Here is a 72089-nt window from a genome sequence, read left to right on the forward strand (position 1 = left end):
TGGGACAGATGCCATGTGGAAGTACCATCAGGGTTTATGACATTACATGAGGGACTGGAGGGAGCTTGGGAAGCCGAGGTCCTTTGTGAACAAAGTGGGGAAAAAAAAGTGAAGTATCTGGGTTAGTGTTGAGCTCCTCTGTACTTACAGATTGGTGGGATGTAGGAAAATTTTGACCACTAGTCCCTCAGTTTTCTGCCAATTCTGCCAGTTCTCGTCAGGGGGAAGCTAAAAGTGCCACCCATTATTGAATGATAACAGGCTTTTGCAGATGTTTGTTCTTGAGCACAAAAACCCCAAGGATGAAAAAGTGGTCTTCCGACTTTATATACCTCCCATGACTTATTTTCCCAGTAGGAGTGCTGGCCTGCACAGGCACAAGGTAGAAGTCCGGTAGCATGATTCTGCACAAGAGCAGAATGAAGATGCATGGCCTCTGACCACCCTTGCATGTAATGAATCCCAATAAGAAAAGAGTAACCCTATCATGGTGTGAGACACAACTTGCAGTCCTAGAGCCAAAGTGTGTGATCAAAGAAAGAATGCAGTAGTTTCAAACAAACTTGGCTGTTTACCTACAGTTCTCTTCCTCTGTGGAAATAACACACAATTTATAATGACGATTCTTGAACTTGAGCAGGCATCAGAATCACAAGAAAGCATGTTAAGAGAGCTTGCTGGGTCCTATCCTCAGAGTACCTGATTTCACACGTTTGAGATGGGGCCTGAGAATTTGCCTTTCTAGCAAATCCTTAAATGGTGCTCATGCCATTGATCTCGGGACCACACCGGGAGAACCGCTGGCTCAGGAGCATCCCTTATCAGGTTTTCCTGTCCCCTCAACAACCCTCACATCCTTTAGCTGTTCTCATGATCTCTGCTTAAAGCTCACCTAAAAGGCCATTTACTTTTACAATCCCTGAACCTTGTACCCCATCTCCCCTTTCCCTTTTCCTGCCATGTGCACACACCAAAAACGCACTTGATAAAGAGACACCTCCCTAAAAGGGTGTGGAGAGGATAAAAAACAAGCAGGCAAAGTCAGAATCCTGTTTCAAAGCTGGGGAGAGGGCTGGGGACAATTATGTGTTAACTTTTGCCTTCTCACCGTCCAAGTGGATCTTAATCTTCTATCAGGGGCTGGGCGAGCCAGCAGCTCTCGGCAGGGGGGAGCTTTGCTTTCTGCGTCTGCCCTGTGGCTGCCCAAGAGGGGCGCTGCAGAGGGTCCCCTGTGGCCTCATTCCCAGAAGAGAAATTTTGGCAAGATTAGAGAAAAGCTGTCCAGAATGCCTGTTTTTAGATGATCACTCCATGGGGCCTGGCTCCCTCAGAGCGCTGTCAGCCCCACTTTCCTACTCCGTTCTCGCGGGCCTCCAGAGGCCGACTCTTGTACCTCCTGCGCCCGATGGCTCCAGGGACCACGCGTCAGGCAGGTGTCAGGCCACGCTCATGGGATTATCCCAGAGCGACCCCCGGGGGAAACCCGAGTATGAGAATACTTCCATTGCAAGATGGTAGGACTTTTCTTCTTCTGTTTCCTAGATTACAGCCACTGATTTGAGAAAAGTGAAAATGCTGGTGTTTTCCTGAGTCCTGTTGGGAAAAGAACAAGAAAAGAAGGAAATTAAGGAAGGAAGTCAGGAAAGAAGGAAGGAGGGAGAGAAAGAATCTGGTTTAGAATTTACTTAAATGGCATGGGATGGACAAACCCTGTCAAAAAAAAGCCACCCTCGGGACCGATGAGCAGGTGCCTGGGACCGGCACCTGAGGACAAAGAATATCCCGCGTTTCTCCCTGCGAGGCCGGCGGACGGGTGCCTGAGACCGGCACCTGAGGACGGAGGAAATCGCGCGTTTTTCCCCTTTTTTTTTTCTCTTTTTGGCGAGCGCTTTTTGGAAGTCTTAAAGGGACAGGGGCCCCGGTGCTAGGGAGGCAGGGCGGCGGGACTGGTGAGCGGGTGCCTGGGACCGGCACCTGAGGACAAAGATTATGAGCGTTCTTTCCCTGCGGGACCGGTGGGTGGGTGCTTTTTGGAAGCCTTGAAGGGACAGGGACCCTGGTGCTAGGGAGACAGGGCAGCAGGACCAGTGAGCGGGTGCCTGGGACCAGCGTCTGAGGACAAAGATTATCGAGCGTTCTTTCCCTGCAGGACCGGTGGGTGGGTGCTTTTTGGAAGCCTTGAAGGGACAGGGACCCTGGTGCTAGGGAGACAGGGCAGCAGGACCAGTGAGCGGGTGCCTGGGACTGGCGCCTGAGGACAAAAAAAAAATCGCGTGTTTTTTCCTTTTTTTTTTTTTTTTTTTCTTTCTGTTCCCTCTCTCATTGTTGCTGTTGTTGTTTTGGTTTGGAGAGTGCTTTTTGGAAGTCTTAAAGGGGCAGGACAGGTCACTTAGACCAGAGGCAGGAAATCTGGGGATCTCTGGGCCCTCTAACCCCCTGGGCAGCAGGGAGCACAGAGACCCCTTATGGAGATAAATAGCCTCCCGGCCACTCCCCCTCCAACGGGGCTCCACCATTTTGGAGGAGCAGCCCCAGCCAGGCCACGCCCACAGCAACAGCTGAGATAAACCCCACAGCAACCGGGCAGGAAGCAGAAGCCCTGTCTGCACACAGCTGCCCAGCACAAGCCACTAGGGGTCGCTATTCTCCCAGGAGAGGAAGGCCACAAACCAACAAGAAGGGAAGCTCTTCCAGTGGTCACTTGTACCAGCTCTGCAAACTATCTCTATCACCATGTAAAGGCAAAACTACAGGCAGACAAAGATCACAGAGACACCACCTGAGAAGGAGACAGACCTAACCAGTCCTCCTGAAAAAGAATTCAAAATAAAAATCATGAACATGCTGACAGAGATGCAGAGAAAAATGCAAGAGCAATGGGATGAGATGCAGAGAAAAATGCAAGAGCAGTGGGATGAAGTCCGGAAGGAGATCACAGATGTCAGGAAGGAGATCACAGAAGTGAAACAATCCCTGGAAGGATTTATAAGCAGAATGGATAAGATGCAAGAGGCCATTGAAGGAATAGAAGCCAGAGAACAGGAACGTATAGAAGCTGACAGAGAGAGAGATAAAAGGATCTCCAGGAATGAAACAACACTAAGAGAAATATGTGACCAAGCCAAAAGGAATAATATTCGTATTATAGGGATACCAGAAGAAGAAGAAAGAGGAAAAGGGATAGAAAGTCTCTTTGAAGAAATAATTGCTAAAAACTTCCCCAAACTGGGGGAGGAAATAATCGAACAGACCATGGAATTACACAGAACTCCCAACAGAAAGGATCCAAGGAGGACAACACCAAGACACATAGTAATTAAAATGGCAAGGATCAAGGACAAGGAAAGAGTTTTAAAGGCAGCTAGAGAGAAAAAGGTCACCTATAAAGAAAAACCCATCAGGCTAACATCAGACTTCTCGACAGAAACCCTACATGCCAGAAGAGAATGGCATGATATACTTAATGCAATGAAACAGAAGGGCCTTGAACCAAGGATACTGTATCCAGCACGACTATCATTTAAATATGATGGCGGGATTAAACAATTCCCAGACAAGCAAAAGCTGAGGGAATTTGCTTCCCACAAACCACCTCTACAGGGCATCCTACAGGGACTGCTCTAGATGGGAGCACCCCTAAAAAGAGCACAGAACAAAACACACAACATGTGAAGAATGGAGGAGGAGGAATAAGAAGGGAGAGAAGAAAAGAATCTCCAGACAGTGTATATAACAGCTCAATAAGTGAGCAAAGTTAGGCAGTAAGATACTAAAGAAGCTAACCTTGAACCTTTGGTAACCACGAATCTAAAGCCTGCAACGGCAATAAGTACATATCTCTCAATAGTCACCCTAAATGTAAATGGACTTAATGCACCAATCAAAAGACACAGAGTAATAGAATGGATAAAAAAGCAAGACCCATCTATATGCTGCTTACAAGAAACTCACCTTAAACCCAAAGATAAGCATAGACTAAAAGTCAAGGCATGGAAAAACATATTTCAGGCAAACAACAGTGAGAAGAAAGCAGGGGTTGCAGTACTAATATCAGACAAAATAGACTTCAAAACAAAGAAAGTAACAAGAGATAAAGAAGGATACTACATAATGATAAAGGGCTCAGTCAAACAAGAGGATATAACCATTCTAAATATATATGCACCCAATACAGGAGCACCAGCATATGTGAAGCAAATACTAACTGAACTAAGGAGGGAAATAGACTGCAATGCATTCATTGTAGGAGACTTCAACACACCACTCACCCCAAAGGATAGATCCACCGGGCAGAAAATAAGTAAAGACACACAGGCACTGAACAACACACTAGAACAGATGGACCTAATAGACATCTATAGAACTCTACATCCAAAAGCAACAGGATATACATTCTTCTCAAGTGCACATGGAACATTCTCCAGAATAGACCACATACTAGCTCACAAAAAGAGCCTCAGTAAATTCCAAAATATTGAAATTCTACCAACCAATTTTTCAGACCACAAAGGTATAAAAGTAGAAATAAATTCTACAAAGAAAACAAAAAGGCTCACAAACACATGGAGGCTTAACAACATGCTACTAAATAATCAATGGATCAATGAACAAATCAAAATAGAGATCAAGGAATATATAGAAACAAATGACAACAACACTAAGCCCCAACTTCTGTGGGAGGCAGCGAAAGCAGTCTTAAGAGGAAAGTATATAGCAATCCAGGCACACTTGAAGAAGGAAGAACAATCCCAAATGAATAGTCTAACATCACAATTATCAAAACTGGAAAAAGAAGAACAAATGAGGCCTAAAGTCAGCAGAAGGAGGGACATAATAAAGATCAGAGAAGAAATAAACAAAATTGAGAAGAATAAAACAATAGCAAAAATCAACGAAACCAAGAGCTGGTTCTTTGAGAAAATAAACAAAATAGATAAGCCTCTAGCCCAACTTATTAAGAGAAAAAGAGAATCAACACAAATCAACATAATCAGAAATGAGAATGGAAAAATCACGACAGACTGCACAGAAATACAAAGAATTATTAAAGACTACTATGAAAACCTATATGCCAACAAGCTGGAAAACCTAGAAGAAATGGACAACTTCCTAGAAAAATACAACCTTCCAAGACTGACCAAGGAAGAAACACAAACGTTAAACAAACCAATTACGAGCAAAGAAATTGAAACAGTAATCAAAAAACTACCCAAGAACAAAACCCCGGGGCCGGACGGATTTACCTCGGAATTTTATCAGACACACAGAGAAGACATAATACCCATTCTCCTTAAAATGTTCCACAAAATAGAAGAAGAGGGAATACTCCCAAACTCATTCTATGAAGCCAACATCACCCTAATACCAAAACCAGGCAAAGACCCCACCAAAAAAGAAAATTACAGACCAATATCCCTGATGAATGTAGATGCAAAAATACTCAATAAAATATTAGCAAACAGAATTCAACAGTATATCAAAAGGATCATACACCATGACCAAGTGGGGTTCATCCCAAGGATGCAAGGATGGTACAACATTCGAAAATCCATCAACATCATCCACCACATCAACAAACAGAAAGACAAAAACCACATGATCATCTCCATAGATGCTGAAAAAGCATTTGACAAAATTCAACATTCATTCATGATAAAAACTCTCAGCAAAATAGGAATAGAGGGCAAGTACCTCAACATAATAAAGGCCATGTATGATAAACCCACAGCCAGCATTATACTGAACAGTGAGAAGCTGAAAGCATTTCCTCTGAGATCGGGAACCAGACAGGGATGCCCACTCTCCCCACTGTTATTTAACATAGTACTGGAGGTCCTAGCCACAGCAATCAGACAAAACAAAGAAATACAAGGAATCCAGATTGGTAAAGAAGAAGTTAAACTGTCACTATTTGCAGATGATATGATACTGTACATAAAAAACCCTAAAGACTCCACTCCAAAACTACTAGAACTGATATTGGAATACAGCAAAGTTGCAGGATACAAAATTAACACACAGAAATCTGTAGCTTTCCTATACACTAACAATGAATCAATAGAAAGAGATATCAGGAAAACAATTCCATTCACCATTGCATCAAAAAGAATAAAATACCTAGGAATAAACCTAACCAAAGAAGTGAAAGACTTATACTTTGAAAACTACAAGTCACTTCTAAGAGAAATTAAAGGGGACACTAATAAATGGAAACTCATCCCATGCTCATGGCTAGGAAGAATTAATACCGTCAAAATGGCCATTCTGCCCAAAGCAATATACAGATTTGATGCAATCCCTCTCAAATTACCAGCAACATTCTTCAATGAATTGGAACAAATAATTCAAAAATTCATATGGAAACACCAAAGTCCCCGAATAGCCAAAGCAATCCTGAAAAAGAAGAATAAAGTAGGGGGGATCTCACTCCCCAACTTCAAGCTCTACTACAAAGCCCTAGTAATCAAGACAATTTGGTACTGGCACAAGAACAGAGCCACAGACCAGTGGAACAGATTAGAGACTCCAGAAATTAACCCAAACATATATGGTCAATTAATATTTGATAAAGGAGCCATGGACATACAATGGCTAAATGACAGTCTCTTCAACAGATGGTGCTGGCAAAACTGGACAGCTACATGTAGGAGAATGAAACTGGACCATTGTCTAACCCCATATACAAAGGTAAACTCAAAATGGATCAAAGACCTGAATGTAAGTCATGAAACCATTAAACTCTTGGAAAAAAACATAGGGAAAAACCTCTTAGACATAAACATGAGTGACCTCTTCTTGAACATATCTCCCCGGGCAAGGAAAACAACAGCAAAAATGAGCAAGTGGGACTATATTAAGCTGAAAAGCTTCTGTACAGCGAAAGACACCATCAATAGAACAAAAAGGAACCCTACAATATGGGAGAATATATTTGAAAATGACAGATCCGATAAAGGCTTGACGTCCAGAATATATAAAGAGCTCACACGCCTCAACAAACAAAAAACAAATAACCCAATTAAAAAATGGGCAGAGGAACTGAACAGACAGTTCTCCAAAAAAGAAATACAGATGGCCAAGAGACACATGAAAAGATGCTCCACATCGCTAATTATCAGAGAAATGCAGATTAAAACTACAATGAGGTATCACCTCACACCAGTAAGGATAGCTGCCATCCAAAAGACAAACAACAACAAATGTTGGCGAGGCTGTGGAGAAAGGGGAACCCTCCTACACTGCTGGTGGGAATGTAAATTAGTTCAACCATTGTGGAAAGCAGTATGGAGGTTCATCAAAATGCTCAAAACAGACCTACCATTTGACCCAGGAATTCCACTCCTAGGAATTTACCCTAAGAATGCAGCAGCCCAGTTTGAAAAAGACAGATGCACCCCTATGTTTATCGCAGCACTATTTACAATAGCCAAGAATTGGAAGCAGCCTAAATGTCCATCGGTAGATGAATGGATAAAGAAGATGTGGTACATATACACAATAGAATACTACTCAGCCATAAGAAGTGGAAAAATCCAACCATTTGCAGCAACATGGATGGAGCTGGAGAGTATTATGCTCAGTGAAATAAGCCAAGTGGAGAAAGAGAAATACCAAATGATTTCACTCATCTGAGGAGTATAGGAACAAAGGAAAAACTGAAGGAACAAAACAGCAGCGGAATTACAGAACCCAAAAATGGACTAACAGGTACCAAAGGGAAAGGAACTGGGGAGGATGGGTGGGCAGGGAGGGATAAGTGGGGGGAAGAAGAAGAAGGGGGGTATTAAGATTAGCATGCATGGGGGGGAGGGAGAAAGGGGAGGGTGGGCTGCACAACACAGAGAGGACAAGTAGTGACTCTACAACATTTTGCTAAGTTGATGGACAGTAACCATAATGTGGTTGTTAGGGGGGACCTGATATAGGGGAGAGCATAGTAAACATAGTATTTTTCATGTAAGTGTAGATTAAAAATTAAAAAAAAAAAAGAAAGAAAGAAGGAAAGAAAAGGGGGATTACTCCTTGATAGGATAAAACTATTGGTAAATCAAAGATCAACGCATGCTTTAAATATCCTTAATGTTGATCACTTAAAGGGTATCAGATGATCAGCTATGGAGGTGCTCTTTTCTGATAATATTCCTTTCTCTTAATAAAAAGAAAAAAAAAAGGCAGTCCTTGTGTGCTGACCTCCAATGAGTTCTGCACAGTGGTATAGAGGGCATGTCAAAGTGTGGGCAAAGGGTCTGTTTCTTTCTATGCAGAAGATCAAGGCCTAGCTTGGATACCCAGAAAATGAACTAAGATACGATATGAGGAGGAGCTTCCGGCATCAGCACTCTCTGGAGGACTTGTGCCGGGGGATGATCATCAAAAAGCCTCCACAGGGATCTGGACGATGCTGCGGTTGTGGCTGCATCCAGCCCACCATCTCCTGGACTTGCCATAGGAATGAGGAGGGAGATGTCTAGGCTGGCATGTGCATACAGTGAGACAGCGAATTTGACCAGATCTGTACTGTTGGAACTCAACCAGGAGTTGGGAGGGGTGCAAGTTGTAGCACTCCAAAATCTCATGACTATAGACTATCTATGGTTAAAAGAACATATGGGATGTGAACAGATCCCAGAAATGGGCTGCTTTAATTTGTCTGATGGTTCAAGTACAGTAGGACAATATCCATCATATCATAGATAAATTTTCACAAATGCCTAGGGTGCCTAAATAGTTTTCTTGGCTTCACTGGAGATGGATGGTAATTATAGATTTGCTTTGTTTATGTCACCGTATTCCTATTATGTTAATATGTGTGTGCAAATTAGTTAGTAGTTTAAAACCTACACATACTTAAGGTACTCTACAAGAAGATATGTCAAAGAAATAATCAATCCTCCCATGTTTCCTTCATATGCTACATCTATAGCTTTTCTTCTTCCTTCCTAATTACAACCCTTAAATAGAATTCGTGCCTCATATCGAATTTACCGAGTATCATAATTCCTCCAGGTGGTAAAGATACCTCGAGACAAGTGCTGGGCATAGAAGCCACAGGGCATAAATCTGCAAAGAAGTAAAAAGCTAACCTTTGCAAACAATATGGCTTCTCTCTCACTTACCAACTTTACATTTCCCTGTATGGCCCCGGAAGATGACTGGTTAGCCAGAGATGGGTAAGATTCCTCAAGGGAGGAACAACCTAAGACAGGCACAGTCACAGGGGGGCCATCAGGTGAGAATTTGGGGATCAACAGAGGTGAGGCTCAGAACCTCACCCTCCCTGCTTTGAGAGAAATCTTCTGCATCTGTGGATGTCTTGCTGCCCTTGTCTAGCCTGGATTAATACTTAGTCCATAGGCACACACCTGATCATCTGATCATCTACATTTGCCCTCTTACGGCACTAAACTATGTTTTCTACCTTTATCTTGCATCTACCTACCACTTCAGCATTTTATTAAAAATAAAAATAATAATAATAATAGGAGAAATGTGGGATCAACATATAAATCAAGTACAAAAATCAAACGAATATTCATATTTGACCTGATTGTTTATAGGTCATAATGCATGATCAAAACCGAAAGTTTCTGTGATGACTGCCCTTGTACTGTTCACCATGTAAGAATTTATTCACTATGTAAGAATTCGTTCACCATGTAAGAACTTGTTCGTTATGCTTCAGAAGATTGGAGACTGACGAGAATTAGGCTTGAGATGGATTAATGATTGTACATTGAGCGTTGACCCCCCTATACTGAATTTTATTGTTGTTAACAACCATTTGATCAATAAATATGAGAGATGCCCTCTCAAAAAAAAAAAAAAAAGCCACCCTTCTTCCTTCTCTGAGTGACATTAATCTCCTACATAGAAGCAGCTCTTTCCCAAACTCAAAAGTACTTTTCAGGGAGATGAAGATACTTAGGCTAGCAGTTAAACATGTGGCCTCACAGAGCAGCGCATCCTAAACTTTGAGGGTACAATGCAGATTCTAATCAGGAGCTCTGGAGGGCCTGACACTGCATGTCTGACATGCTCCCAGGAATAGCATCCTGAGTGCCACGACCAGTGACCTCCCCCAACAATGATCATCAGCTCATGGCCGATCTTGCTTCACCCAGGTCCCCGAGCTCTCTCCCCTGTATCATTCTGAAGCAAATCCTAGACAGTACAATTTCACCTGTAAATTCCTTAGCATGATTCTCTAAAAGATAGGGGCTCTTTAATTTTTTTTTTAAAAAAGATTGCATTAATACCATTATCACACTTAAAACATTGACTATTGCATTAATACCATTATCACACTTAAAACATTGACTATTAGAAATATCATATTTGTGATTATGTTATGATGCAGTGTGATGATTATCTGATGATCCAATAGACGTTTGTGCACTTTTCCATGGTTGTCTTATTTTAAAAGTGTCTGTTGTTGCTTTTGTTTGAGTTGGAAGCCAAATAAAGTCCATACATTGTAATAGATTATTACGTCTCTTAGGTCCCTTGTCATCTGGAGATTCTCTCTCCATTGCTCTCTTTAAAATCTCTCCTTACAAGCATTTTGTAGGAGAAACTAGTTGGGTTGTTTGGTAGAGTATCTCACAGCTTGATCTTACTGGTGACATCTCTGTGATGACATAGAACAGATTTCCTGTCCCTTGTGTTTACTGTAAATTGATAGCTGGATGTTGAATTTTGATTAAATTCACCATCAGTGTTTTTTGGCAAGGCTGCCTCAATGGTGGTGCTCTGTTTTTTTTTTTTTTAAGACAGGTACACAGTGTCTCATTGTCAGTGCAAAGTGAGCAGTCATTGAGCATTGCTTAGATCCATTAATTCATATTGGAAAATGGTGAAAGACTAATTCTATGTTCTTTTTTTTCTTTTATTAGCTAGAATGCCTCTATGCAGAGAAACTTTTCCTCATCAACTATTTGGTTATGCTGAAGCACAATTCTTATAGAAAAATATGATTAATGCTCAATTCTTTTCCTTTACTTAGCAGTTTTCTAAATATGTTGTTTCCACAGCAGCCTGTAAGGATGATTAATAAACATTTAAAAATACTTAAGTATTTAATGAATTTAAATACCTTGGATGTCATTTGCAGGTTAGATGCTCAAATTATTCCACCTTTGGCCAATGGGAGCCGCTACAAGTAGGCCCTTGAGTCCTTTTAACACAGGACTAGTGGATTACTAGATCTTTGATAGCTTCCTTGCTTTCTGGTGTGACAAATTTTCTAGGCTCATTTTGTACATTTCCTGCCCCAGACATGAAATCAGTCATTTCTCCAAGGATCCCTGATTTCTGTTAGTGAGAAACAGTCTTAGAGATAACAGTCTAGGCATAAAGGATGCACGATAGTTCTGGATTGTTGTTCTAGGCCTTTCCTGTGACTAGAACTAGGGGATATGTATTATACAGATCAGTTTTATTCAAATTCAGTGTTACACAGTTTTTACTCCCCACCATCTATCTTACACCTCTATTTCCTTTCTCCCTTGTTGAAAATCCTGGTTTTCTATGATACTCACCAAGTCATTCATTTGATTTATCCCACACTACACTCTCAACAGTCTCAGAATAACAATACCCGCACTACTGCCACCAATACAAGTACTAAAATCAGTTTATTTTGTACAGTCCCTTCGTTTGTCCTTAGGCTGTTTCTTAGTAGAGATATGCAGCCAATTAGCTGTGCTTTCAAGTCACTTTGAACAGTTCCTCTTTACATGGTTTAAATTCCTTTGCTTCATTTTATGTTGAATTTTTAGGAAGTGCTTTTTAAAATACGATCTATTAAAAGGAAGACCCTGCCACCTCCACCCAATTCCCTCACCCGTCTATAAATAACCACTGTAAAATGTTACAATTGATCTTTCTTTTGCATAGATATTGATGTAGCTGTAAGTAAATAATATTTTGCGGGTCCAAGTTGTACACACACCTCTCTTTCTTATATAAGCTGTAGTATATTATACACATAATTCATCATGTTTAAAAATTGAATTATTTCTGTTTTTTACTTAATAGTATATCCTGAATCACAAACAAAGTGGCGTAGGTTCAAATCCCACCTATGCCACTTACATGATCCTGGGCATATATCATAAGCTCTCTGATGCTCAGGTTCCTCATCTGTAAAAATCAGAGCAATAATAGCCACCTTCTAAGGTTGTTGTGAAGTTACATGTGCGAGCACTAGCTGGCGCATAGTAGGCGCTCAATACATATTAGCTCTAATGGTTTTATAGATGTTATATTTAATCATCTTTATACACCTCCCTTTGATGAGACCTTTGTCATTTCCATCAATGTCCTACATAAAGCTTCAGAGGGGTGGTGGGCAATTTGAGAGTCACTGAATAAAGACTCAAGGAATTAGACTGTTAATGCTGGCAAGAGCCCTGAGACACCTGAGCCACTATCCCGCTCATTTTACAGGGAGAGAAATAAAGACTGAGAGAGACTAAGTGATTGGCCCAGTGCCACAAACCAGGATGGGGAAAGTCTGCTGGGAGACCCAGGCCAATATTTTTCAAGTCCATCACCTTAACCACTCAGCCACGACTACGAGCTCGCGGCCAATATTTTTCAAGGTGATTTTTCTCCAAAGCGAAGTCATCTTCTGTAATTGGTAGAAGTCTGTCTGCACATTCTTGCATTCTCTGTAAAAGGAGAACCTGGGTGAAGCACGGGTCAGGGAAACTATGCCTTGAAGAAGAGTTTCTTCTCTCCCTTAGTATGTAAACATAGTAACAGTGACAGGGCTTGATCTCTATCACTGAGCAAGGGCTCATGAATAAATCCAGTTGAGGATTGTGGAGATGATAAGGAAGTTCAAGGAACAGTCCCTTGCCCTCAGGGGGCTTTAAAACAACTTTAAGCACATTTAAGAACCAAACATGGCTGTAAAAAATGTGTGTCAGAGCTTAAAATAATAATGCATTTTAATAGCACTTATCTTATTTTCCTTACAACCACCTTTGGAAATGCTTATTGTTATTACTTCTGTTTTATATATAAGAAACCTAAGGTTTCAGTAGGTTTTGTGTTTCCCAAAGTTATACAGCTAAAGAGCAGAAAAGCTGGGTTTGAATTCCAGTATGTAGCTCTAGCTGTCATACCCTTAATCAGATGCTCACAGGGCTGTGGTGCATTTGCACGCTAAGCCATTTCTGAGCTTATTTGTTTGGGGACAAAAAGAAGGAAAGAAAATTATTCTAGAACAATTTGCCATCACTTGATATTTTATTCATTAATTACTTAGCCATTCATTCGTTCATTCTTTGCTTCCCAAGTGCTCTAAGAATCTGGATTCTAAACCATACTCCTAGGTTTGAACCCTGGCTCTACCACTTCCTAGCTGAGCAGGTGACTTACCTTCTCTGTGCCTCAGTTTCCTCATCGACAGGGATTAGTGCCCACCTCAGGCATTGCTGTGAAATTCAATGAGCTCATTTGTAAAAGCACTTAGAACTGGGCCTGGCCCACATGAAGAGCCTCATAATGGTCTGCTTTTAGTCTTGCAACATTGCTGCTGCTGCTGAGAGATGTGTTCAGTGATCTGCATTGTGTGGAAGGAATCAGGATCCTGGGTTTGTGTTAGTCCTGCCACCAATGAGCCACGTGATCATGGGGAGGTTCTCTGTCACCCTTAACCCTCACTGTTTTTACCTGTAATAGGAAGGGCTTTGACCCCATGATCTCTAAAATTCTTCCACCTTCAAGTTTCAGTGTTTTGAGGAGTCTGCTCTTTGGCCTTACTATAAATGCAGGAATCGATCTTAATAACATAGTCTTTATAGCTGGAAGCTCATAATTAGAAAATTATCCTACTTCACTCTTGACAGAAGGAAAGGGAGTCTGATGCCTTTTCTACATGTATTTCTCAAAGTGTGATCCTCAGACCAAACACTTGCCAACTGCATGGACTGCTGTTAGACGTACAGGGGCCTGGGCCTCAGTCCAGACCTACTGAGGCAGAGCCTCTAGAGGTGGGGCCTGCATAACGACTTGTTTAATAAGGATCCTGTGGTGACTCATGTTTGAGAACCACTGGTGAAGAGAGAAACACCACCAGCTTTGAGTCAGATAAATAAGAGCAGGGTTTTCAAACTTGAATGTGCACTTTAGTTAGTTGAAGATCTTATTAAAACATGGATTTGAGAGGTCTGAGGTGGGACCTGAGCATCTGCATTTCTAACAACCTTCCAGGTGATGCTGAAGCTGCTGGTCCGTAGACCACACTTTGAGTAGCTAGACTTCCTATCTCCACTTAATGAGCTGTGTGACCTTGGGAAAAGTACTTAATTTCTCTCAGCCCCAGGTTCTTTATCTAAAAAGAGGGAGAAAGTAGTAGGATTGTTAGTTGCATTAAACCAAAGAATGTATGTTAAATGGCTTGCCACAATGCCTAGCATGTCAGCAGTTACAAAAGATACCTTGAATATCTACTATTATAGCAAAAGTTCCATCGATGGCAATTCTCAGGGGGTGGGATGCTGGAATGTGCATTTTTAATAAGATCTGCAGGTGATTCTTACATGCAAGAGAGTTGGTAACCCTGCATTCTGTCTCTGCCAAGGACAGGAAAATCCCCCACCTAATTTGAGTTCTCCAGACCCCACAGGCATCTGGTCTGAAGATGTTTGATTCAGGAAGCCATGTGGTGATGCCTTCAATAAAACTGTTGCTCCCCAAACAGCACAGGTGCTGCACATTTTGTGAGGTGGCTTTCATTGCTTTCTAAGCAAGTGTACATTGGAAGTCTCCTACGTCCCCTCAGAGTATCAAAAATGAACCCAAATCATCAAATACATGAGCATGACAGTCCAACCCAAGCAGCAGGGCACAAATGTCAGGAGATGAATGGGAAAGGGGTGCCTGGGATGGAACCCTGAGTCATAGGCTCAGAGCTCCTGATGGTGACCCAGGTTCCTGTGGGAGAGGAAACTGCACAATGAACCATTTCTCTTTGCTTGTGGGGCCTCTGGCTGTAATCTGACCTGGATTTAGAATCTCAAGTTTCATTTACTGAGGATGGGAAATGCAATTCAACAAACCTTCATTGAGCATCCATCATGTCAAATGCTGTGCTAGGTCCCAGGTCACAAGAATGTCAAGGGATGGCAGCAGGTAATAAGTACCTAAACTAACAGATGAATAAGTAAGACCATTTGAGATTCTAAACAAGGACTAGGAGGGAAAAAAGCAGAGAAATTTAATAGAAAGTGACAGCGTGAGACTGTTGGAGATAGAAATTCTTTTACTTTTTGGACTACTACTATGCCAGCTAAGTGTTGCTAATAATTTTTCTTTTCAATTCTAATAGCATTTACTGATCATTCATTAAGTGTGTTGTGGCACAGTAGTTAGGATAGGAACCAGATGAAACAGATCTGAATGTCAGCTCCATCATTCATTATATCCTGGAGCCTAAGAAGCCATCAGGTGTAAGATATATCATTAAGGTAATAAAAATGGGTTATAGGAGATATACTAAACTAAAAATGGAAATCAGTTGTGTTATTTCAGAGATGTTAAAATATGAGGGGGATCAACGTGATGTTTTAGAATCAAGGACAACAGGTGTGACAGCAGTGTGATTTCTCCAAGCCTTAGTTGTCTTATCTGTAAAATGGGTGCAGTGACATCTACCTTGCTGGGTTATTGTGAGCAATTCTAGATTCATGAGCACAGGCAGACTGGGTATGTGCTTAAGGTACTAGCAAGGAAGGAAAAGAAATGTGGAAAGTACAGCTTTGATGAATGAATTCTGAATTTTGCAATGGTATCTCTAGAAAGAAACTTTTTTAATTTCAAAATGCATGTAGGCTTTTAAAATTTGATTTACCATGTGTAGTTGCTTTTCTGTGCAATATGGTTGAGGGAGTGCACTCTAATCTTTCTGAGCCCATGAGTTCTGGAGGCTTAGCCAAGCCCTGTTGGGAGGGGTGAATAAAGTAATGCCTGATGTGTGATCAGCACGGTGCCCAGCACATAGCAAGGCCTTTGCAAACGTAGTTTTCATACTGGATCTTGGGTTCTCTACTGGAGACAGATGAGCTCTACCTGGTGTGACCATTAATTTTCATCCAAACTAGGGCAATTTTGAGGGTGTAATGAATTACTATTATTAATTAAACAGTAATGATGGGCATAAATTGGATTGTTCCTGGCAAGCCAGGATGTGTGGTTTCTGTAAACATAAAGCCCAGATCCTATCATTCAAAAATTTACTGACCAACATTTAAATAAAAGTAAATGCCATTTGGAGAGCTGTCAACAAATCCTGCTGCCCCACATTTCATGGGATTCAAAGCCTCTTCCAAGCCATGTAGAATCATCTACATAACTAAGATTGCTTATTATCTGAAGTCAAAATTCCATGTAACAAGATTTTGGTTTGAACATGTGATTTCATTATAACAGAATTTTTCTTTACAAAATCTTTAGCAAGCCATGGGGATACCATTCTGTGTGATGCAGCAATGAAATTCCTTTCTCTCATCTAAGGAAAAGACTCTCATTCTAAATTACAATGTCATAAGGAGAAGAAAGCCAATTAATTTCAGACTCCACTAACCTGGGATTCATAGTACCTGGGCAGAGGCTGGGACTGATAGTCCCTTTTGTTTAGCGGTTGGTAAATGAATTTGTAAAAATGCCTCTTTTCAGTGTGCATGAAGAGAGGGCTGGATATGGGGCTCAGAGGGCGTTAAAACTACCTGGTAATAAGATGATATATCTTCAGTGATGACTGTGTCTCAGATACTGGGCTAAGCTTTTCACGTGTATTAATTTATCTAATTCTCACCTAAACCCTATGAAGTTGGTATAAGAGGAGGAAACGGAGGTCTAGAGAGGTTTGCTTAATTTTGCACAGTTAGTAAGAAAATGATGGAGCCAAAACAAAACTACTATTCTCCATTATCTCTCAAGAAAATGAAAATATTTTACTTGCACAAAATTGATATGAGAAGTCATCCACAGGATGCAGAAGAAATAAAACGACATGTAGCTCACATTCTACATTCACTGTGAAGGCCACAACACCTTGTACATATAACTTATATTCTAATGATAAATTTTTATTTTTGTCTTCCCTCTAGACTTTGAGCAACTTACAGTCATATGCAGATCTGTCATATTTGGTGTCCAGCACATTGCTTGGTATTCATGTCAGTGCTCACTTCTTTGTTTGTTGATTGACTTAACAAATGTTTATTTGTTAGGCCCTCTCTATGTCAGGCACTCTGCTAAGAGTGGGGATAAGCAATGAAGACCCACCTGGCTCCTGTCCTCCTTGACTCATTATCCCATACTCCTAATGCATCTTCTCCAATGAATGGTAGCAGGAAGGACCCATGGAGACACGAAGCTGGAGAAGATTTAAATATCATCTATTTTGCCCCATACACTCAGGCAGGACAGAGTCTTTAGGTTGAGGATAAGGGAGAAAGTTGGGCTGTTGACCAGGAAGGTAAAACTAATGTGATTTTTGTCAAATTCTAGGGTGTATACAAATTTCCTAAGGCATTTGTGAAGAATGCTAAATCCGGGCACTTCTCCAAGAGGATTTAGTGGGTCTGGGGCACCCCAGGTAGTTTATTCATTTACTCAACAAACATTTTCAGAGATGTTACTATGTGCCAATCACTCTTTGGACCTTGCAATTCAGCAGTAAATAAGCTAGACATGCCCTTATCCTTAAGGAGCTTACATCTTAGTAGAGAAGATAAAGATGAATAAATAAGATATTCCAAATGGGGAAGAGTGTGCTGAAGTAGGTGATGGGTTGAAGAATGGTCTACAGGGAGGGGTAAAGGACTCCTGTACACTTGGGGGTCAGGGGAGGGCTCCTGCAAAGAACAGGCATGAGTTGATTCTTGAACCATGTGAACAAATCAGACATGCAGACGGCTAGGGAAGCGGGTTCTAGGTGAGAATTCTGAGAGATTGCCAGTAGGCAGGCAGCAGATCACATAAAGCCTTGTAGGCTGTGTTAACGAGCTTGGATTTTATCCTAAGACCAATGTGAAGCCTTATAAAGTACTGAAGAAGAAGAAAGCTGTAATCCTCAGACTACACTTTGAGAAGCACTAACAGTGTGGCTTGGCCTCAGCCAATTAACAGGCTCCTAGGAGTCTTACCTGATTGCCTTTCCACCCTGTCCCCATATCATTAGCTCTCCTCAGAGTAGCCATCATGGGCAGTGGTGACATCTTCCTCTGTCACTGTTTTACCTGAGGGCTAAGGGGACATGTTTGGGTGAGGAGCCATGACAAACAGTTGACAAGATCACTTCAATAATGATGTGGCTGACTAAGGAAGGGGCACACGCTCCTTCACAGGCTCCGATGTCCTGAGGAGAGAAAGAACAGCTGTTTCCTCTGCTCTCATTAAGGACTTAAGCCTTCTTCATATTGAAAAGCTTCCATAAACAAAACCAGAGATTACTGGATGTTCCCACAAAAATTATTTGTGTAATTGAAAGGCGTCTGTATAAAGGGAAGCTCTTGATGTTGGCGAATGACATGACAAATGTTCTGTCCCAAGGCTTGGGAGGCCAGAGGGCCAGGGCAGATTCCCAAGCTGCATGGGATTGTCCCTCCTGGACTAATGCTGTTCTTGAAGATGAGTTCTGAGCCTGAGTGATCATGCTAATGCTTGTTTCCCAGCCTCCACCTCAGACTTCTGAGCCAGTCCTGACCATGTCCTGAATGGCAGTGTCTTCTCTCTGTGTAGCTCTGGGTCTCTCTTGAATAAGGGGCGCATGCCTGCTCTATCTCCCCTGGGTGGTGGCACATACTTTTCTTGGGTTTTTCTTGCTCTGAGGAGCATCTCTGTCTTATATCCTCCAAATGCAAAATGACTGAGAACTTCTAGAATTTTCTAGATAATTCCAATGACAGTACCTGTGTCTTCCAAAATTCTTCTATAAACATTGTGTTGTAAATATTTTATATCCAGGCCAGCCCTCCATTCTCTTCTCTGAGAACCACCCTTCCCTTTACCTGCCATATGTATGGGATATAATCCTTGCCTTCCTGGACTTGGCCAGGAAGTCTAATTGGATGAGATATGGACACTGACTTAATGTGGGCCGTATAGATCTCTGTCCTGAAAGATTGAAATGGAGGTTCTGAGATGCTAGCTGCTCCCAGCTGGTTACTAGAATCAGAGACATATGAATCCTGAATCTGTGCTGTCCAGTTTGATGGCCAATGAGCATTGGTCATTTCAAATGTGGCCACCAAATTGAACTGTTCTGTAAGTGTAAGCCTCGCAATAGACTTCTAAGACACAGTATAAAGAAAAAGTCCAGAATATCTCATTAAAATGTTTATATGTTGATTACATGTTAAATAATATTTTGAGTATGTTGACTAAAGGTATATTTTTAAAATGAATTTTACCTCTTTATCTTACCTTTTTTAAATGTGTCTAGTAAAATATTTTAAATTGTGTTTGTGACTCACATTGTATTTCTGTTGGAAGGTGCTATTCTTGATCTTGTCATATGTGCCTGGAGCAAGACAGGAAACTAATCTACAGAGAAAGTCAAATGAAGCAAAAACTCAGAGAGATGTAGATACAAACGGGCATGTGGCTCTTGAAGGAGAGGGAGACAATAAGGAGAAGGGGTGGGGGTGGAAAGGGGGGTTAGAAAGAGGCAGAGGCAGAATCAGACAGAGACAATGAAGGTAACAGGGAAAGTCGCCTGAGATCCTGATGTCAGTTCAGTTCATGGACACACACATTGGTTATTTCCAATCACTGGGTTCTCAGAGACACCTCCATGTTCTTATAATAATTTTTCCTTTTTTGGCTTAAGTATATTTGAGCTTCCTTGCAATGAAGTGGTACTTCTGAGACATAATGATCTATAGATTGCCAAAATACAAGGATAAGGACAAAGAACACAGATATCATGATATAGCATGGGACGGCAAGTATTTAGCACTTTACCACCACGTTGCTTATCCACGCAATGTCAGACGCTGCTCAACAATCATGACCCTAGGCATGACCTTGGAATCCTTTTCAGTGTTAGTTTCTGGTCAGCCACCACCAACAGACTTAGAAATGGCACATGAGGAAAATCCTATTTGTTATTCTTGAGAAAAATCATTGAAGTAGATGTCTGAGGAAATGCGGACTTTTTGTCCAGCTTAAAGATGAACTTGTGTTTTCTTTAGTCCTGTCATTTCCTTTTTCTGAGCCTCAGCTGCCTTGTTTGCAAAATGGCCATAGTCATAGTATACCTGCACACAGGGTTGTGAGAAATGGGTATAGTAATCAACACAAAAGCCCACGGAAGCACAAACCCAGATGCAAGTTGCTGTTCTGAGCAAGGGCCTCGAGTTCAGGGCCAGCTGGGGTCTCTCCTCCTCTGCCCTCAGCCTCCAGGCAGCTTTGCAGAGCTCTAAGAATGTGGGTTTTGGAAACAATTCTCAATAACCACCGTAAATGAAATGGAGTTGTTTTTAGAGGCCAGCAGGACCCATCAATTTCATGTCTTTTATTTTATTTTATTTTATTTTATTTTATTTTATTTTATTTTATTTTATTTTATTTTATTTTATTTTATTTTATTTTATTTTATTTTATTTTATTTTATTTTATTTTATTTTATTTGCAGAAAAAGTTGGCACTAAGAGGCAGCACTGACAAGGGAGATTTTGGAAGATGACTCATCTGGAATTTGCCTGAAGAGCCTGAAATTGGTGGAACTTCAACCTTTGGGAGAAAAAAAGGAGGGGAGTGTCTGTGTCTAATTTATGCCCTTAAGTGCTGTTGAGTCCCTGAAGCACCTACAAAGCAGCTCTCTGGGAGCAAGGACACAGTATGACTGGCTCTGGGTCTAATGCAAATGGTATTTCTTCTTGAGCTGTTAAGTGTTTGTTGAACAGACAGGACTGTGGATTTAGGCAAATAAAATCTTCCCATAATTACGGCAAGAACACAGGGCAGATTTTATTTAGAATGATCTTCCCTACTTGCCTAATAAGTATAATCTAACTTGTGAAATCATATGGTCTAAGTTGGGGTTCTGAAAATATAGCCATTATGCCCATTACCTCTTTAAGCCTGAAGAAGATTGTCATAGTGGCCACTTCTGCATTGTGTGCACAACCAGGGGGAGGGATCAGTAAAACACTGTTGATCTTGCATGTCATGGCTTCAAGAAGCCTGCATCCTGAAAGAAGCCAGGGCCAACACAGTGAATATTTCTGATAATAGCTAACAGTTATATTGCGACTTAATTTGCTTCACTCTGCCCTGAGCACTTGACATATATTCATTTAATTTAATCCTCGCAACAACCCAAAGAGATAAGGACTGTTATCATCTCCACTTTATAGATGAGGAAACTGAGGCAAAGAGAGAGTAGGTGATTTGCCCAAGATCCCACAGCTGGTAAGTGAAAGGAGTCACTCTTAATGACTCTGTGAGGACGGAGGCCACTAGGCAGGGAAAAGCAAATTCCAGAGCTATTAGGAAGGAAGGATCAGTTACACTCATCTCCAGAAATAGCAGTGCATCATGTCAGAACGGAAAAGGAAGTCAGTGACCACATAGTCCTCCCAGCTTATTTTAGAAATGAGGAAACTGAGGTCCAGAAAGGTTAAGTGATTTGCCCACGATCATGCACAGAGTTAGTGGCAGAGCCGGGGATGTAAGTCAGTTTCCTGACTCCAGTTCTTTTGTCAATCTGTGACTTGCTCACTGCTGGGAGGCCTGAGGGTAAGGTCTGTCCAGCTGCTGCCCATGAGCTTCAGTTCGGGGCTCCCAGGATACTTCCTGCTCCTCTGCTTTGGCTGATCTTTCTCCTGGGATGGAGGTCCCAGTCTGGAAGTTCAAATGTCATTTCTGACTTCTCTCTTTTTTTGTCATTGTCATCGATCCAGCCTTCATATTGCCATCAGATTCAGATTGTCTTCCTCCCAACACTACTAGGCAGCGCTCTCCTCTGTCCTCCATGTCCTCTAGGCTGTCATGGTGCAGAGAGCCACATCCCTGGGCCCTGGTGATGAGTCCAGGATTGTGCATGTGACCTCACATGAGTCAATGACACTCAATCCAGGAACTTAGCAAAGGATTTTTCTCCTTGCTAGGGAGTTGCTAAGCTAATAGGATATAAGTCTGGTGGGTGACCTGAGAGCCTGTCTGAGGACAAAGCAGCACAGCGGCAAGAAGGATGACACAGGGAGGGAGGGGATTCTCAGCGACACGGAACAATCCATGGAGCTCTCAGTTACACCAGCCAATGCTTCCACTTACTGCTGAAGCCAATTCCAGTCAGATTTCTGAGAACTTAAAACCAAACAATGCACCTAATACTCCTGTCTCAAAACAAGGGCTATATTGGCATTTTGTTCAAGTTTGTTCCTAGACTATCCATTAATTAGATAAATTCTGAGAATCTACCATTACCTTAGGTAACAAAGACTGCTAAAGATGAGTAGGACACAATCCTTGCCCTCAAGGGCCTTTTGGTCCAGCAGAGAAGCCAAGACTCATACACAAGTACCCACCATACAAAGGAGAGCATAAGTCACCTCAGGGAGAAGCAAACGACATGCTGTGGAGGTGTAGGCAGCGAAGAGCCCATGCTCTGTAAGAGAGCAGGGTGAGATACTTCTGACAGCATCCCAGATTTGAGGCAGAATTTGAAGATTGGGGAGAAATGAGAATTCTAGACAAAGTGACCAACATAAACTAAAATGTAGAAATGGAAACTTTCTGGGCACAAAAGGGGAGTAAATGGATCATCCAGGTGATTTGGAGCATGTATATCAAGGAAATTCAATTACTGTGGCAATTAAGACACCATGTGGCCATAGTAGTGTTACATTAACTTTGTCCCACTTAGAATCCATTAGGACCATGTCATGCATTAGCACGCCTTAGGGAAACAGTTGTGTGCTCAACACATTAAGCATTTTTTAAATGTATGAATGAATGGATGGACGGATAAATGCTTCTCCCTTTCCCCCACTACATAGAAGCTCCACGAAGGCAGAGAACATGTTGCTTTGGTCTTCATTTATCCCCACCTTCCAGGACAGTGTCTGCCGAGAGTGCTTGTTCAATAAATATGTGTTGAATTAACTAATGATTATTATGAAAAGCTCTCAGTGTCAGAACAAGTGCTTTGTACCTAACTCAAAAGATAATGGAGGTCTTCATAGATTGTCAGGAAACCTCAGTATTTAAAAAGCAGATACAATATGCTATCCATTCTGCTGATGTATGGCATGATCAGGGCTGTGTTTTAGGAAGAGCTATTGGATAGAAATAGAGAGGAAAGAAAAGACACTGGAGTAAAGAGTCAGCTTGCATCACTACTAACCAATATTGAAAGATACTTGAACCTGGTCAGTGTAAGGATTTGGTACCAGTCCCAGCAAGGAAGTTGGAAGAGGATTTGAAGGATGGTGTGACAAATTATATTTTCCAAAGATAGCTACAACATGATCTTCTTTCCTGCCACATAAAAAAAATAGTCTAATTCTCTACTCTAGAATCTGATGGGCTCCTCATTTGCTTGCAACCAAGAGAGTATGGTGGAAGTGACACATATGACTTTTTACAGCAAGTCATCAAAAGTGATGCAACTTCTGCTTTGCCATCTGGAATATTTCCACCCTTAATATTTCAGTCACCATATAAACAGTCTTCCTACCCAGAGACTGCCATGCCGTAAGGAAACACAAACTTGCTCCCATGGAAAGACCATAGAGAGAGACCCAACGCCCACACTCAGAGAGAGGGAGAGAGAACTGACCCAGCAGGTGCAGTCCCTCACTGTTCCAGCACCGTTAAGCGACCCCGGGCAAGAACCACCTAGTCGAGCCCTTCCTGAATTCCCATAGAAACCATGAGAAATAATAAATGCATTTGGTTCCAGTCATACTGAGTTTAGGTATACAAAACATCCTGCAAACATGATATCCATCTGTCTGCTGGGAAAATGGGTCTAGCACTTATAAGTGAAGGCCAGATTAGTCAAATAGATTGCAGGGGTCATTTGAAGAGCTATGAAGTTATGATGCTCTGGAAATAAACGGAGTTGTTAGGGGAGAAAATGAGGCCAGAATAGAGGAGGGCTAAGGGCCACCTTTGGCACAGTGAGGAACAAGAGTTGATGTAGAATGAAGAGATGCTGTTAGATAGTTACATAATTATTAGTTGTTTCACATGCTTATTGTCTGGCTCCCCGGACTAGACTGTTAGAGCCATGTGAGCAAGGGTCAGATCTGCTTTTGCTTCATTAGTATGTGCATTAGTCGGGCTTGGTGCAATAACAAACTACCCCATAATCTCAGCGTCTTTCAGCAATGGGCATTTCTTTTTCACTCCTGTAGCTCTCATGTTCCACTGTAAGTCAGCAGTAGCTCTGTTCAGGCAGCCATCTACTCCACGTGTCTTCTCATTCCAGGAGATTCCGCAGAGAAAACAGCCTCTGGCATATATTATCAAGAAGCAGAGGAGAAGCAAGAGGTTTACAGAAACTGGTGATGCCTTTAAAAGCTTCTGCCTAGATGTGGTATACCTCATGCTGTCCCCCATTCCATTGGCCAGAGCTTGACCTGTGGCCATGCCCACAGTAACCTCCAGGAAGCATAGCAAGTTACATGGTACTGGGTCAATGTGCAACACTCATACAGAGATGTGGGTGGGGGTGAAAGACTGCAAACAGTAATTTACCCTTGCACAAAAGTAACCCTCATGCTTAGCACAATCCCTGGCACTTAGGAGGTGCTCAGAACTATTTGTTGAACTTTATGAATTCCTTGAGGTCATATAAGTAGACTGCACAGTTTTTTCTATCATGTTCACACAAAATCTCTAAGACACCTATCTTATTCTGCATCCTCTGTGAGCCCCACCCCTCCTTGCTTGCTAGTTCCATTTATGAGAAATAGAAGCTGCTTGGTGTGAGATTAGGGTGCAAGTGCTCATTGCTCAACACCTAGCAAATCAAAGAAGTATGAGATAGGAAAGAAGATATGCGCCACTTCTTTCAGTTGGAACAAGGTCAGATCGTGCTCTCCAAGGGCACAGAGAGGGCATTGCAAACCTGGCTGTAGCTATGGAAACTTTCCGATTGGGTAAGAAAAGGGAGTGAGGATCAGCCCTGTAAGTGACAAAATGAATGAGAATACTGCTATTTTAATTTAGAAATACCCATGCAAGCCATGCTTGTGAACTTTTTTATTTCTAATTCAAACTAATGAAAAATTGAAAGGAAATGAGATATTCCATGAGATTTAGCCAAACACTGAACAAGTCTTGTAGAGTCTGACTGCATAATTAGTTATGGATGGCTTTTGGCAAAAGCCTCTACTGAGATTAAAACACTGCCTACCTGTTCCTAAAAGGTGGTGGTGGGCACTGGGGGCCTCTGGTGGGCTGTGGCATTGGCCTCTATTGTCCTGTTCATAATTACCTAGGAGATGAATTTTTTTTTAAGTCTAACTGCAGTATATGAGCTGTGCTGAGTTTGGGGTATTTTGGACAAGTCACCAAGGATCATATAGGGAAGGGAGGAAACTTTTATATTAGATTCTGAAATTATTTGTGTATGTGCATATACATATATATTATCTCATTATCTATATATGTATATGCACATACATTTATGGAGTTGGCATAGAGAGGCAACATTTGTGAATGGGAAGCATGGAACAGCAATCATGGAATGGTTATAACACCTTTCTTGTGTGGAGCCGAGTATCTCACATGTATTTGTCTTATCTTCAATATCTCAAATTATTTTGAATAACGACCCCCTCGAGTGTCTGCATCTAACCATACCTTGGTCCTTCTGTGTGTATAAGAGAGAGTTATCTGAGCTTACTATTCTCTTTCTTCTAGCCAGTGGGTAGTTTGGTAGAATTTCATGTTAAGTAGCAAAAGCCTGTGGGTTACATCCAGTTAGCTTTGCTTTGTCATTTAGATTTCATACATCTTTCTGGCATGCAAACTATCAAGAAAATTGGATGCAAGCTCATTGCTAGCAAGCCTGTGAGTGTTAGCATGCCATGCTCCAGCCACACTGAGCTTCCCGGGGTTCCTCTGAACATCTAAGCTCTTTCAGGCTCAGGGCCTTTGCAGGGCTGTTCTCTCTGCCTGATATGGTTTTTTTCTGCTCTCTTTCCAGCTAACATCTCAGATTTCAATTTAAGTAGCTCTTCTACCCAGAAGACTTCCCTAACTCTCCCTACACCTCCTCACTCTGTGCGCACTCTGCTCCTCTACACTGTGCTTTTACAGGGCACCCTGGCCAGTTCTCTCACCATGTGTCTGTGTCTCTGTTTGGCTGGCTACTATTGTCTCCTACCACACTATAGGCCAGGGACAGTTTCTGTTTGGTTCACCACTGCTTCCCCAGCACCTAGCAGGTGCCAGGCATATGGATGCTCATAGTTGCTGAATGAAAGTTCCACTAACAGTAGATAAGTATTACCTAGAAACGTTTCACTTCAGAGATGAAAAGACCTTAGAGGTCACAGGAAACTAACCCTTGAAGACACCAGATCTATGTTAATCAATAGCATTTTTGTTGTTTTGATTCTGTTCTATGAGTGTGCCACCACTTATTTTTCTGGCAACTGGCATTTGGTTTGTTTCCAGTTTCCGGATGTAATAAATAATGCAGCTTTCAACATTCTTATATATGTTTCTTTGCGCACATTTGCAACAATTTCCTCAGAGCATATGTCCAAGAATGGATCTGCTAAGTAATAGGATACGCATATCTCTATTTTTGTAAGATAACACCACTTAACTTTCCAGAGAGGCTGCTCCCATCACCACTCCCAGGAGCTGGATCTGAGCGTTCCTGTTGCTCCACTTCCTTGGCAACATTTGATTTGAACAGATTTCTTAACATTCACTAATTTTGTGGGTGCGAAATAGCAGTTTCAATTCTCATGAGTCCCATCTGTTCAGGCCAGAGGTTGCAAGCCAGCTGTGCATGGCTGAATGAGGCCTGCAGTCTGGATGCCATCTGTGGATGTGTTTTATTTGACTGAAGGGTGTTTTTTGAACCAAAAAATTGAATTAGTTGCCAACGATTGAAAATTGGAATTGTTCACTTAAGAATCTGGGTTTCTGTTTGTTTGTTTTTTCTTTTCTTGAGGGAAAAAATGAAAAGACATTGCTACATGGGTTCCATATTCACACATGACAACTGGTGGTAGCTGGGAAGGGCTGTCTCTGCTTCTCAGCTGAGGATATGCCTGGCAGTTGGCCATGTTCCCTCCTATAGCCAACCTCTCACTTTGGGCCATCTTAGTTTCCTGGCTCCATAGGTTTTTAGATTGTCTGCTCTGTTTTGAACCTTTATTAGACAGAGAAAACCCTCAAAAGTGGGCAGTGGTAGATGGGTACCCCTCCACCCAAGCCTGACCAGGGATCGCCCTGAACAGCCCAGCACTGGACACATGGCTCCAGATAAACACTACAACAGCTGCTGAGCTCAAGGCCACTTCCTCCCTGAAAGCTTTGCCTGTTCACTTCCCTGTGCTGAGGGCTGCCTCCCTTCCCTGCCCCTTCCTCAGATGTGATCTTCCCTGACTTTCCACTTGCTGAGTCCCTTTCTCGGCACTATTCTTGAGCCACCTGTTTCTTCCCCCATGTATTATGGTTACTTGTGGACTTGCCCCTTTCCTCTCTTTTGCTGAAAGCTCCTTGAGGTTTGGGACCATATGTTTACATGTCTGTTTTTTCAATGTTTGTTTATGTTCCTTCATGGTACTTTAAGTGGTAGCTTGCACATGGAGGTTTCATTCACTCATTTCAACAAACATTTACTAAATTGCTCATATGCCAGGTATTGTGCTCAGCACTAGGACTAGGAGATGCCATCATTGCCTTCAAGGATCTGGCAGTCCCCTGGGGGAAAGGACCAGATTTGGTCATTCATTCATTCATTCATTCATTCATTCTTTCAAACAACAAACTTATGTTGAGTGCTCACTAAGGGCCAGGCACAAGGTTAGGTGCTGGGAAGCAAAACGTGACAAGATCCTTGCGTCATGAAGCTTACAGACTAGTGAGGGGACAGATGTTCACTTGCCTATGACTCAAGAAGCTGACCTAGTCTGGAAGTTGGGCATGGGAAGGCAAGATGAGACTTGAGCTGATTTGAATGATGACTAGAACTTAACCAGAGGAAGGAGGGACGCAGAAAGGAAGAGTGGAAACACGTCCCCTCAGAAGAGTCAGCCTGTGTGAAAGCCTTCTGGTAGGAGGGAGAAGGCTCAGCTCACAGACCAGGAAGCAGAGTGAGTGTGGCTTGAGCCCAGAGTGTCTGGCACAGGACAGTGGGAGCTGAGGCTAGAGATGTAGGTAAGGGCCAAACCCCAGCTAGAAATTAGTGCAGCCAAGTGTTTAGGTGTTAAAATAGAGGGTCATACAATCGACAGATTTGGTTGTTGATTGAATTAATGCATGGGTAAGTGAATATATGGATGACTGTTCTAGAAACTTGCCATCTAATAGGGAAGACCAACAGGATGCCTGCTAGATGGTGTGTTGCTGTCAGTTAATTAGGAAGGAGCAGAATGGCTGCTGAACGCTTGAAAGACCTGCAAATTCTGCACTAGCTACAGGAAGAAAAATCCCATGAGCCTGGAGATTTATTAAAGATGGATGGCTTTTGGCCCTCACATCTGACTGGAAATGGAATAGCCTTCCCCAGGCTTCTATAGTCCCTGAAAAGAAGAGGATTGTTGCCTGAGGAGGATTAGTTGAAATAGGTCCATAATGAGCCAGCCCTAAGTCATTGACAGCACTTGGCACTTAACTACAAGGAGCAAGTCCTATTTCTTAAGCGCTTGCCTTACTAGCATATCTCAAGGCTTCTGAGGCGAACAGTCCTAACAAGTAGATTTTTTTCTCCCTCTGCTTCACTGAGGCTGACCAAAAGCTTCTTGCCCCTGAGTTGATATTCTAGGCCACGCTGGTGGCAGAGCTCTCTCAGCACACTACTGAAATCTAAAGCATCCTTGGGGAAAGCTCCCCTTTGACCCAGTGCCACTCTGAAGAGTGGAGGAACGTTTCCCACATAGAGTTTATTACAGCTGATTCCTGAAAATTACAGCTAAGAAGTGTGAGACCCTGCTGCCCTATGGCTGGGTTACTCATTCATTCTCTTGTTGTTAATTTACCAGGTGCTCAGAAAAGAAGCCTCCTGTCACCCTGATACTTGGTGGCACCCACCTCTGTCCCTTTGCTCACTCCTTACTTCTGCCTGGAATGCCCTCCCTCACTTAAAGGGCTGTGTCGTCCACAAATAATACCAGCCCACAATCTACATCTCCTTCCTGACCTGCCCATAACTCTTACCAATTACTCATGCATTTTTTATGATTGTGTCCAGGTTCTTCAACAAGATGACAACTTAGTAGCAGGCTGGTAAGTGTTTGCTGAGTGCGTTAATGACATATAAACCTCAAGGACAAGAACTGAGTTACATCTCTCTTTGCTTCTCCTACTGTTCTGAGTCCATTCATGGGATCATAAGAAACACTCAGTCAATATTTTTGAAACAAATTAAATACACAGAAGTTAGACTGGAAAGCAGTGAGTCACAGAGCTTAGATCATAGAAGATGGAACCAAGTAGCTCTAAGTTAGCAGCTAAGGACTTGGACGTGTTTAGTCATTTCTCGGTGCCTCAATTTCCCCACTTGTAAAATGGGGATTGTAGTAGTGTTCACTTAAACAGATATTTCTGGCAATTGAATAAGAGAATGAGTATACACAAGGCTAACCTGCAGCTAAAATTAGCTGCCAAGGAAGCTGGGAACAATTGAATTGCACAGAGATGTTAAGGTTTGACTACAGCTTCAGGACTATAGAAGGAAGCAAAAACATAGATGGCTATGTTGGAGCTTAGAATTGACCTCAAAATATGAGGCCTGCAGGGACCATTCCAAGCTGAGTGTAGACCCTTAAAAGATAGTGTAGGGGACACTAGAAGGTGAAACAAAGCAGCATGGAGCAGACGGGTATTTCCAAATTCACACCCCTCCTAGTTACTCCCTTTTCTTCTTTTTCCATTCTCAAAGAGCAAAGTTCGATAGCCTTTTCATTTGATGGGAGCTTACTTTGGTGGTCCTTGTTCAGTCCCACTTGAACCCTTGCTAATCTCTTTTTTTTAGGGAGAGACTTCCTCTCCGGCTGTGGTCCTTTGACAGACTGTTGTATGTTACAGCTTGAATTCAATATCATTGTTCTACTGTTTATTTTTATGATCATCTTTTATTTAAGTAATACTGGTTTTTCTATTAAGATTTCCTTTTGCATTTATTTTTAGCAAAAAAAGGGGAAAAGGTGATTACCAATTAGGACAATATTCGTAAAGGAGGTCCACAGTTGAATAACATTGTGAAAGTGTGGAACACAAGTGACTGACTAGAAAATCCCTGGGCTGATGGTTAGAAGGGACTGAGTTCTATGCCAGTTCTGGGCTCCTGGAGTTATGCAACTTTGAAAACTCATTTCACTTGCCTGAGCCTCCCATTTCCTGATTGGCAAAGTGAGTAAGTTGGGCATGAGCGAATCACCGTGACTCTGTCTGGCTTGCATATTCAAACATTTGATGGGGGAGGTGTCAGAAAATCCGCCTTGAGGCTGGAGGGCTGGCTTGGCTTGGAAGAATTTGCTTTGCAGGGAGGGGGGAATTGCAAGGCCCTACAGACGCACGGGGCCGAGGATACACAGGGTGTACTTCTTCTCTGGCTGTGTTTATTTATGTTCGCCATCCCAAGTTGCCATCCATATTTTAGGACTAAAAATGTTCATTTCAGACCCCCAAACTTGGAATTGGCAAGAAAATTGACACCAACATGTGGCCAAGTGAACTCTTCCTTATTTCCCCAGATTTCTTTTCCTTATGACCTTGAAATATAATGTTTTCACCTTCTTAAAGAAAATGCCTTAGGCAGGTCCCATTCTCTGCTTTCTTTCTACTATGCTGGTAAATAAAACTTACCAAACTTTTAGCAGGTACCAGGCACTCTGCAAAGCACTTTAAACATATTATATTGCTTAATCTTGCAACAATTTGAAGGGGAATATGTTGCTGTTATCCCCATTTTACAATGAGAAAACTGGGGCTCAGAGAGCTTACGTGTCTTGCTCAATGTCCCATAGCTCATGAAACATAGAAATGGGATTCAAAAAGCGGGCTGTTGGGTTCTAAAGCCCATGTTCTTGAAACCATTATGTTATCATTGTTAGCATTTCTGTATCAGCTTTTTTAAAAATCTTAATGTGAAAACCAATGATTTGAAGATCTAAAATTGAGGGTTTCTTTTTTTGTAACTTAAATGCATTTAAAATATGTTAACAGAATGGAATACTATCAGATTATTAAAATCATAAGTGTGTGGTTTCCTGCTGATGCAGGAAAACATTTATGTGAAATGTTTATGTAAAACCAGTGCAAGAGGGAATGTCCATACTGATTGAGACTCTTTTAAAGCAATCTGAATAGACATTGGCAAACGTCATACAGAATTTGAAAGATGTAGAAAGTTCAAAATTTGGTGTGTTTTAGATTCTTTTTTTCTGCAAGATTACTTAACTTCTAAATATACAAATTTATACAGAGGAGTAAGGTAGCTCTTTAAAAAAATATGAAATGAGGAATAATTTTTAAAGGAGCCCAGCTGTGGCTAGACCACTGGACTTGAACATTATGGGCCTACCTGAAGTATTTAGTGAGCAGATGATTCCTGTTTGGGACCAGAGTGAATTAAAAATCTCTCATGAACTTCCCACTCCTTTATCATCCTGACTCAGCTTCATTGAATCAGAATTTGTAGAGTCGGTTCTTCTTCCCATCAGTTCATAAACATTTTGGGTAATCAACCTCAAGAAAAATGCCATGTATACATGCATAGACCCAGGGATCTCTGGGCTTAGGTGAAGTGTGTGCTAAAAATCCTTTCTGAAGCCCCAGCTTGGATGCTTGCAGTGAACCTAAAAGCATCTGGGTACCATGCCAGGAAAGCTGGGATGTTCATCCTGGTGGCCTTTTACAATGATATGGGATCTTGAAGGGTTTTACAAAGGACCTTCATGACTGTTTCATCTGTACAACCACCTTCCAGGCTGGAGAGAGTAAATGAAACTGGTTTTCAGAGTGTAGATTCAGGAGCTATTGGCAAGGATGAAAATGCCAATTTTGTTATTTGTTATCTATGTCAAATTTGGCATACTAGTTAATTTTTCTAAGCCTCTATTTCTTTTTCTATAAAGTGGAGATGATGATAGTGTTGGTGATAAGATGAAGACAGTGGTAGCTCATTGGTAGTTGTGAAAATGCAGGGATACATGTCATGTAAACACTTAGCACAGTGCCTGGCACAGAGAAAACCCTAAGCAAACGACGTGCTTAAGATAATGCAGTGGTAATGAGCGGGGCTGAGCGTCTATTCCAGATCATTCATCAACTCTAAATCCACTACTGTTAATTTATTATAAATTGTAATGCACACATTCATTCATTTTCTATCTGCTGTATGTAATCATGTAGATAGATATAATTATATATTTTTTCCCTTCAACATAAATTAAGAAGCTTTTCAGAGAAATTGGTGAAATGGATCAAAAAGTATTCCTTCAATAAATATTATTTCATAGCAAGGTTAAAAATTTGTTCTTAAGATACTGTAAAATTTTGCCATTTAAATGAAAGGCTTTACTGGATAAAGCTTGCTAACAGTTCATGTGCAATAGTCAGTGATTAATCCCGCCCGTCTCTGCCATGCCCCGCCTCCTTGCTCTCTCCGAGGGCCTCCTTCCCCGATCCTGCCCCTGAGAAGGTGAATGGTATGGCTTCCACTGGCGGCCCCCCATCTGTCAGATCTCACTTCCAATATTGCTTCCTCAATCTTCTGTAATCGTAACCCAACCTAACTAGCAGTTTCTCTGCTTTAAATTCTCTTTTATTGTACTTATTTCTGTTTTTAATCATTTTACTCATACCTGTTTTCTCTACCAGACTATAATGGATAGGAAAGGACGGCCCTATATTGCACACTCACACTTGTGCATAACTTTTGGTCAAATAAACAAACGATTTTGTTTGGGCACTGATTCTGTGCCCTGCCCTAGAACAACATGCTGCCCTGTCATCCTCACAGCAAACTTCAGGCAGGTAGCGCTTTATTCATTTATACCCCAAGCAAGCAGAGGGACAGGGACAGGGGTGTAAATGCTTCAGATTATGAGGCAGGTAAAATGGCAAAGGCTCCTCTTTCTGCTGTGGTTTCTCAAGACCCAGGGAACCTTCACGCAGTAAAAGCAAGAGTCTGCAAAGCCCTGAAAGGTTGAAAACAGGATTCGTGAGTTCTCCAATGCTCCAGAGAACAGCAGTCCATTGCTAGTCAGTTAAAGGAGCAATCAACAGAAACCAAGTCCATCTAACTAATGAGAAGCCTGATATTGAGATGTCACTTTATGATCTCCTTCCTCCTAGACTATCTGGATCAAAATTCCAAGGCATTAAGGAATCATTTTCATTTTTCTAGAGAAATCTAAACATTCAGACATTAAAAAAACAATTCATCATTAGAGAGAAAATTAAAATGGGTTTCAGCATTAACGTCTTAATGATATTTGAAATATGCAGATCTTGTTAGAGCAGATGTACCACAAATGGATGGTTTCCAATGTCCTGTTAAAATCTGGGATGCCTCAGAGGCTATAAAAATAAAATTCTAAATGCAATTTTATTCTGGCAAAGACTGAGTAACCATTCTAGATTGGACCAAAATATCTAATTGGCTTGGGCACAGAGGATCAATGGCATTCTCCAATTGGTGAACTTCTTATGTGGAGACTAAATGGAATCATGGGATTGCAATTAGTAATAATTATAGCAATAGTTTCTTCTGCTTGTCTCTTTGCTGAGGCAATTGCCTGTGATGGCTTTGGACTAGCTTGTTCCTGAGTCCAGGAAGGGCTCCAAAAAGGAAGTTTTCCACTCAACTCTCAAATATCCTACTTATGCTTTAAGACAAAAATGAATTGCTTTTAGAGTTATAAATTTCAAACGCTTTTTATTTCTTTTTCCTTGAATTGAAGCACCGGTCTGGGGAAGAACCAAGGGCAGCTACAAGGTGCAAAGCAACTTCACGGCTGCCAGACAGACACCATGCCTAAGGCGGGAACACCAGTAATGATGAATGAGACCAGACTGAGGTTCATTCGCTTGGAAAGGCTGTGAATAAGAAGCCATCACTTATACCCCAGGCCCTTTGCATGCTGACTTTTTTGCTCTTTTCCAGTTCTGGGGTGCTGATGGGAGGTAAATTACCACCTGGGTGTCTGGAGCACATCCCTAGTGAGATGCTATTTTACCCTCCTTCTCCCATCTGATTGCCCAGTGCCATTATTTCCCTCCACTCAGTAAGAGAATTATTTGGTGGAAATATCCACCATGTCATTCCTTTTGTGAGCCCATTCTTAAAAGAGATGTAGAGTAAGATGAGCACCCCCAGGCCTGTGTATGGAAAATTCTAGAAACTCCTCACCCTAGGCAAATTTACACTCTTTGCCTGCCTGATTCTAGGCCTTCTTGAGGCCCAGAAACATAGCAGACAGGGTCAGAGTGCATTTCCAGCTCATCTCGGAGCCCTTTAGAAAGAGAATCTGTCTTGTGAGATTTTTATTCCTCAGAAGTAATAAAAGTAATGAGCAACAATTATATAGCAATTACTGTGTGCCAGCCAGTCAATCAACAGATCTTTCTTCCATGCACACTAAGTTGCCAGCACTGTTTGTGTCACTGGGAGTCAAGCAAGGAAAACAGTGACCCTTATGGAGCTTACTTTGCAGTGGGAAGCTGCAGGTCTGAAGTCCCATATTTGAAGTTCTTCATAGTGAAAAAGGAAGTAGATGTGCTTGGTCATTCCGGGGATCAGGAAGAGGAAGTGGAAATTACAGGGAGGTGGGATAGTTAGGCCAGTGGTTCTCAAGGGTGGTCCTGCATCAGCAGTATCGGGCAGCGTCCCAGGTTCAAATTCTTAGGCTCAGTGCCAGACCTACTGAGGCAGAGACTCTAGGGGTGGGGCCCTTCACAAACTCACCACTGATTCTGATAGTCACTGAAATTTCAGAACCACAGGCTTCCACATAAGGAAGAATGTTCTACCCAGTGGAATTTTCCAATAGCAACCTGAGCTGTCACTGCTGGTAGAATCGAGTTCTCCACTGATGGATATATGTAAACATGATGAAGAAGGTTTGAAGAAACAAGACTTGAAAACGAAATGAAGGTTTTGGACATCAGCATTTCCCACGTTTGCTTAATGATGACATAATTTCATAATTATGAGGTATGACAGGACACCAGCAGAAGCTTGTAAAATATGCACAATCGCACTAAATAAAGTAGATTGCACAAAATGCTCCCAAATGAAATCACTGATGCCAGAAATTGTCGAAAGTTGTTAATGTAAAAACAAAATAAATTCGAGTAATAAGGTCATTTTAATCTATTAATGTGGATGTTGCTCATATCGGATCCTGCCCCCCCAGACAGATGTCTGGTATCAAGGATGGGAAAATCAAAAAAAGCACTGGTGATTCTTCCAAACCTGGAAAAATGTACTCTAGAAAAAGACTGGAGGGAGCAGAATTGTATTTGAAATCTCCTCATCCTTTTCCTTGACTTTTCCAACTCTGTCACATTCTTCTTTCCCTGCAATGATCCATTCTTGCCTGCAAACACAGACCCACAGTTTTCATCTCCTTCCCCCACCTCCCCCTCCCAGTTGCGCCCTCTGTTGCTGCTCCCAGGAGGCCCTTGCCCAGGCCTTTGTAGCCTATCAAGCCCAATCAGCCCTGTGCTTGCCCTTCTGAGTGCAGGGCGTCTGGGGCTCACAGATCTGCGCTGTTGGGAGTTATTGGCTCATCTCCTGGGGAACCTGTTTACCCTTTAACTGGAGGCTTCTAGAGCCAATGCTTGTTGGGGGAAGTCTTAGAAAGTCAGCTTCGGGGATGGCAATAACATTGAGAGACTTTCTCAAGGTCAAACCCCAGAATAAGTCCTTAAATCAGAGTTACCCAGGGTTTTGTTAAAAGTAACTTCTTGGCTTCTACCTAGATGCATTGAATTGTGTCTCTGGAAATGGGCCTTTGGACCTGCCTCTTTAACAGAGTCCCAGAGGAGTCATGTGCTCGCTCAAGACTGGGAACCGTGGGGGCTGGATCTGCTCCCCAGCTGCTGTGGAATCATCCTTCTATGCTCAAATCCAAACTTAACACATCAAATATTCTCCAGAGGGATTCTCCTATGGAGTTCCAGCTGCCTCAGGACTGACACTGAAGGTGAAATATAACCACTGACTTGATCTGAATTTGATATGGGCTGAGGAAAAGATGGGATGTTCTTGATGAACTCCTGTTACTCAAGCAAATTCCTGATCAGCTATCTCCTTGGAATAATAAGTCTATTTGCTTTTTCCCCAGTGGGTCCAGGGATGGGTTGGGGGTGGGGAAACGAAAGGATGAAGACAGGGAGACAGGAACCCTTGATTTTACATGTGAAGAGAGCCATTTATGATCACTTGTCCCTATGATACTTTAGCCTCATTTAGATGGGGATTAACATGATCAAAAGGCAGCCCTCTGGGTTCCTTGGTAATAATCTAAAAATAAGCAAAGCCCAAAGGATCTATTCCTTTCCTCCATTAATTTGAATGAAGGCAAATGGTGCCCAACAGCCTGATTTGAATTGCCAGTGAAGTCGGCATCTTTTTGCTAAGCACTTGCCTGTTAAATTTTGAAGGATGGCATGAGGTGCTTCAGAATGAGCTCTGAGAAAGCTTACTCTGGGCTTGTGGGGCGGGAGAGCAGAGAATGTGAGTCAGTCTGTCTCCATGCAACCTCTTAGAGAAGGAAGGGCTTTAGTGGGATGAGAAGGTCTGGGCAGACTCCGCACTGCTGGGACTGAAGGGAACAGTGTGGCAGAAAGGGGTGAGTTGACAGGAAAGTGGCATTTGCCAAGAAACTTGAGGACACCCCAGTTGTAAATCTGAGGGCACCAACTGTGTCTCAGTCATTAGTACCTTCCCCCATCCTTACACCTTTGGTGGACAATCCATACATGCTGGCTGAACGAGGCGGGCAAACCTTTGATTGGTGGAACATGTAACCAAAGGAAAGAAAGCAGGACCAAGATAGGCAAAGGACAGGAGCTCCCGCCAGGAACTGCAAAGACAAAAGAAAGCGTCCTAGGTGGGGTGTTCTAGTCATTACTCTAAAATTCCATTACTGAGAGAAGTCCCATCAGTCACCAAATAGACAAAGATGGGAATGGCGTTGCTTAAGTGACCTGCCTCCTCCGTCTGGGACGAAAACCCAAGACTTTGAACCTTCTTGTCCTGTTTCCACAGACATCAACAAACTCACTCCTCACCTGGGTGCCCAGTGAATGGTTTGTTGATTTTTCGAACTCAACATGGTTAATTCTGTTGAGTTATTTAAATGTCAAAATTAAGTGGCTGGACTGGAAGATCAATAAAATCCTTTTCAACTCTAAAATTCTGTCATGCATTCTATTATATTTGCAAAGGTCCAAGATTATTGTTTTGTTTTGTCACTATCCAAAATATTAGGGTCCCCAAACCAGCCTAACTCAGTTACAAGTATGGGAAAATCCTGAAAGGTCATCTTCTCTAGAGAAGAGTCAACTGTGGCCTGGCCATCTCTGCTTCAGGAATCAGATGTCTTGCTCTAATGCTAGACTCTCATGAGAGTAGATTTTACCTGCCTGTTATCCACTCATTTTATTCATCATTCCTCTTTGGAGAAACACCTCTCCCTCATTCTCATTCCATGTGGTTATAGTCAGGCTGCCCCACTCCCACCGCTGCCCCCTTAGGGGTGGACACTTGAATAATGTTTAGCCAACTGGAATATTCTGCACCATCTGGCCATGGTGTTTGGTTCAAAAATGAGAGCTTAAGACAGCCTTCTGAGACTCAGCCTCAGGATTTTCACCAAAGCTATTGAGAATGAGACTCCCTCTTTTCACCAGAGTAACTGAACTATGTGGATATAAGCTTGAAGTTGCAGGTGGCCATCCACTCTCAAGGGGAGCCTGAGTCTGAGAATGAAGCTAACATAGCAGAAAGCAAAACTAAAAAATGGAGAGACATGAATTCTTGGTGTCACCATTTGACCATTTGGATCAAGCCATACCTGAAGGTAGGTTTACCTTTGGACTCTTCATTTAAATGAGCTAATGAATTTCCCCTATTGCTAAAGTTTGCTTGAATTGGGTATTTGTCACTTGCAATTGGACATGTCCCAACTAACAGCCACCTTGGTACTCAGGGCAAAATGCAGGGAGAGGAATACAGTGAGCAGTCACATATAACCTGCTGGTTTTGGATAATCGCAACTGGCAGAGGAAAGCAGCTTTAGCAATACAACCCTGCTTGCAGGTAAAATACAACTGAACAGTTTATGCCTAACGTGTTACAATCATAGAGGTAGTATGACATAGTGGGGGTTTGGCAAAACAGAATCCTCAAGTTCTGGAAACTTTGTTAAGAATGCAGATTCCTGAGCCTTACCCACTTGTGTTGATTCTTAGGCTAGAGGCCTGGAATTTGCTTTCTTAAAAGACTCCCGGGGTATGCATTAAAGTTTGAGATCCACTGCACAGTAATGAGAGCTCAAACTTTGAAATTAGAAGCTCTGGATTTGAATGTGGCTTCTGGCATTCCTTATTTCTTGAAAGAGGGATAATGATAGGATTGTGAGGGTAAGAGAGATAACGTATGCACGTAAAGCACATAACTGTGTTTTTATACAAGAAGTATTCAGTAAGTATTGTTACTACTAAAAGCTGAAACTGTAAGAAAAGGGAGCAGGACTAAGAAAGCATACCAGGAGTAAATAAACATTATGTCTGAACTAGGTGGTCCCCAGAATATAGGACATAACGTGGGTAGCACTGGAGGCTCCAGCATCAGAATATCTTAATCTGGTTCTGGTATCTACCAGCTTTCGACTGCTTTCTTCTTCAGTTTTCTCATCTGTAAAATGGGATCAATGGTGGTATTTAACTCACACTTTTTTGGTAATGATTAAGTAGTGAATGCAAAGGACAATAAATAATATTTAACTAGTTTTTTCATGACTATTCCCCCTTTTCCCCTGGCAGTAATACTTTTTCCTTGTGCTTCACACCACACTGCCTTTCTCCTCTGGGATCCTCTTCCATTGGCTCCTGCCCCTGCTCTTGAATGAAGAAATTAGATTCACAGAGAGGGCCTCCCACTCCCAGCTTTGGCTTAGCTGAATCCCCCTAGAAAGGGCTCTAGCTGGGCAGTGGTCAAGGTCCCTGCTTTGCACTGTAGGGACCTGGTTCTTGTGCTAACAGCCTATGTGTTGGGAGAAATGTCTGGAACTTCAAGTTGACATTTGCAAAGTATCAAAGCCCTGAGCATTTCCTCTCTGATAGAGCCTGAGGAAATCTCAGGGTCCTATGTGTTAAGCAAATGCAGAACAAGCTACCGTCACTGGGCTGTAAGTCCTGTGGATGTATGGAGTGCTCTAGCCCAGCTTGTTAGATCTGTGTAGGTACTGAACATTCAAGGGTCTGTTCCATACAATCTTTCAACTGAAAATAAGAAGTCTAGGAAACCACATTACAAGAAAATAACTTGAGCAAAAGGAGTGCGTTTGGCTATGCTGTGCAAGTGCCTGGAAGAGTTTGAAGAAATGTCTGAACCTGAAATAGGAGTTGGACCTCATCTTCCTCACCTATTAAATGAACAGATAACCTTTCATGATTCTTCTAACCTTGATTTTTAAAGATTCTCAGGTTCCAGATTCTATAATATTACTCAAAGTTGCTTCTTTTAGGAAGTCTCCCTATTCCACTGCATTTCCAAGAGTTGGAAACAGGATGGGTGACATCTGCAGCTGAAACCAGGCCATGTTGTTGAACAGTTGGTAAATCTAAGTTGTTCTCTTCTCACTAGAATGGGTGTGGGGTTGCATATTAATTTATAATTACTCATCAAGTAGACAGAAAAAGCTTCTCTTTTGTCAACACTTGGACATACAAATTAGGTAATATTGAATGGGCAATGAATATTTCATTTTCACCTTGCCTTCTGGTGCCCATCACCTTAAATGTGACTAGACTAACATCACAAGTGACTCACACTTGGTTAGACCCCCTCAGACTTGTTGCATTTTGGCCTCAATTTGTCAGCTGAATTCTGTTTCTGGCTATGCATGAGCAGAAGAAGACCACATGAGTTTATGCTGGGGATGAGCTTCAGTGTTTCAAAGTGATCTTTGAAATACAGCAAAGCAAATTCATAGAAATACTAAATCAAAAAAATAGAAATAGAATTTTATATAATGTTCTGGTATGAAAGACAGAAAAATCCCCAGTTGTAAGAAATGAAGAGATAAATCAAAGCCAGGACAAAATGAAGGGCTGGTATTTCTGCAAAATTTCTGACCCACATGTAGGTCTTAGGAGCTGAAGATTGGGGCCTTGATACCACTAGGGTCTAGAAGTAGTGGCCTCAAGCCCTTGCCAGATAGGGAAACTAGAACTGAGCTTCAGCATAAAGCTGTGAGCCTTGACAAGTTGCTTTATCCATGGAATGGCAACTCTAACTCCACATTTGAGTCTAGGAAAGAAGTACAAAAATGTGTCACCTGTCTAGGGCCTTGGTTTAAAAGGTTTGAAAATGGTTTATGCCCAAAAACCAAAACAGTCTGTGCCACATATGGGTATGGTATCCAAATATGTACTATTTATAAGTTAGCATGGACTGCTCAGGTGAATTGAACCCCTGGGGGAAATAGAAGCAATTGTAAAACTGTTTTGTTGGGGTATTTTTACAAGTCAAGACACAAAGGACTCACACAAGGAAATTAACCACCACAAGAGAGAGTCAGCAGGTATAGCCAAAGAATAATTAGCATCCCAAGAATCAGAAATAATAGAAGTGTCTATTATAGAAGAAACTATAAAATGAGAATATTTGAAATTATTAAAGACATGAGAGAAGGAATAGCAAGGTAGAGCAGGGACATGGGACAAGCAACATGATTAATTTTTCCTGCTTATAATGAAAAATGCTGAGATATAGTCAGTATAGAAAGAACAGGAGGAACTCCCATAAGGCTAAGATTCCATTTAAAACCAGAGTGTTAGGAGGTAATATTTCTAACAGATTTTATGGTGGTCAGTCAAAAACTGACCCTATGTTAAGGCAGGGCAAACAGTTCTAAATGTTTCCACTGCTTAAGGGTAACCATTACTTTGAAGAAGAACAGGGCTAATAAATTCCTTGTGTAAATTTATCTTACAGAACATCTAAAGGACTGACCATGGATTGTGACATAACATCTCCACTACTGGATATAGACATCGTGAAACCACATGTCAGCCTACACTCCCCTGACTTCTTACCCTATTCTTGAAATCCTTAAAAACCGAAATCCTAAACCTTAAAGCATGCCTCCTCTCTGAGGTTGCTTGCACTCCTGTACGAGTGTGTGCTGCTTTAAATAAACTTTCTGCTGCTTAAGCCACTGCATTTTGTCTCTGAATTCTTCCTTATGACAAAGACAAGAACCCACCCACTTTCATCACCAGTGGTAAATATCTTTGCCATTTTGCTATTTCACTCAGCTTTCTAGTATTAAACACAATCCTTTTCTCTCTCTCTGTGTGTTTTATTTCAGACCAGTAGGGAAATGGCTGCAGGAACCTCTGAGCAGGGAGGGTCCTGTCACCCAGGTGACCTGGGTGGAACTACAGCTGTTCCATCATGTTCTTTAGCAGCCTGCCAGAAAAATCTCCTTTGCTTTGGGAAGTTCTCAGAACATAATCTTATTCCACCCAATGCTCTGCAGCTCCCCACATTCTGGGGTGGTAGGGTTATAATTCCTGTGCCATGCAGATCAAAGCAGACATTGGATGCCAGGTGATCCTGGCTCTAGGAATTGGTGAGGGATTTGCCATATGCTGAGCAGGAGTTCAGTGAACTTTCCTTTTCTCCCTCTGTTCTTTCTTGCTCTCTGCTGCCTGCATGGCTGCACAAATAAAAGAATCATTTTTCCTGATGCGGTGCAACTTTGACATTCACTTCTACTCTCAGTTTAATGAATTCTTTCCTTACTTGCACTAGTCCAACCTGTTTTCGAATTCTTCCCTGCTCAGAATCAAGAGCCCTCCCCCATCCAGGCTGAGGTTTCACCTGATGGTGGAAGAGCCCTTGCCAGGTGGGACTGCCCGGCAACAACAATGTAATTAAAAGAAGCAGCAGATTTTAAGGACATGTACAAATAGAACTCATCATATGTTGATCAACTGCCTTGCTTTGCCCAGGACTGAGGAATTTCCCAGGACACAAGGTTTTTAGTGTTAAAATAGAGAGTTTCAGGCAACCAGGATGGCTGGTCACTATACTTCATCTGGTATTGAAGAGATTTTAATAAATAAACTATTTACAAACTCATGGACAGGGCTTGGGGAACTCAGTGGGGAAGGTGCAGCACCCTGGACCTAGCAGCAGTGGGGAGCCATTACCACCCTGTCTCGCCTGAGGGTTTCAGCCCTGGCCAAGTTTACTACAGATTTAGTGAGACCAAGAAATGACAATGGAACATTCTTGGGGTAAAAGGGTTTGTACCTGGCTTTATTCTCATGGCAGTAGGTCAAGCACTAGAATCACGCCTGCATCCAGCAGTCTGCAGGTCCGTAACCCACCTCTGTCTCTGCCTCTTCCCAGAGCACTAGGCAGAGCCCTTTATAAAGTGACTCAGTCAATATTAGCTTATTGCCTAGGGTGGGGAAGCAGTAGCCAAGCAGCAGGCCAGTTATATCATCAAGTTGTTTAGGGTCAGGTGAGGATCCTAGCCATAGGATCTTCCATTTTCCCCACATATCCCTAAGCCTGAAGGAGAAAGGAAGGCTGTGGTTTCTGAAACCCAGAGAAATAAGCTCCCTCCATGGCTCCTGACAGGAGCCTATGGTGGAAGGAAACACGCTGATTTCCTCTGGCCTTCCCTCTTGAGTGTCCACTGGGGCCTCCCACTGGCTAAACTCAGCCAAAAGCCGGAAGACAAGGTTGCCCGTTGATATAGGCCATATAGTCAGCCTCCTGAATCACAGCAAGGTAAGGTGGAGGCAGGGTGGATCTTGAGGGACAAATGAAACATTACCAGGACAAGCACACAACTAAGTTGATCATCTGAATGCCTGAATCTGATCACCTGAATGTCTCATAAATGACATATGAGAATTGGGAGAATACCAGGGAGAGAGTTAGGAGAACGGGACCCTGGTGACACATCTGGTTTTTACAATCAGTGTGACTGAGAAAGTTTCTTTCTTTACATCAAACTACTTATCTATTAATTAATTCTGGAAACTTTGTAGAACAAACTTTGCCTCAAGCTGGACATCCACAAATCAAATCCTTTCGCAGGTGTGTATTATTTGGCCTATACAATATTTTAAAATAAATCTGAATGACCCAACAACATAGAAAAAGGCAGAAGAAATCACCTAAGAATCTGGATTTCTAACTCTCTTTTTTATTTCCAGGTGGTGACAACTGCCTTAAGGAGCCAATTTAATCAGCAACCCCCACTCCCTGCTCCCCAGGGCCCCACCTGGCCCACCTCACTCATTTATACTACTTGCCTGCTCCTCCTTAGGAATTCGAATTAGCAATCCTTGAATGAGCTTTCAGCTTTCAGTTTAAACAATCTGTGAAATTTAAGGCATGCCATATTTTTTGCATCTGAACAGAGGCTTTTTGAATTTTCTGATCTAGGTAGACTGGGAAGTTGGCAGGCATTTATTTTTGCGTTTCTTCTTTTACATTTTAAACCCAGCACATACACAGTTTTAGGGAGCATATGGTTCTCCATGAGCATAACTACACTGTTGATTTCTCCTTTCCTAAATTCTCCAAAAGCCCAGTAGAATAAACACAAGCTGCCACTTGGAAAACAATTCTGAGGAAGAGCCCAGCTTGGGTGGAAAAAGTGAGGGGCTCCAAAAAGCTGCCAAGTGAGCACATTGGGGTACAAGTCTCTATGGTTCATAACAACCACGATTGTTTTTCTCTCCCTTTGCATGGTAACGGTGAGCATGCCTTTGCTTTTTCAGCTTGAGACTGAGAATGGAACAAAAGAGGAGAATCTGGTTTCCACAGACCTTCAAAGAAAACACCAGGCAACATTTCACTGGGTGATTGTCCCCGGTTTTACATCTCCTGCCCATAGCCATGGCAGGAGGTAACAGCAAGAAAGATTCTTTTCCAGGTTCAGGGGAAGATAAAACTGAAAAAGTGTGTTTCTCCACAGCCCAGCCCTGCTTCAGAGATGCTAACAGTGAGTATGTGGGCCAAGAACCCTTGAAGTAGGCATTCGGGGAACTGTGCTAATGTTCGCAGAGGGCCGGAGAAGCTGGCGCGGGCCAGCCAGCATTTTGTACTGAACCTGACTCTTGTCACCCTTGAAATCTTGGCTCCCCAATTTCCCTTTCAGCTTCCTCCCAGTGCTTCACTCTATTTCAGCCACTACTGGAAAATGGTTAGGCCAAAGGATTAAAGTGTCGAAAGAAAAAATTCCTAACTTCATTTTGAACATAAACAAGGACTGATTGAATATAAATTGTGAACCTGTATTAATTTTCCTCTGGACAAGATTGGGGTGAATCACCTTTGCCTCAAAGAAAGATGAATGTGTTTTGAGTGCTGCGTGCTGAACTGGCACCTGGCAGAACTGTTAAGGAGCAGTTTGTCTTGACGCCTCCTGTTCCCTTTCTGGGGACCCTGCTGTTGCCCACCACATGCCATCCCTGAGCCTTCCTGCATACCTGGCACCTCCTATTGTCTTTATGCACCTGTCTCATCTGCTGGCCACTGTCGCTGTACCCCTGCCACAGCTTACCTTTCTTCCATGCCGCTGTGCCACTGAGGTTTCCTGCCTGGTAGGATGACCATGGAACTTGGTGTCCAAACTGGGACAGTTTTGAAAGTAAAAGAGCACAATTAATAATTACATGACAACATTTTATATACCCCAGAGACTATATTTGTATTTCCACAGGGGCCTTCTAACCATATTTTATCTTGACACAACAACAGTTTCTAAGGCTTTGGGATTCTGATATTCTGATGTAGTAGCAGGTGAGCTGAACAGTTTGGGGTCAGATAGGGCTTTTGTGCCAGGCCAGATCACACCAAGTGAATGTCTAGGGAGTCCCATTTGAAAATAAATAAGTCTGATGCCTGCCCTTAGAAACTTAATGTAATTTGGAAAGTCAGGGACTGGAGGGAATGAAAAGGTGCTTGACAAGTTTAGCCAAAAAAAAAGGTGGCGCATGTCACTTTTTAATAAAAACAAATTATAACCTTCCATCCCCCCTCCCCAGCCCCTCAACAATGAAAAACAAAACACTGAACTACTACTGACAGCACTGGGAACCGACATTCTGCAGGAGGGCAAAAAGCAGTAACTGTACAACAAAATACAAAGGATTGATAGTGCTACGAGTAAAACAAACTAGGGGCAGAGGCAGACAACCAACTTTGGGTCTAGTCCAGGAAGGCCTTTCAGAGGAGGTGGCATTTATCTGAAACCTGAAGTATGAGGATGACTCAGCCATGTGAAGGGGCAGGAAGAGTATCCAGGCCACGGACAGCATGTGCAAAGGCCTGGACTATTAGGGCATGCTTAAGGTCCAGAAAGAAGCTGATGTGCCTGGAGGGTGGGGAGGGAGGGACAGTATGCAAGGGAAACTGGAGAGGTGGGCTGGGATCTTGAAGGTCTCTCAAAGGAGATTGAATTTAATTCTACATGCAATGAGAAACCCTTGAAATTTGTAAAACTTACCTGTGCTGAAATGCGTGAAACTTGGATGTGTATACCATGAAATTTAAGAATGTGAAGTAATGGCTTCACTTTGAGAGAACTGGGGAAAGTGTGACCTGCGTGTTGCTTACTGTCAACTGTCACTTGTTTGACAATTACAGCTGCTTTTATTTTACCTTGTATTGTTGTCTCTCTATGTGATTATTTTTAATTTCCAACTAGTCTGGAAACATTTGGATCAAGAACAGAGATAAACCTTTTGTTTGTGGCTCCAAACCCTTTACATAACCACACATTTTGGTCAATTATTAAGTCCCTCTTTATTCCACCCACACAGATTCTTTCAGATGATGACCAAAATTCTATCTCTAATAATTAGTGTCATCTTCCCTGGCTTCCTCTTGAGTGTGAGGGAGCTACTGGATGAATAAATAGGAACATGGTGGCCATGTGGCTGGTTGCCCTCAAGGGCTACTTGGAGACCAGCCTGGCATGGAAATGACCAGATGTTTGAGGCTGAGTCACTAGTGAGTGAAATAAATAAGTTAGCTGTCACACTTCCCATCTGCATGGACAGTTTCTGCATTGCAAAACTACTGGTGCCTATAATCCCTTAACCCTTTCCTAAAGTTGGAGTTGGAAGGCCCTGAGGCCAATCAGACCACGTGGGTATGCATAATGTCCATCTGTTACAGGCATTCCTGGAAGTGGTAGCTCAACTCAAATCCCTGCCCAGGTGTACAGGTGCTCCTGGACCTGATGGGTCACCTGTAATACATGAGGAATGGCCAGGTAAAGACAACATGAAGGGAAGTAGTGGGGGTTATTAGGCAGCTCTGAACAAGCAGAGGAAAATGATGGTCCAAAATGTGGGGTGTGCCCAAAAAAGATTCACCTTACAGGTGATTGAAGACAGGAGCAGTCTCTTTCTGCCTGTCTCTCTCTCTCTCTCTCTCTTTCTCTCTCTCTCTCTCTCTCTAGTAGAAGCCTGGACCTTTTCCTCCCCTTCCCACCCACTGTTTTTTGTAATGCAGGTGCCTCACTTAAGCTTTGAATACAGAGGTCACAGCCATTTCAAAGACATCTATTTTAAATAAACACATCGCCAGCCACAGACTAGATAAAGAGCCCCCCCTTAGAGATCTTGGTTGATTTTGGTAACTAATCATTTGGGCCCCTGGTCTTTTCCCTTCCCACCTTTAAATACCTACCCTTATGTTTCAAACCCACCAGTAAAGAGTGAGCCCCGAAACCCTAGGCCCCACCCTTGGCCCCAGTAAAAGCAGAACCGGGCCCATGTGCTCTTTCCCTGTCTACCCACCAACTCACTGTGTAGCCCAGGTGTGCTGTGTAACCACGTCTTGCAAGTAATAAACCTTTATTTTTTTCAGAGTTTCTGATGGTTGTTGCTGAAGAGAATCTTACAGTCATAATAAGAACCACAAGGGTCAGATTAACTGTAACACTGGTTTGGAAAGGACAGACGTCTATGGGAAGCCAACAGGGCCCAGGTGAAGGCCCCACATGCTTCTCACTGATAGCATTACTATCCATGGGCTGAGGACTCTCTCCCTCTCTCCTCTCTCCTCTCTCACTCTTTCTTTGACATAGTTGTTCTGAGCATACTAGCAATAAATACTCTGTGAAAAATTTGAGACATGGAGGAATGTATAAGAAGAAAACAAAAATCACCTATACGCTTACCTCCTAATATTTCAATATATATCCATCCATGCAGGATTTTTTCCCAGTTGTGTGATCATTTTTCAGGCAACATTTCCACAAGTATTTATTGCCTTCTGTGAGTATCAGACACCCTGCCAAGCACTGGGAATACAGTTGTGACCAGTACTATGCATAATTCTTTATCTCATGAAATTTTGGATCTAGCAGAAGTGACATATAAACACACAACTGCACTAAGAAGTATTTAATCCCACATTTGGCAAACTCCACAAAGAACAAGTACTGAGTCATTTGAGAAAAGGAGGGTCCCAACCTAGGTGAGTGCCTCAGGGAGCACACCTAAGGGTAGGACTCAGAAACTGAGATCAGAACAGTGAGGAATGGCTGGCCAGGAAAGGTGGGTACATGTTGGGCCAAGTTGCCCCTTAAGGTAGGAGCAGGCAGGGAACAGAAGGGATGGGAAAACTCCTGGTGGAAGGAATAGCTTGCCTGAGGCCCCGATGAGGAGGCAGTGACCAGATGAGGCATTGTGGAAGTTGGAGAGGGAAATAGGGGACAGATCCTCTAGGGCAAGTGTCAGCAAACTACAGTCCATGGGCCAAATCAAATGCATCTCCTGCTATTAAAATAAAGTTTTATTGGAACAGAGCTGTACACATTCATTTATGTAATATCTAAAAAAAATTATGTTGTTTTCATGCTGTAATGTTGGATATGAGTAGTTGCTACAGAGACTAAGTGGCCCATAAAATCTAAAATATTTACTCTCTCCCTTTGCATAAAATTTACTATTTCCCTTTACTGGCTGTATCTCTGGGGAGAGGAAATCCCAGGACAAAATACCACTAGAACCAAAATCAGTCCAAAGGAGAAATAAAGTTTAAAACCCATTTATTGCTTACAAACTGCAATCCAGGGCCATTTCTCTCTCCTGCTCCAGCAGAAGCCAACCAACCCTCCCTTTAGCCTCTCAGGTTCAGATAAGCTCTCCATTGCCCAGGTAATTACCCACTGATATGGAGATGAACTTTTATCCACCCCTGAGGAATGCTTATTGATATGCAGGTACACTAAAGCCATACTTCTCTCCACCCCTGAGGATTCACTAAAGCCAGGCAAGATATTCTGAAAATATTACAATTTTACCCACACTGGCCTTTTAGAGAAACGTTTGCCAACCTTGTTATAGCATTTTGCAGCTGGGCACGTGGTGGCCTTGTTTTATCTCATGCTCAATGGGAAGGCAGGGAAGGAACCTAATCAGATTTCCTTTGAGGAGAACAGTGGGGAGGACTGATTAGAGATGCAGCCTCTGGGTGGAAATGGAGAGCCTAAGAGTACCGCGGAGAGAAGGATTGGTGGTTTGGACTTTGGAGTATGGCTATGCCAAGTGGGCACAGGGAGAAGTAGATGGGTTTGAGATCTGTTTAGAAGTTGTATGGGACAAGACTTGGTGACTGATTGGATGGGGAGATAAGGAGAGGCAGCCAGGAGCACTTCCAGATTTCTACCTGATGTGTCCTTGGAAGGAGGGGAGCCCTAGAGGAGAAGCAGGACTGAGAGGAAAAGTCACGAGCTTTGAACTAGTACCTGCCAAGTTTACCAGTATTAGTTAATGTAGTCCATCCCCTATTATTGGATATGTAGATTGTTTCTATTATTTTTCCTTAAAAAATAATGCTGTAATAAACTCCTTTCTGCATCTCTTTGTTTCCTTAGGATACAATCGTAAAAGCAGAATGATTGGATAAAAGGCTATGGATATTTTTAAGCTCTTTGATCCATATTGTTAAAATGCCCTCCAGAAATGTTATTTCAATTTATAATTCCACCAGTATTCTAAGGCCAGTTTTGGCACACAAGGCCCCAGAGTGCCTCAGAGTAGGGTGTCAGAATCTCTCCTATGATTTTCAAGAAAGTCTCCATTGTTTCCTGCTCAAGATATCACTGCTTGAAAATTTTCCATGTTTGAAGAGATTTTTGTAATGCTGACCTATCAGTTGACCTTTTTGTGGTGGAATAATAGCATTCTTCAAAGCTGTGGTTGACATCCAAGGTAGAAATCCTGGCACATGAGCCTTTCTAGTCCACCTCTCCTTGGTGTGATTAAAGTTAACTTACAACCCAAGTCACATTATACCCCTAATATATGGTAGCTGGTATTCTGGGCCACATCTCCTTTCTGTCTCCAAAGAGGCTTTTGTTTTATGTGGCACATCTATTGCCTGCCAAGCTCACAGCTTCTTCTCCAGCGTGGCAGTTTCAGCTGCCACGCAGTAGCAGCCAGACTAGCGAAATCTTCTGGTATAAGGAGCATGTTCATGGCATCAGGGAAGCTCTCTGGGGTCACAATGTGGCAAAGTGGCAAGTCTGGCTTTGGAGCCAGGCAGCTCGGACAAGCACCCCAGATCCACCAATCACTGGTTGTCTATCTTGAGAGGCCCGATGACTGTGATTTCACCTCCTCATCTGTAAAATGGGTTCCAGCAGCCCAGAAGCTTTTGTAAGGAGCGGTGGTAAAGCCTGGCAGGTACTAAATCCAGTCCCCAGTACTGAATAGATGTGAGATCCATGGTGTTTTATTACAAAATACAGCTGGAGTGCTGGTGTCTATGAGTGTAGGGGCCTGCTGCCCTCCACACCTCAGTCCCCTAAGCTCTGAGACCCTAAAATCTCTTAACATACCAAATTGATCATAACTCTTCATTTACGACTGAGGAAGGATGGCTGGGAAGGGAGAAATGATGAAGCTAATTTTCCAATCTCTATCTTCATGTGGTCAGCTCTCAAGCAGGTAAGATAATCACAGATGAGGTACAGGGCAGGCCCAGTCTTCCCCAGATGTCTCTCTCACCAGTTAGATATATCACCTAAAATTTCTATTGTGTACTTAGGTTTCAAATGTTATCTTTGTTAAAATACAGATATCTTCCAGGAGAGGTGTATGACATTAGCACATGCTCTACAGTCGGGTGACAGGGGGTAAATCCCAGCTCTGCCACTTATCAGCTGTGTGACCTTGAGCATGTTACTTCATGTCTCTGTGCCCCAGTTCTTTTTTCTGTACAGTGGAAATAATAATAGGGTTTGGGGAGTAGTAGATGAGATAATGCCTGGGCATAAGTGCTCAATAAAAGTTTGTTATTGTTAGTAGCTACCTCTAAACCCTGAGAAGAAGGGGTGGGTGGCAATATGACTGTCTCAGGGAGAATAATTGGTCCTGAGTCACACAGTTTCATCAGGATGCCTTAAAGAAGCAGTATATAATACACTACCCTCTTCAGTTGTGGCCATATAACCTCTCCCCAAATAACTTTTCTGCCTTCCCAAGAGAGAGCTAATGGTGATAGCCTTTGAAATCCACCTGTGCCCTTTCCCAAGGCAGTCTGTGTTGGAGAGTTCCCAAATGATCTGTTTTGGAGGATGACAGGGCCCTTGGTTTGAAAGCAACTTGCAAAAGCAAGGTTCAATCCCAAACCCAGCGGCCATAGAGATTTTACACCTCAGCTCCTATGGCGATGACTTGGCCTTTGGAGATGAAAAATCATCTCCTAGATTACGTAGGCGATTTATTCACAGATGATTGATCCCTTTGTGTACTGCGACTAAATCCACTTCTGTTCTCACACCTGGTGACATGGGGAAAATACCATGGCTGCTGTGTCTTGGGTACGTTTCCATCTGCCAGGCATTCTCTGGGTTCCTGGGGGAAGTGAGTCAACGGTCTGTCAATACTATGGATTGTCTTCATGTGGGCTCTGGTGTGAGAGTTTTTCTAATGCTTCATACCCTACCACCCCTACCAGCCACAGTTATTGTATCAAACCCAGAGGCCAGACCCAGAAGTTCTTGTTCCCCTCCTGCTCTAGATCTTCTGCCTGATAGAAAATCCTTATTTCACTCAATAGGTAGCTAATGAATGCCTACACTGTACACAGGACTGTCACCGAATAAAAAAAGGGAAGTCTCCAGAAAATTTGGAATAATTGAGATGAAATTGAGCTCAGACATTAATAATTATAATAATATCTCCTATTTATTAAGCCTTTACTATGTGCCATTTGCTGTGCTGGGAACATTACAGTTCATTCTCCCCACCCTTGGTTGTATGTCTTACTGTTATTTCCATTTTACTCTTAATGACGATAAAACAGAATGGTTAAGAAACTTGCTCAGAATGGCACAGCTGGACAAGTGGTGGCATTGGATTTTAAACCTAAGTTTAATTGACTCCCACTATTCATCGTAGTTATATCGTATAATGCCACCACCACCACCAAATTAGCAAATATTGAACCATTGCTCCTAGGGGAAATACAGGGTTAGGTTCCCCTTGTTGTCCCACATGAGCTGCAAATGTGTATTTTAGGTGACTCAAATTTTTTACTGCTTTGCACATGTCCACACATGACCATGAAATTGCCATGGGTATTGGTTTTGGTTTAATGAGAAAATTTCATTCAAAATACCGAGTCTCTGACTAGTGAGGATAAGCTATAATCTTATGCCAGAGCAGGTTGCTGCTCTTTATATTTTACAGTGCTGTGGTCAGCAATCTCTAAGATGGCCTGTAGTGCTCTCTACCTCCTGGCCTTTATGTCCTTGGTAATCTCCTACCCTGAGAGTGTCCTGGGCCTTGTGATTGATTTCCAATGAATAGAATGTGTCTTAAGATAATAAGATGTCACTTTCAAGATTCAATTATGAAAAGACTGTAGCTTCCATCTTAGACATTCTCTTATTCTCCTGTTTGGCCTGTGGGTAGCCAGAGTGATCCCATAGAGAGCTCAGCATGGCAAGGAATCGATATGGCCAGCAAGGAGATGAGACCCTCAGTACAGCAAGGAACTGATTCCTGCCGATAGCCACATACATGAGCAGATCCTTCCCCAGTCAAATGTGAGATGAGACTGCAGCCCTGCAAATAAATTAGTCATGGCCTTGTAAGAAACCTTGGAATCAGAAGCAGAAAGCTAAGCCATGTGCAGATTCCTGACCCAAAAAAACTATGAAACAATGAATGTTTGTTTTTTTAAGCCACTAAGTTTTAGGGTAATTCATTACATAGCAAAAGATACCTAATGCAATCACCTTCTTTTACGCTACATTTGTTAAACTGCATGACATTACCTACTATGAGCTAAGTCCTTTATGTACTCTACTGCATTTAGTCTCCACAATGACCCTCTAAGTTATTGATACTACTCCCATTTTACAGGTAAAGCAACTGTCCATCAGAAGGGTTGAATAACTTGACCAAGATCACATAAGTAGAGGAAAAACAGGTTTTTTACTTTAGATATGATCAACCCCAGAACCCAAAACTTGATTTCTCTAGTACTGTAGAACCAAGATTGGAATGAAGACTTCCTGACTTCAAAGCCCATGTTTTTTTTTCTGTTTGTCATAAAAACAACCACAGGTTCCATCAACCCACAAGTTAAAGAAAGTTGAGATGAAACTGAATGAGACTGGTGAACCACATACCCAGTGTCAGTTTCTACCCTTCCTAATTCTCATCTGCAGATGAAGCCCTTTGAGCCAAGTGCTGTGTCTTCATTATTCCTTACAAAATCACCAAGCCAGGAATCTAATCATATTATTCAGCTTGGACAGCCATAACAAAATATCACAGACTGAGTGCCTTATACAACAGAAACTTATTTTCTCACACTTCCGGAGGTCAGAAGTGTGAGGCAAGGAGGCAGCATGTCAGTGTCTGGTGAGGTCTCTCTTCCCAGCTTGCAGACAGCCACCTTCTCACTGAGTTCTCACACGGCCTTTCATCTGTGCAAGCATGGAGAGAAGGAACTCTGGTGTCTTGCCCTTTTTGTATAAACCAATCTCATCAGATTAGGGCATCACCTTAGGACCTTACTTAACCTTAATTATCTCCCTCTGGTGATTAAAGAGGCCCTGTCTCCAAATACCATCACATTGAGGGTTAGGGTTTCAATGTATGAATTGAGGGAAGGGGGGGCAATTCATTCCATAGCACAACTCATCACTCATTTATTGACCATTTGTCCAAAGCTGTGTGGAAGTTCAGGGTTCCATTCCCAAGGTTTGAGCCCAAATACTGATGCTGAGAGGGACCAAAGGGATATCAAGTTACTTACCCAGTCAACTCCTCACTTCCCAGCTGCTTGGTCCCTGACAGATGTATCAAGTCATACAGCTCCTGCACGGGATGCCTGTGCTTAGGGTATGTATAGCATAAATAAATGGCCCACCAATCCAACCTCCTCATTGTACAGATGAGACCCCTGAGGCTAAGAAAAATAAAATGACCTGCCCAAGGTCATAGTGAGTGCGTGGCATAGCCAGGGCTGGGTCTAGGTGCTCTGGCTCCCAGCCTCCTGCTCTTTACCCTGGGCCAGGTTGGGAAATGGGTGTTCTGAGAAATCCTTGGCAGCTGACACTCCTGGGAAAGTTGTTAACATGCACATCTCTTGGTCTGACCTGCAGAGATTCTGATTTTACAGCCACATAGGGCCTAGGAATCTGCATTCAAACCGAGACCCAAGGTGATTCAGGTGTAGATGTTTTAGGACCAGTGAGAAACACCATAGCTTCAGAGATCCTACTAGAAAAACCATGCAATCAGAATTGATGTAATTAAGATGCTTTAGGATGTCCGTGTCTCAGTCTTGGGACCTGCTGGGTGACTCAGCGCACAGCAGCTCTTGCTGATAGCAGCATGGATAATGACCTCACACTATGCTCCTTGGAAAACACAATGTTCCACTTGAAGTCGAACCCAAGGATGATAAGAGGTGAAAGCTTTGGTTTTCTTTCTTCATTCCGGTGTCCTCCAGCCCAATTTCTGGTGTGTCTATGCAGACCAAATAAGTGAATTTGATCAGAAAACTTTTAATACATTAATATGGAAATTTCTAGCCCTACTGGGGCTTTGAAGGGGAAAGAAAGGGAATCATTTGGATTTGAACCTTTTCTGATATACTCAGACAAACAAGTAAGGGATGACTCTGAGCATGCAAACGGTTGACATTTACGGGCATGTGGAGGTTAACGCAGATTCTGTACAAATGACTTTTCCTGCTTGGTGATTTAGGCACTCACTTCTCTCCCCTATGCAGCAGCCTCTTGGTGACCGCGTGGGCAGCAGTGAGGGCTCTGTTTTGGAAGGGAGCCCTGTGACTTCAAGTTGACAACTTGCTTGCTTTTTGGTCAATCACCAGTTGCCTGCCCCAGGCCCATTCTTTCTAGAGGTGTCTGCATCTCCCATGAATGAGAAATGAGAGCTCCAGTGCAGTCCTGCAGGCGCAATGCGTCATCCTGAGCAGGAGCCAGCCTCCTCGGTTCACACTCCAAACATGCCATGAATGCTCAGTCGGGACAGCTGGGTTTCTCCAGCCTGACTTCTCATCTAGTGGTTATCTGTGTGGGGGTGGGAGAAAGTGAGTAATGCTGTGTAGTCACATGAAGATACTTGCTCTAATCAAGTGTTTCAGGGTCCAGTGTTCCAAATCTCTTTGTAACGTGTGCTATGGGAAGAAATGGTGTGTGTGTGTGTGTGTGTGTGTGTGTGTGTGTGTGTGTGTGTGTGTGTGTGTGTAATTATTAAATTATGCCCATCTGTTAGGAAACAAAATACAACCAGACAAAGATGGAAAGCAGAGTTCAAGATGTCCCATCTGTGACACAGAATAACTTGTGGCTTAAGATGTTTCAGGTAATGACTTTGAATCACACTAAAACCCAACACATAGAAGCAAAAATGCTGGATTAAGTCCTGGCTCCATCGCTCACTAGCTCTGTGACTTTGGGCATCTTTCATAACCTCTCTAAGTCTCTGTCTCTTCATCTGTAGAATGAGAGTATGCATTTCCCTTGTTGGGTTGTTGCAAATATGAAATGAAATTGTCTATTTAAAAGTGCCTACATGCCTGGCATATAGTAGGCGCATAAGAAATGTTAGGCTTCAATTCAGGTTTTCATTCAAAACATATATAAGGAGGGCCTTTATGCAGCAAGCACTGTTTTCAGGCCCTGAGAATAAAGCAAGGAACAAGCAGATAAGAATCCCAGCCATTATGCCTACAGGGAGCAGACAAGTAAAACGCAGCCTACGTGGTGATCAGTGCTATGGTGACACAGTGCATGGGGGCAGGTACTGAGCAATGGCAGGGTAGGCACGCCTCATTTTCCCAACCCCCCTGAGCTGTGTGAGGGTTGCAGTGTGGGTGTAAGGAAGGGTGTGGGGGTCCTGGGAGTCCCAATGACTTCAGAAATCTGGGATAAGAGGCATAATGAGATTAATGCTGTCCTGATGGTGTCAAGGCAGAGAGTATTTTGTGGTGAGCTGTGGGTGGGAATCTTTCAGGAGCACACAGAATTCTGGGACCCCCTCTTTATCCCTCCTATTAATTTGTAGAGGCTGGGGAAGGGGTGGTTTTATAGGCCATTATTATCTTCTCTAGAGAAGGTTTCCTAGCTTTAGACCAATGGAAGGGATGAAGAGGGATTCTGGAACTCCAGAATTTCTCTGCAAAATACATTCCATTTGTGCAGGGAGAAAGTTAATAAATTTCATCCCATTCTCAGAGGGATCCATGACCAGAACAGAGTTGGAATTGCTGTCTCCATGATTCATAAGAAGGATAACCACGCCAGCCTCGGCCAGCTCATCCCTGGAGTCCTCCCATAAGGAGGAATAGTGTGCCCTTTACCCTCTAGGCTGTATAGATGACTCTGTGGTCTCCCAGGCTGTAAGGCCATACCTTACTTGTTTGTCTGATATACATCTACATCTCTTAGATGACCTTTAGCCTCGGGTTGAAAAGAATGGTCTGAATTCTCTTCAAGCCAGATGTTAAGACTACTGTTTAGACAGCTCACTAATTGCCTAACTAATGTCTGCAGGTATCACCTGACTGCAGAGAAAAGGACAAGAGTGGCTTTGGTTTAGGAGTCAGGACTAAGTTTTCAGAAGATGCCTTTCACCATGCTGGAGAGTGTGGTTCTGCTCTCACCCTAAGTCGGCTTCCCTTGCTTCCTCATGCCCCGTACTGATTATTAGGACACTGAGCCATCTCGGGCAGTAGGCAGGAAGAAGCATAAAAACAAAGCACCTGGATAATCAACAAGATAGATGATCAGAGCTGACAGCCCCTAACTCTGAGGATTTAGGTGGCGAAAATCCCCAATCTGTTTCCACTGAACCGAGCTTGTGAAAGGTGTCTGCATGTCCAGGGGCTTATCTATAATGGAAGCTGGAATATCCTTCCTTTCTGGGCACTCAAATGTCTGAATTTTGCTTCCTTATCAGGAAAACAAACAGAGGTAAATGGAAAGTAAATGTCAAACAGTATAAAGAATTAACAGATTTAAATATAATTGGGTGACCTAATTTTAGAAGGCACACCTGCAGACTCTCTCCCTCTTTCTTTTTTACTATTTGGTCACCTTATGAGTTTACCACTTTCTCTGCATGAGAAAGAGTTTGGCTAATAAGTCTGGACTCTTTTGGGTCCGCTGATCATGGAGAGCCAGGAAATAGAGTTGAGTTCAGGACAGAAGGAGAGAATGAAGAACGAGAAACTGGGAATCAGAGGGTCTATAGAGACACACACTCTGGCCTCACTTGTCACTTTGGAGGGGCTGGTTCGTCGGTCTAAGGCTTTCAGAGAATCATGTTTCATTCGCCTAATGGCTTTGGTGTAATAAGTGGAAACCCACTAGAGGTAGGCTTTCCAAATGACTGCTATTTATCATAAAATTACTGAACATACAAAAGATTGTCCAATAAAAAGCTACCGGATCTGTTTAATCCAAACATTCCTATTAAGATGAGCCCCACAGACACGTGCATGTTCTTTTGGACTAAGAGAAACCACAGTGCCCCATCTTCTCCACAGGGAATGTGACGGTCCACTTGGGAGGGGGTTGAAGCTCCAGATTCTCTCTTTCCCAGAGGCCACCTGGTTGGTGTGATGAGGTACTACGGGACTCAGAGGCGTAACTTTGCATGTACATCCTACTGTGCAAAGGCCATGGTTCAAATTGAGTCTATAGACAGTTTCTTTCATTTTGTTTTGTTTTTGCCCTGACAGTATATTTGGGAGGATTTTGTGTATTACAGGGATTTTTGTTTTTGTTTTGACACTCATATTTTAAAACAGTGAGATTTCACATGACAATCTGATTTCTGTTTCAGTTTGTTTCTTTCATCACAAGATCTAACTTCCGTAGATCCTCATTATTGCCTGCCGAATAAGAGCAACCACTTGCTCTCTGTTTGGCCCATGTTTCTGCCTGGTACAGCTGTCTGTCCCTGCTGGCTTGTCACTCCGCCACCTTGATTTGGAGGCCCAGATTCTCCTCCCTTGATAAATTTGGTGGCCCCTAAGTCCTCTCCTAGTGTCTGGTCCATACTGGCAATGTCCAAGGCTCCATCTAAGGAAGGCCCTTCCAAGGACCAACTCTGCCCTTTCCAGACAGTAGATCTGCATTGGTGACTGCCGTCTGCAGGGTTTGGCGTGCTTGGGGAAGATGACAATGGCCTCCTTGGATTGAGAAGGGAGAGCCCATGACACCTTCAGAGGAGCGCATGAATATTAGAGCCCCTGTGAGTAAAGGCGACAACAAGCCTCACCTTTTATATCCTTAAAGGCTGTTGACAAATTTCTCATCTAACCTCCTCTATTTATAAATGAGAAAACACAAGCCCGAAGAAGTTCTGTGCTTTGGAATAAGCTTATTCTAAAGCCCCACACCTACTTAAGAGTAGATCCAGAATAAAGATCCTTGTTCCAGACTATTCACCTTCTCCTTGGTCTCTTGTCATAATTTTGAGTGTGTTATCCTGGGCAAAGCCATCAGTATATCTGTTTCTCCCCCTCCCAGTAGAGGTCCCTTCATTTGTTTTCACCCTCCCTGCTAGTCAGTGGTCTTGAATTTCACAAGTACTGTAAGTGTGAATTGCCTGGGGTTATATCTCCTGGTTGGAGTCTACAGCAGTCAATATTTTCCCTGGCTGGTATCTCACAGCAAGACTTGAGCCAATAAGTGGAATAACTCCAGGATGGAAATAAGTTCCCAGCCCACAGCAAATTACCTTCAAAACCAAAATCAAAGGGAGAAATAAAGTGAGAGAAACCCTTTTATTGCTTACAAGCAATTGTCTATTTCTGCTCCCTCATGTCTCTCTCCACCCAGCTGCAAAATGGATCCTACCAAACTTCTCCAGTAGAGATATACCCTTGCTCCCCCAACCCTTGTAATCACCTGTTGATATGGAGATGGCCTACTTCTCTCCACCCCATGGAAATACCTATTGATGTGGAGATGCACTAAGGCCAGGCGAGAGATTCTGGAAATACTGCAGTTTTACCCGCAAGTGGCAAGCAGGCAATCAAAAAATACTTATTAGTTCTGGTTCTTTGTGCAGCTTTCTGAAGAAGTATTACATTTAATTCCTTCTAGAGCAAGTGGGCAGACATCCCTGTCAAAGCTTCTTAAACAAAGGAGGAATTTATTGGCCCCAGAACATAAGTATGAGTATCAAGTCATGGGAAGGGCAGGGCCCCAGCTAGGACTTGGGAAACCTGGAAGCCGAAACACAGCAACATCAGGACTCTACTGAGTTCTTATATCACTACCCCCTGCGTGTTGACCTCATTGGTCACTTGGTAGGAAAATGTCCAGGAATGTTTCCTGATTTTACTCTTCTTGTGCCACTGGAGAGAGAATCGCTTCCTCACTGTGTGTCCTCCAAAGCCCACTGAAATTCTCAGATTGATCTCAGCTAGGTCAGGTGCCTGTCCCAATCAGTCAAGGCGTGGTAAGGAGTGAGGGGTGCTCACCTGACATGGGCTGATCAGCTGTGACCGGGGGTGGCTCTTGCTGTACTGTGAGGACAGTTTTCACTTGTGGAGTGTGAAGGTGGAGAGAGCAGTCCCAGTGAAGGAAGGGAGGGGAGGCTTACCCAGGAAGACTAAGGTCTGCTCAGGCTGCTATAACAAAATACCAGAGGCTGAGTGACTTAAACAACAGCCGCTAGTTTCTTACCCTTCTGGAGGCTGTAAGTCAAGGGTGCCAGCATGGTTGGGGTGTGGTGTTTGGGGATAATTGGTGCCTGCTTTGTAACCTTTTGTCCTAGAATAACCACGTGCCCACATGGCCCCCTCCTTCAGCAGTATGCTAAGTATACAGTATGTTGATGGCCTGGGGCTGGCCAAACCCAGGCCCGCCTTATCTATGCAAACATCTTTTTTGGGTGTCAGAGCCCTTGACCAAAGTTTGTTCCTTGTGCTGGTTGCGCAAGAATAATCTCTTCTGGCATAGAACCGTATGTAGTCTCTATCCCCTCACCCCTGGCACACACGTGGTCTCTGTCTCCTCCCGCACAGAAGCAGTTCCCTCCCTGCCCTCAATAGCGGTGTACAGCCTCCTCCAGCCAGCTTCTCCTGGACTCCCTGTATACAAGCCCTCATGTCTCATACAGCATCTCCAGGTGTTTCCATCTTTGAGCGCTTCCCCCTCACAACTCACCCACTTGGGTGTGCGATCAAACTTGTGATCACATGTGGCAAGAGCTTTCTCCCTGGCTTGCAGCCAGCCCCCGTCTCTCTGCGTCCTCCCGTGAGCTCTTTCTGTGCCAGAGCATCCAAAGGGAGAGAGACAGCGCCACCTCTCCCGTGTCTTATAACAAAAGCACTAATCCCACCTTGAGGGCTCCACTCGCTCAGCCCCATGTGACCCTACCTCTCCAAGGTCCCCATCTCCAAAGACCATCACATTGAGAGTTAGTCTTTGTTTAATCTATGAATTTGAAGGGGGAGGACACAAACATTGAAACCACAAAAAGAGTAAACATTTCATTCAGTACACCTGCCCACAAGTTCTTAGAATTAAGTGGGGAGTTAAAATTTACATAGAGAGGCAGTGTGATAAAAGATGGCACATCCCTGATGTGTCACTGACCATTCAGAGGCGGCCTGCGAAAAAGGTTGGTATTATCAAGAATGACCACCCAGTTCTGGCCTTCCCAGATTGGGACAGTGGGGCAGAAGGAGCTTGAATTATACACGCTCCTTCTTCCTGGAGCCTCAACGTCACCCAAAATTGATGGTGATGGTTGGCGATATATTATACAACATCTGTATGGTTTTTAAAATAAAAGTACAATTCAAAAGATAAAGAAATTCACGCTTGTTGGGCCAGGATTCTAGTCTCTTTCCCCCATACAAGTTCAGTCTCTGCTGCACTGATGAAACCTCAGTGAGGAAGATTAAAAAGTCTGGCAGATAACTGGGGTTTCTTGAACATTGCTTAGCAAGAAGCTGTGTGACCTTGGAGTGCTTAATAGCTCCTGGGCTAAAAGAATTTCCTGTGGTGGGACAGATGAGGCAGGTTGTAGCAGGACATCTGACCTCCCTCTGGCAAGAGCACTCAGTGAAGGTTTCTGTTAAAGGGGCCGCGACAGGGGAGGTTTTCACTGGTTTACAGTCCTTCACCCTCGGTTCTGAGATCTCTAGACGAGATCATCATCCTTGTGATTTGCATCTCACCTTCAGTCCTTTATCGGCAAACGATGCTTAGGTAATGCACATGAGTGGAGCTATTTTATTAATTAGGGGAATTAAACTGAAGGGTACAGGCTTTAAACACACAGGAAGAGAGACTGGTACAGGCCTTAAACAGGAAGAAAGACTGGAATTCGCTGGAATGAGGTCAGTAGAGATGGGAGGCCTGGCGATAGCTGTTGCGTAGTTAGTTATCTGCAGTGTGGTTTAGTCTAGAAAGAATTAGGCTCACAATATAAAATGATCTCCTCCTGGGACAGCTCATCATCACTACTTTGTGCCAGGGTTTTTTTTTTCTCCCTGTTGCAATGGCAACTACACCCTTCTTGTCTGAGATGTACCTCTCCACTTGTGTTCTGAGCACCTTCCTTCCCTCCTCTTCTCAGCTCAGCTGAATGCCAGTAACTGTCACTTCTCCTGTCTATTTCCTGCCTCTCCCTCTGCTCTGGTACCTGCCTCAAAGGTGTGGAGGCTCTTCTCATCCATCGCTCGAGCTCTTGTTCACTGCTCTCCAGCCACGTTGGCCTCCTTGCTTCCAGGCACACTGCTGCTTCAGGGCCCTTGCACTTACTGCGCCTTCTTGCTGAATTACTTTTCTCCCAAATATTCACAAGCTTCCTTTCTTCCTTCCTTCAAGATTTTGCTCAGTTGTCATCTTCTGATGAAATCTTACTTGGCCTTGAAATCTAAACTTTCTACCCCCCTCCAAATTTATCCAGTTTCCTGAATCTTTATTTTCTTGGTATTAAAATCTGCTATGCTATATATTCTTTACTTATTTATCTTGATTATTCCCTGTCTCCCCTATTGGGGAAACCATTTAAGAGCAGGGATTTTTTTTTGTCTTTTATTTACTAGTGGAGTCCCAGACTTGTCACATAATAGGTGCTCTCTAAATATTTGTTGAATGAATGAATTCCTTCATTTGAATGTCACCTCTACAGATTTTGCCAATATTTTTATTTTATTTGACTCACCTTTTAAACTCAAATTAATTTCCTTACAAGGAAACTTTGTGGCCCTTTTATTAATGGAAAAACCAGTTTAATTTTCTATAAATAAAATGTGTCTCAACACATTTACAATAAACACATAGCTACTAAGTAACAGTTTATTTCTATAACACCTAAGTCAACTTAGCACCAATGGTATTAAAATGACATTTTGGGTAACACTGCATTAAATGCCCATATATCTTGAGGTTCTGCCCTAGGTGGTGTTCTCTATACATTCTCTGTGGTTAAACTCATCAGCAGCAAATGATCTCACTTTATACAGTGTTCTAACAATTCTCTGACACCATATGGGTATCCTACAATTTAATTCAATCCTGACACTACCTAGAGTTAGTGTAAACCCCTCTATTTAAGGGCAAAGTCCTTCACGTGATTGCCCCCACTTCAGATATCAGCCACAAGTCTCAGGGACCACTCACTTCTGACTGACTGGCTATAAATTTAGGAATTCCATGACCCCCTCAGTTTCAATTATTTGCTAGAACAACTCTCAAAACTCACAGGAAAGTGCTGTATTTTTTACAGCTTTTTTAATAAAGGATGTAAATCAGAAACAGCCAGGACATGTGTAAGGCAAGATCTGATGAGTGAGAATGACACACGAAAGAGATACTTCCTGTAAGTCATTGAGATTGGGGTAGGTGGTTGTTTGTTATATAGCATTACCACAGCAGAAATCTAACTAATACACCTAACTACTTTTGCAGGGTATGAGACTCAAAGGAAAGGCTAAATGGCAATGGCTATTTTCCAGGATGCAAAATGCCTCAAAGTCTCTGCTGGTCTCAGATTATTAAAAGAAAAAGTCATTGCATTGAACTCAGTGCCCTCGTCATGGAGTGCAGGCATGTCAGCCTCATGACACGTCATTGTGTTCACTCATCAGGAAGCTCCTCTCAACCTTAGTGTCCAGAGATTTTATTGCAATTTCATTATGCAGGCATGATTGGTTAAATCATTGGTCATGAGGTTGAACTCTGTTTCCAGCCCGCTTCCCTCACTGGGGGTTGGGCTTGGCCAAAGTTCCAACTGTCTAATCATGTAGTTGGTCTTTCTGGTGATCAGCTCCCATCCCGAAGCTATGGAGACACACCCTGAGTCATTCATTAGCATAACAAAGACTCCTATCATTCAGGAAATATTTGAAGCTTTGTATCAGGAGCTGGGGACAAAGCCCAGATGTATTTTATATTATATTATCACATATGCACAGATAAATCATCTCAGGTTGTATCTCCCCTGTGAAACTGAGACTCTCAGATGCAACTACAACCTGGGGATCTTTTTCAGGAGATATCATGGTACCTGTAATCCATCAATGTCCAAAAATAAATCCCTATACCCACCCCATCATCTCATCCAACAGATAAATACTTTCTCCCATATTTCTTCCCAGTAAATGTCATCATATCAACATCCACCCAACTGCCCAAATCCAAAACCTGGGTTTTACCCTTCCATAATCATGCCAATTATCATACCATATGATTATTTCCTGTTTGTCTCCCTCATCTACTAGGTTGGTAAGGATAGTAATTGTGTCTATCTTATTCACTTTCATATTCTTGCACCTGGTACATAGTGGGCATTCAATAAATATATACTGAATGATGGGATGAAATGACCCAAAATTAGAGCATTTCCAAATAAGACTTCCAGATAATTACTTTCTATACCAGTAATTACCAATTTTCCTACAGTTGCTGCTCTGATGTGATCTTATTTTGAGAACTGAATAATTTGTCTTTGTAATACCTGGCTTGTAAGTATATTCATTGATGCATTCATTACCTGTCTGTTTATTGAATAACTGCTAATGTTACAAGCAGTGCCCTGGTCTCTGGGACTGGAGATGAGTGGTGCCCCAGTCAGTCTACTGGGGGCATCATATATATAAATACAATTGTAATGAAATACAGTAAGTCCTATACAAGAGATTCTAGCAAAGGCCTATGGGAAATACCGAGTGTGAGAGACTGGATTATTGTTCTCAAGTCTTTATTCCTTTTTATAAAGAATATACACCCATACCTTCTGCTCCAATCTTTCCATTGCCAGTCACAAGAGTAGGCAGAATATATGTTCCTAGCCCATTCACTTGGGACTTGTCCATGTGAATTGCTTTGAATAATTAATTTAGGCAGAAATAAAGTGACAGTGTAACAGTTCTGAGACACTTTAAGAGGCAAGGCAGTTTCTGTCAGACATCTCAAACTTTGACCCTTGGCCATAAGGAGTATGTCTTAGGTAGCCACTGCTCTCTCAGTCCTGGGATAAAGGCACATGGAGAAGATTGAAACTTAAACCATAAATTGGAGTTTAGCCTAGCCCAGCTGAGCCAACCCAATTCGTAGGCAGCCTACATTCCCGTGCACATGAAAGAGATACTTCTTGTAAGTCATTGAAATAGGGGTAGGTGGTTGTTTGTTATATAGCATTACCACAGCAGAAATCTAACTAATACATCTAACTACTTTTGCAGGGTATGAGACTCAAGGGAAAGGCTAAATGGCAATGGCTATTTCCCAGGACACAAAATGCCCCAAAGTCTCTGCTGGTCTCTGACTATTAAAAGAAAAAGTCATTACATTGAACTCAGTGCTTTATTCCCTACACCATGAAGCTCAGGATCCAGACATGGCAAGAAATAAACATGGGGCTTCCGAAAAGCATCTAAACTATTCTACCTTAAAAGTCTTTGAACTTATTCTACTGGAGAACTATCTTATATTTACAGATATTTCTCCTACAGCTTGAGTTTTCATAGTGCAAACTGGATGTGGTGGTATTGATCAATTAGAGCAGACAGTTTTAACTATGCAGAAAATTATTGTTTTGATATAACCACAGGGAAATTGGTACCACTTGAATGAGAAAAGCTGCTCCTCCAAGTCAGGGAAGAAATCACTACTGTCAGGGTAGTTACTTTCTCAGTGTGGGTTTTCTTGTCCTGGCCATTCCTAGGTGTAAACTCTGCAACAATTTTTTTTCATCTTGTGCTACCAATGAACGGCAAAGATGATAAAACTATGTAAAAGAAACACCCAAACTCTGAGTCTTTTTCTCCAATGCTAACCTCCTTTCTTGTTGTTTGTTTGTTTTAAATGAGAAGCAGTCAAGGTTAATGGTTAGGAAAAGCCCTGTGAATTACTCTTCTCTGAATTAGAGTTTGCATCCAGGCCCCATTAAAAATAGTATAAAAATAACCTAAGCTCTCAGCCTCAAGTTCTTCATTTGCAAAATGAGGATAATAATAGTGTTTATCTCATAGGATTATGAAGAGTCAGTGAGATAATCTTGTGAGGCCTTAGCATAATGCCTAGCAGACAGTCAGCAGTTAATAAATAATAGAAGTTACTATAGGGCAAATTTTGTTAGTGCAACTTCCTTTAGGAAAGCAGCTGTTCATTATAGAAAGACAGGCTGGGTCGTGGCATTTTTTACTATTGGAAAAAAAACTCAGGGCCTAAATCATGATTAATTTATATGTTATGTTTATAAACAGCTAAGTTTTCTCCACTTTAGTTCTCTGAGAAGAATAAGGGTCAATGACACACAAATTTTGACTCCCCGCAAAATGAACACTGCCGGAACCTTAATTTGGTTAGGATCAGATAGGATGGCCTTTCTGGTAACGAACTGTGGGCCAGTTTCCAGGCAAACATGTAGTGCACCTGGATTCCTCCATACATGCCTTCCTTGAGGGACAGCAACTGTGCTGTGGAGCGGCCAGGGTGAAATGGTTCCCAGTGAATTTGCCAGGAAGATAAGAACATTCCAGCAGATAATGTGTTACCCAAATGGCAGGTCGCCTCATTCTCAGATCTGCTCTTTTCCTGACTGGAGAGAACACCAGAGTGGACAGCCTTGGGTTACAGAAATGTGGGTGCTGAGCACAGCTACTCCTCTTCAGAAACTGCTAGGTGACAGTGGTTCTCAGTTACAAGAAAGAACTTGTTACAAGATGTACTTGACTGTTTATCTTGAAAGATCCTGCAATGGTGTGTGTGTGTGTGTGTGTGTGTGTGTGTGTGTGTGTGTGTGTGTGCGCGTGTGTGTCTGTGTGTGTGTGTACACATGCACAAACAGGTGCCTCTTGTTTGAAGTGAGCAGGCAACTGTAACTTACAAATTATATGAACCAGCCATTTGAAATATGTCTCAAATTCCTCCTGTGGAGAAATATAATATTTTCCCCATTTCAGAATGTATCATATTCAGAGGTGAAGCTAGGGAAGTTTACAAATTTGTTTTCTGTAATACAGAGCTTGGAAATGGCTCCATTTAAAAAAATATGTACACCCACCCTTGAGTTCACTCAGGAAAGAAACAATTAGTTTAATGTATAATCCTAGAGAAAAGATCAATATGATTCACATGAAAAATTAACTAAGGCTCACATAGTAAAAATCCATATTATTTTTATTTTTTAAAAAGAAAAAAGAAATTTCACCTCTCTGAAAAAAAACCATATGGGAGATATATACATATATACACCATTATTCAATAAATTAAAGAAAAAAGAAAAAAAACACACCAGTAGGCATACCTCATGGAAGAGAAGCTGGGGAGAATGGAAGGAAAAAAAAAAAGAAAGGGGCATAAGGAGAAAGAGTAAAAGTGAAAAATGAAATAGATACAGACAACACAAACGCACACACCTGGTACCGGGCATTTCAGAGGGTAGCGTGACTTCCATTATCCCTTGAAGCCAGTGGTTACATTTTCTAACCCTAGGCCCAAACTGGAGTGTTAAGTTTGGGGCATATGCTCTGGGGCCTGATGAAGGCTGGACCCAGTCCATGTCGGAGGGGTCTCATACTCTGCAGAGCTTCTGACGGAGATGAACTGTGCTCTTTTGAATGGGGTGAGGCTAAGAGCAGTTTGGGTCCCTCTTTAAAGAGATAGCACTGACTGGCCATAGGGTTACATTTTCTTTATGGATAACCATATAGTTTTCTTTGTTTCAGTAAGCAGTAATGTCTTCTAAAGGAAACAAACTTTTCAATAAAATAAAAGTATCTCACGCATACACACATCTACAGGGGCAATCAAAGAAGACGAAGCAATGAAAGGGGCTCAGAAGGAATGTCTGAAGTGAGGCCGGAAGAAATCCGGAAAGTGTGGTGTCCCAGATGCAAGAAAACATAACTTGGGCTTCCTCTTATATTTTTCTAGTGATTTTTCTGAGGTATAGTTTGCACACAGTAAAATGCACACATCTTGAACACACAGCTCCATGTTTTTAACCAGGTATAAACCCATATAACCACCACCAAGATCAAGATACAGAATATTTTCATCTCCCCGGAATATTATCTCATGGCAGTTAATACATCCTCCCCTGATCTCCTCAAAGCAGTAAATAGTATTCTTACTTCCGTCATGATCTCTATTCTTGGCTTCATATAAGTAGAAGCAAATAGTATCTACTCTTTTGTGTTGGGCTTTTTTCGATCGCCTTACATTTAAAAAATTCATCCCCATAGTTGCATGTGTCTGTCAGTGGGTCAGTCCTTTTACTGAGCAGTATTCCACTGAATGCAGATACATTCTTTATCTATTTTCTTATCTATGTTAAGGAACATCTGGGGCTGTGATGAATAAATGCACTGTGAGCATTTGTTTACATGTGTTTTTATATCCACTCATTTCCTTTGGGTATATATTAAGAGTGTAACTGCTGAGTCCTGGAGTGGTTGTACATTTCACTTTATTAAAAACTGACAGTTTTGGGGGCTCTTTTGTCCCCTCCTGGCATGAGCCAAGAGCTCTTTCCTCTCACTTTATTTCTAAATAAAAGCCTGCACCTTGCTCTCCTTAAAAAAAAAAACTGACAGTTTTCAAAAATATTGGTACTATTTTATACTCCCATCTGCAATTTATGAGCATTCCAGGTGCTCCACATCCTTACCAACATTTGGTATCATTAGGTTTAGTCATTTTAGTACTTGTATATAATAGTATCTTGGTAGTTTCTATTTGTATTTCCTTGATAGCTAATATTGTTGATCACCTTTTCATCTGCTTATTGGCCATTCGGATATTTTCTTTTGTGACATGCCTAATAAAGTTTCTTTCTGTTTAAAAAAAAAATTGTCTCTTAAATTACTAATTTGTAGGGATGTTTAGTACATTTACATTTAATATGATTACCAGTAACTTAGTATCTTGCTTGTTCTCCATCTTCTTTTCCTGTCTTCTTTTGGATTAGTCAAGTATTTCCTATTTTTCCATATCAGCTTCTTTAGTGGCTTTTACCTATACTTCTTAGTATTATTTTTGTAGTTACTCATATAGAAATGATAATTTCATCCTTTAATTTATCACAGTCCTGCTTTACTACAGCAATCTATGAACAATGTCAAAACCTCATAAAAGCATAATTTTATTTCTTCTTCCTCCTGTTTTGCTATTTGTCATATATTTTGCTTCAGATATATTATAAACCTGAGAATATATTGCTACACATGCTTTAAAATAGTAACAGTCTTATTAAGAAAATGTTTAAAAATTTCCTTTGTATTTATGCACATATTTATCCTTCCAAGTGGTTTTCATTTCTTTTTACAGCTGTGGACTTACATCCAGATCATTCCTCTTTAAGTCTGAGGAATGTCAATTAATATTTTTGTAGTGCAGGTCTGCTGATCATAAATTCCATTTTTGATTATCTGAAAATACCTGAATTTTGCCTTCATTTTTGAAGGGTGTTTTCACTGAATAGAGCATTTAAGATTCATAGACTTTTTTTTTCCAGCACATTCAAGATGATGTTGCTCATTTCAGTCTACTGTTATGCCCATCTAAGAATTTCTTTTTTAAAAAAGATATAGTATATTTAGTTATAGAATTTCTATTTGGTTCTTTTGTGTAGTTTTCATTTATTTGATATAATTCTCCATATCTAACCTCATATAATACTTTTCCTTTAATTTCTTTAACATAGCTATAATAATTATAAACAAGTCCTTTTCTGAAAAGTTTATCATAAGGATCATCTGTGTGTCTGCATCCATTGACAAGTTTTGATGTCTCCCTACTATGGGTCACATTTTCCTGCTTCTTGACATCATGATTTTTTAATTGTATTTCAGACATAGCATATAAAAGAGCACTAGAGACTGAAATAGATGATCATTTCTTTCAGAAAGGGCTCACCCTTTTGCCTGACGTGCAGCTATTAGGGGCTGAGCTCATCAATCTAATTAGCAGTTGGTCCAAACTGGGGCCGGATGGTCAGTAGAGTTAGTTTCGGCTCACCTCTGATTTAAACATCTTGAGGGAGATCAGGCCCCTCCTCCAGCAACGTTTTGGGATTAAAGCACCACAACACTGGAGATTCTATGTTTTCCACACCTTACTCCAGGCTTTCTGATGATTATTGAATAAAATTCCTATGGGGAAAATTTGTGAATGGGAGGCTAACTGCAGTCTGTTCTCTTCCAATATGCAGACCAGCCTAGAGCCTAAGAGGCTTGGCTGATTCCTCCTTGTTCCTGCAAAGTCGCTCCGCCGGTCGCAGGCCTGCTTCTCCCCAGACTCAGCAACACCCCTAGAGCTTGAAATGGCCTCTTGTCTGCACTCATTGAAAAAGGCCTTCTCTCTCTCTCTCTCTCTGGGTTTCAATTTGTTTAGATTTTCTTTTATTTATGCAGACTTCAAAAGCTTTAAAGAGAAATATGATTTTTTTCTTTTAGTTTACCTGTCTTTTGCTTTGTTGTCATTGTTAGGGAGTGATGGTCTTTTATGGACTTCTATATTCTAACCAAGAGTAAAACTGGATTCTGATGCATTAAACAGGAGATTCTTTCAACAATCCATTTTATTTTTAAAATAAAGTAACTAATGATTTATCAAATTATAATCCACTTGCAGGTGATTTTTCCCATTTGCAGTGCCCCAAACCAACTAACTTTCAAGATTATTCTTCCCTGCCTCCAATGGTGCAATTTGAATGGCGTTACCCCAAAGTTATTGCAGTGTCTGCTGAAAAGAAAATAAGTAGTTTCTCCCTGTTCTTAACACTTAGCCCAGATTTCCACTCTGCAATTTTGCTTGCGGTACATTTCCCCTCCCCTCCCCTCCTCTTCATTTCCCTCTCACTTCCCTGTGCCTGTCATCCCCTTCTCTTCCCGTCCCTCTGATTTCTTCTTTCTTTTTTTTTTCTCCCTAAAATCGTAAATCCTATTTGTTCCATGAACATCTCTCTCTTCATTCCCGCTCAGGGCGCTCTGTGTTATCACTACCCCCTTAGGCTTTCACGTTGTGCACTTAGATCTGTCTGAAGCCCTGTCTGATGTAATGATGATGATGATAGCTATTACTTACACGGTACTTTCTTTTGTTGGCCGTTGTTTTAAGTGCCTTACATGTATTACCTCATTAAAGCTGAACAGAAGCCTTTGAAACAGGTATTATTTTTATTCTTACTTTAACCTCATGAGGAAACTAAGGCCCTGAGAAATCATTCGCTCGTTCAGTTTGCAAGTGGGAGAACTGTGGTTTTAACCCAGGCAGTCTAGCTCCAAGGCTCTATGCTTTGAAGCACTGCCCTAAGTCATCTCATTTAAATCACCTTATTTAATTCTTATTCTGAACCTATGAGATTTTTAGGGAAGACACAACTCTTCCTATTTTAGAGGTGAAGAAACTGAAGCTAGAGCTAACCCAAGGACTCTGAAATGACGGACTTGCACTGACTCTTTGAGGCTAGGTCTTCAGTCTTGTGGGTGGGAGAGAAGTGTGTGTGTGTGTGTGTGTGTGTGTGTGTGTGTGTGTGTGTGTTACTTATGGCATCAGATGTTTAAGAAAAATTTACATTTTTATTCCAGGCCAAATGTATCAGTTGGGATGCTTCAGGCTGAAAATAATAGAAAAACTAACTAACAATAACTAAAATTATAGGTAGATTTATTTCTTACAGAAAAAAGGGCAGAACTAGCTTACATTCCCATCAGCAGTGTAGGAGGGTTCCCCTTTCTCTGCATCCTCCCCAGAATTTGTTGTTCCTAGTCTTTTCTATGTTGGCCATCCTAACTGATGTGAGGTGATATCTCATTGTGGTTTTAATTTGCATTTCCCTGATGATTAGTGATGGGGAGGATCTTTTCATGTGCCTGTTGGACATCTGAATTTCTTCTTTGGAGAAGTGTCTGTTCATATCCTCCATAACCTTCAAAAAATAAAGCGTTAAAGTGTGTGGCCCTGTATTTCAAGTTGCTAGGAAAGCAGTGACTTTAAGGATTTGTACTTGTTTCATTGTTTTTGTTTACCTATTTTGGAAATAAATGAAGAAATGATTATATTAAAAAAAAAAAAGGCAGACGTCCCAGAGATGGTCAGTAATTCAACAAGATCACCAGAACTCAGTTTTTTCCACTCTTCCATCCTCAGAATGTTACTTTTTTATTCTTATTCTGAAGGCTTCATGATTGCAAAATAGCTACCTCAGCTACAACCAACATACTTTCTCCTGACTGTGCACAAAGAGAGAAACAAAGGCAGCCAACGTGTTGAGAAATTGCCTCATGTGTGTCTGTCTTCTATCAGGAAGGAAAGTATTTCTCAGCACAATTCCCCTGCCATTTCATACAGTTCTTGATCATTCCACAAAGAGAATCTGGAAAACTGAATATCTGACAAAAAGGTCAAGTTTATTATGACTGAATTAGCTGAAACAATCACAAATCATCTTTCAGGGCTGCATACATGGTCACCCAAACAAAATCAGGGCTCTGTTAGTGCTGGATTGTGTGCATGGTAATTAATCTCAAAATACTTCAGTATTAGTGTGATGTACATGTGTGCAAGTTAATAGTAATCCATACTCTAGGAATGAGTGACTGGTTAGTATATGAAGACTCTTTATTTGGATCAGTATCTTGGGTTAGTCATCAGCATAAAAAATGGTAGGCGTAAATTTCT

General features: G+C 42.1%; 1 long non-coding RNA gene across 2 annotated transcripts; it reads left to right on the top strand.

Annotated features, from left to right (window-relative positions):
* The first annotated feature begins 26828 nt into the window (after window positions 1–26828).
* On the top strand, window positions 26829–41605 carry LOC108395110 (uncharacterized). 2 transcript variants are annotated; one of them, XR_012129180.1, is made up of 7 exons: window positions 26829–29439; window positions 34122–34344; window positions 35156–35374; window positions 36145–36368; window positions 38105–38249; window positions 39918–40007; window positions 41390–41605. It is a non-coding gene; the product is annotated as an uncharacterized lncRNA (long non-coding RNA). The 2 variants fall into 2 exon arrangements; XR_001852602.3 differs by lacking the exon at window positions 26829–29439 and having other exon boundaries at window positions 33685–34344.
* The last annotated feature ends 30484 nt before the right edge of the window (window positions 41606–72089 follow it).

This window comes from Manis javanica, chromosome 1 (genome assembly GCF_040802235.1).
Source record: "Manis javanica isolate MJ-LG chromosome 1, MJ_LKY, whole genome shotgun sequence".
NCBI lineage: Eukaryota > Metazoa > Chordata > Mammalia > Pholidota > Manidae > Manis > Manis javanica.